Source organism: Haemaphysalis longicornis, unplaced genomic scaffold (assembly GCF_048455015.1).
Source record: "Haemaphysalis longicornis isolate Haplotype H1 unplaced genomic scaffold, Haemaphysalis longicornis Haplotype H1 scaffold_6, whole genome shotgun sequence".
In the NCBI taxonomy this organism is placed as follows: Eukaryota; Metazoa; Arthropoda; class Arachnida; order Ixodida; family Ixodidae; genus Haemaphysalis; species Haemaphysalis longicornis.
Window position 1 is genome coordinate 9,955,625 of NW_027526407.1, and position 72,089 is coordinate 10,027,713.

The following is a 72,089-nucleotide window of genomic DNA, read 5'->3' on the forward strand; positions in this document are numbered from 1 at the left end:
CGGTAGCGTACGTCAATTTTTTAGGGAAACCACGCAGGTTAGTAGCATGTTTACTCAGTGGGACGCACTTTGACACGTCATGGCTAAACGTATTCTCCATAAAAGCACGATGGGGAAACTAATGCAGAGACATAGGACTAACTGACAGTTAAGGAAACCACCAAGAACTACGATCACTTGAGGCCATTACAATGAGACGTCATAGAAAGAATTCACCTGACGGGGTGGAGTTGTCCGGGTACCGGGGTGTTTATGCTGCGATTCGATGCGATGCGGTGTGTTGCGGCGCGTAATGGACACTAGCTACATTCCGCGTACCGCGAAGTGGCTGAGGTAGACCCGTCGTAGCTCCTTTAGGGAATGTAGTACTCAAACCCGACCGCGCACGCAACTGGCAACTAATGTTGGGCGACGGCCAGCAGATTGCGGGACTGTCCGGAGCAGGGCACACCGAAGCTTCGTGGCCTCGCACTTGCCAAAATTCTGGAGGACCGCACGTTGGCCGCAGGATGGCAAGGCGTCAGGTAGACTTCCCGTGAGGTCGGGTCATGGGAACCAGAGGAGCTCTACCTGTGTTGCGTGGGTGTAGCTGTCCTCGCACCTCCTCCTTCTACTGCAACGAAGCTTCACCTTCCGTTCGACACCGGGCTAACCCCGCTTCATTGGTGGCGGGTTACCACATACCCCTCGTGGCCAACGTGAACTCCTGCTGTGGCCGAATCCTTCTTCTTTATAGGTAAATTCGAAGTGATGGCGGTCTCTTATTGAGAATGATCCCACACTCGACTTCCCTTTCTCGTCTTGTCGGTGGCACTCAAAACAAATGCGTCACCATATTCTTGGTGCCCTACGACGCCCAACAGTGTTCAACGCTGAATGACGGCTCCCAAAACGTCGTGTACACACGCTTCACTGCCTGAGGCTCAAAAAATGTCTCCCTCAAGCAACATTCTCAGAGTGGCAGGAAACGCTTAGTTTATTGTACACACCCATGCGAGTTGAGGGAACACCAGCGTCACCGGTAGCCTCGTCGGTATTGCAGCCAACAGGTATTCTGGAAGTAGTTTGCTTGGATCGCACCAGAGGATCATTTTCTAGCAGCAGTGCTGTTTAGGCTGACACAATGTCATCCGCCGCACACAGAACACCTCGAACGCACGTGAGCGCAAGCCTCGGGGCGACCGACCGGTGACCCCGGTGCGAGGCGCACCCAATCAGCTGCACGCATTAACTTTAGCAGCAAAACCAAAAGCCGAGAGCATGTAAGCGCGTGATCCGCATTGACCACCCCGTGTCGTCCACGCTTGCATGTGGGCGCTCGTTACATGAGGAGCTCCCGAATTTGTATTCATCGTCTTGTTGGGAAGGGCGCGCCACCAGGCTACCGTGCCGAAGAAGAAGACCAATCTATTCTCAGTCCTCACGTGAAGACAGCCGCAACACCAGCTGAAGATAAAGTGGCGGTCTACCATAGATGTGCTGTCGGAAGACGGCGACGAAATGGACAATGGTGATTGCTACTTATTAATCTCCTGTAGAGCATATATTGCTCTATCCCTTACAGTGCTGTGCGATACGGCTTTCCAGGTCTTGGTTCTGGCTGTTCCCTCTCTCCCGAGATCCCCTGTGAGTGCACCGAGAAGCCAGGTTAATTTCCAGTTCTGCTGTTCTTACAGCTTTTTTTTCTGTATACCATCTCTGTCATAAAAAATAACAAACCTACATCACTACAAACAATGACTGAACTTTGTCCCCTTAACTTTCTTGGGCATCAATGACTATTGGTGTTTATTTGTGTTGTTGTGCACCAGAGCGACGAAAGTAGTAAAACCACACACCAGGCACCCGGTAATATCCACGCTTGATGTTATAGCGGCGAAGTAGGCAAACTACTAGAAACTTTTACTACGCTGGCCGATTGATCACTGTTAGTGATACTTAAAGCAATCACAGTTCACCACTCAATGGGATTGGCCCTCGTACGCGTGAGAGGAAAGGCGAAAATGAAAGAGAGAGAGAGAGAGGAAAACATCTTTATTTGCACTTCTATAAAGGCTTCTGCGTTGCTGGGGGAAGGAGCTGCTGTTACCAGCATTGCCACCGGACAGTTGACATCATGAGCATGGAGCTCGAGAAGAACGCGCGTCTGCTATGGGCGTGTTCCGATCACATCGAACTGCCACCGCCAAGCGTCTACTGTTTCTTGGACAATAAACGAAACCACCCACACAAACACACACACACAAACGCACACGCGGGCGCGCTCGCACGCGCACACACACGCACACGCACGCACATGCACACGCACCCACACGCACGCGCACACGCTCACGCACACGCACACACGCAAAAACACACGCACTGTGTACAAGCACTGAAACACACGCACACACACACACAAACACACGTGCGCCCAAACACACACGTGACACGTGCATACGCGCGCATGCACGCGCGCACACGCATGCCTGCAGGCACATTCGCACACGCACACACAGAACATGCGCACACACGCACACTTGCACACACGCAGATACACACACGCACAAAAACGCGCACACACAAACACACGCACACACAAGCACACACGCACACATACGCACGGACGCACACCCGCGCACCTACAAGGACACACGCGCCCGCACACGCACAAGCACACACACACGCACACTCGCCCACACACGCACGAACACGCACACACACGCGCGCATACTCACGCACACACACACAAACACACACGCACGCACACGCACGCACATACACACAGAAACACGCACACAAACACACAAACACGCACAAACAAGCACACAAACAAACGCACGCACACACATAATCACACACACGAACACTCGCACACACAAAGACGCACACACCCACACGCGCACGCAAACGCGCTCACGCACGCACGCACACACATACGCACACACACGCACCCACACAAATAAGCCTACTCGCACAGAGACGCACACACGCACACAGGTGTTATCGACCAGATTTAGGTAAAATCGCCAAGGTGGAGTAAGTTTCTGCGAAGGAAAGTTTGACATCCACCTAAATGCTGCCGTATGGCTGCATTTAGGTGGCGGTCAAACTTTCCTTCGCAGACACACGCACAGATGCGCACGCACACGTGCCCGCGCACACGCACGTACGAACGTACACGCGCACACACACACACGCGCGGGTCACGCACACGCACACACACGCACACACGCAGGCACACGCACACATGCACACACTCTCACACACACGCACACACACACGCACACACTCACGCACGCACACAGGCACACACACACGCACAAGCAGACGCACATGCACATGCACACGCACACTCACACACATACGCTCGCACACACGCACACTCACATGCACACGCTCACGCCCTCAGACACACACGCACACATTCGCACACGCACACACACGCACGCACACGCCCACGCACACATTCACACACGCATACACGCACGCACGCACACAAAAGCGTTTAAATCGTTTAGCTCCTTGTATGTACCTTTCTGGTTAGACCACCTGGTGATATTTAATTATTTTTAATGCAGGTATTGCAGGATACGTGCTCTTTGGCTTTTTTTGAGACACGCCAAGCTCAAGCTGTGAAGCACACTTCGAAAAACTTCGAAGCTGATTGGTATCTTTTTCGTAAAGATTGTTGTGAACATTACGCGAAGCATCCTGTCTATTGTTAATTATAATTTCTAACCGCAATAATGCGGCGCTATCTATACCGAAGAGAAAACGAAACTTCCGTTTCATCCATCTGGCAACTAGCCTGGACTGTATATACCGTTATATGTTAGGTGAAAGTACAGTTCACTTCGCCAATACACAGCTTGGTCTTTCGTATCTGACAAAAATGCTATAAACAGGATTCGATGCTTCGGAAGAGGACCTAAATCTGAGGTGAATACATCAATTCATAACCTTAAACGTGATGTCCTAGCGTAGTGGCTTTATACCAAGGAGGACACAACATAACAGATAAAAAGAAGGTGGTGAACGTCGTAAAAACATGTACGCGAACACGAGAACCAAAGTAACATTAAGCACACTAATACACGTGTCTGCCAATTCTTTCCTTTGTTCATATCTCTGCTGCTCTTTTTTTATTTATATGAAGCACCCACAAACAAATGGAGACTTTTCCGGTCACCGAATACTTCCAGTGCCATTGCTGAGATACGAGAATTGTTTTCGGAGATGTGGTCTTAGATTTAATCACAACAATGTGAGAGACCGACACTGTTGAATTAGTCCATCGGGAATCTAGAAATAAATTAGAGACATAAACCTGCCGAGGCGTTGTCCATTGTAGTGGATACCGGCAAAAAACTGTCCTATGACAAATAACAAGTTTTGTTTCGTTTGTTCAACAATTTGTTATACATTCGGGTCTATACAATTTTTGACAAAATTAAGAGAGAAGGCTTGGCAGTTTACCAAAGGTTGAAACCTGCAGTATGCTCCGGACTCCTTTATATCAAACTAAAAGGCAGAGTCCTCTTGTTCTTCTAGCTTCATGTGGCGCTACAATCTTGGTTTGGGGATAAAGTCGGTAATGGTGCGCCACTCAGCGCTATTTATAGTTTATATATACTGTTGCATACTTTTTATAGGCAGAATGTTTGATCCGATGCACGCAGAGCAGACGCTTACCCTTTCAACTTTGTGTTTTCTACTATGCACAATTCATTGTTTTTTTATTCAACGGTTCTTTTTGTTGTGGTTTATTGCTAACCACAAGTTATTGCTAATTATTCCAAGGTATTGCTAACCGTGATGCCATAGCTGAACACGGCGCAATTACGACGTGAATCACTGTATTTTGCGCAACAGATTTACAGAGAACAATACAGTAAGAAAAAAATAGTTTATGGTATTGATTAGGCCTCAGGCTCAGAATAATGAAAAATATTCTAAACCAGTTTTAGCCGCTGTTTAAAAAGCCACGCGGCAATATGTAAGTACGTTTATTACCGTTATTATGCATAAAACGGCAGACACTCCGGTTTCTGGCCTGACACATGTTTTGGGAGCTTGTTAAAAAAGCCTGGGCGCCAAGCCTCCGCATATATTGCTTCGTTGGCATTCTCCCATACAGCACCAGCCGGTTTGTTTAGTTTCAGGGTGCTGTGGAAAACAAAAAGTACAGTATATCAGCTGTGGTATTTGCTTTACTGGGGGAGAAGACAAAATACAATGTTTCACGAAAAGGAAGTTTAATTTGTGGTGTAGCAGCAGCTTCCTTGGAAACACAAGTTTGAAAAGTACACATGCTAGAATGCTCGCAACACGCGCTGGGCTAAACTCATCTCAATGATTTTCGAAACGATTGAACACCAATCTCTCTGCAAAAACAGCGTTCTTGGGTAAAGAGCAACAAATCACTGTTTAAGCGGCTGTTATTGCTGTAGGGTCCAGATAGAAAGCAGCTCATCTTACATAGCGCACATCCAAAATTGAAAATTAGTCACGGTATGACAGCACCAGGTGCGATTGTGCACTCATTGTGACAAATTGGCTGTTAGTTTAAAGGAAGTGTAAGATGAGAATAAGAAAAGATTACGCATGCATGTAATCTGGAAATGATAGAAAGAGGCGCCCAGCGCCTCTTGCGATTGCACGGTGAAAGCGTCTAATCGTTCGTTTCGTTTACGAGGAGGGGTGTGAATCCGAGGATAAAACTAAGGTAAATAAAAGAAGGGCGTGTGCCACAACAACAATAAAAGGTGGCGCAGGCTGCAATCCAGTTGACTGCGCGTTTGCTGCGTCATCGGTGACAGCGTGAGTGCTTTTTCTTCCGTTGGAATTCTGGGCGTGTTCTGTGCGTGCTCTTGGTGCAAAAAAGAATGGTCGCTAGATAAAAAGTGGCTTCACCGGGCTTTTCCGCGGAAAATTGTACTGAGATTTTCCGCTACTTCTATATAATGGGCTAAGAACACTCGCTTTTCAACCACTTTCACATAGTGAAATAAATTCTAAATACATGGTTTCGCCACTGGTTATATTTCACAATGATACAACCCTAGCACTTGTTTTTAGAAGTATTGATTGATTTAAATGTTGACAATTAACAAGTTTATGGTGTAGAGAGGTCAAAGCACTGACCGGTTTCAAATATATAAACGTTGCATTGGATACTGCCACAGATGTAGTATGCGCTTTGTAGTGACCAAATCATTGCGGAAGATTTGAATAAAAAATATTGTACAGTTATCCTCCGTGCCGCAATTTGCTTAACCGTCCATTCCTTGCGAGGTGCTGCTAAGGTGTGGAAACGAATGGAGGGCCATGTGTGATACGAGGTCTACTTCATTGTTATAAAATTGCTATAATGAGAAAGTGTGCCCTGCATTATAGACAGAACAGGGGACACCGGTGTGTGCCTAACACAGCAGTATTGATGCGATTTGCGCCGAATAAACTGTCTTATCGCTGAACAGTGCAGTAGTAATGGCACCGTGGTTCCTGTGTATTCCTTGCTTTTTTCATCGGAATAGTTTCTTCCTTATATCGTCCGAATACTTAGAAAACTCTCTTTAAACGTATTTTAAAGCACACCGAGGGAGCTGGTACCTGAACCTCAGACGGAAGTACGCAGAATAAATGATTCCTACCGACTTTGGTTTATTTATTCAACACACTAGAACTGAATTATAAGGGAAATACTTAAGAAATATTGCCTTCGCAATCATTGCGCTAGGACGTGATATGATAATCACAACCATTCGGCTACATCTCGAAATTGGAAAAAAAAGGTTCTGCCACTGCCACTATGTGTCGTATATGTCACAAGTGTAATCACTCATTATCTTCCTGCTAGCTGCGGGTACGTTTGGTTAAAAACATGAGCAAATTACGTTTTACAATACTGTTAAAATTTCTTGCCAACCTGAATAAGCTAACATAAATGTGGCCTAGCTGCTTTGAATATTTATTGGTAAGGACACTAAGACGTATTTAAAAGTAGTAATACAGACTACACACAAATAAAAAAATAATTATCTAGACCCTGATTCATACAAATGGCTCACAGTAAAAAGCAGAATTCGCCGGTACCGATTTCAGTTTAGATATTTCGTTGCTTAATGCAATCTTTATTTAGACGTAACTCAAAGGTCGAGCAAAACCATAAACTTTGGTCTTCTGAGAAAGCAATATAAAAAATGCTGCAAGTGCAAACTCCCGCTGAATAGATAAAACTAGAAAAGTGACATTTAAAATAAAATATATTTTGTTGGGCAACAAAATTTATTTAAACATACATATTTACAGAAACGTACCTGACATGTCGCGTTGCTCATGTATATCCCAAAGTACCATCTGCCTTTTATCTTGCAATAGTAATGACAGTCGTGCAGTGTAATGGCCTGGAAGTTTGAAAGCAGTGAATCGGTATCACGTGCACCTTGATAATATGCAGAATATTTTCTTCGAAGATGATTTAGGAAGTAAACACAGAAGTTTTGGTGAGAATTCACTTCATGTCCTTGCTGATGTGTTTATAAACTATTGAAACACACCTAATTGAGTGGTTCGAGGAGGGGGAAACAGCGGAGCTGCTGGTCGACCTGCCTTGTACCGGATTTCTAAACTTTTTCTAAGTTATTTCTAGGCTTCTATAAGTTTTGGCCGGTTTTGCAATGTTATAGCTAATATAGACGTGCTAGGCGAGGCCAAGCCTAGCTGGCGTTTACAAGGCCTTTTAAGTCGGTCCTCCTTATGGACAGACGATCCCAGTGCGGAAAAGGCTGCAACGGCCAACAGCTCCGCTGTTTCTCTAGCCTTGCACTACTATTGCAAGATGTGGAAATGTTTTTATTCTTTTTATTACTCTAACAATGACTATCACATTTCAAATGGTGTAGTAAGAGGTGTGCATACTTATAGCCGTTTGTGGTCACATCTGAGCAGGGGCGAAAGTAGGCATTAGTGCACCTAAGGGGAGGTGGAAGATTTAATTGCGGTGCAATGTTATTTCTTATAGTTTTCTTTGCTAAAACCAGTGCAGGAAGATTAAGCATATACAGCTTACTATCACTAGCGAGATTGACTCGCTGGTCAGCACCTTCGAAAACCTGGTTAAATCTTGTACGCAGCGTTTGGTTGCTACTAAAGTTGAGAAGTTCAATGTCCGCTTGGATAAATTGGAAAATTCTTCAGTTGTCAAGCTGCGTGCATAGACTAAGACGTTCTAAATACCCCAGCAACTAAAAAGCAATGCAAATCTTAGAAACAAAATAAAATCTGCTTGAGATTTCTTTTTCAGAGTGGAGATACATATCTTGCTAATTACGCCCGCACATTTCGGTAATCTATTTTGCCTAAGGAAACAGCATTAAGCTCATTTAAAATGAAAAAAAAAGAAACAAAAAATTATCCAGTAAAAACCTCAAGCACATTTAATACTTTCTTTCATACAGTGATCAGACGAGATAAAGGCCAATCTCCAACATTCTTGAGTCCTACACCTTCTATAGCCATGAGTGATATCACGGTCAGTGATAAATTCATACTAAATCTTATACTTAACCTTAACACGAAGACATGCCAAGAACCTGATGGCATTATTAAGACGTTTTTGTAGGCTACTCTTTATGAACATGCCGCTATCTAAATATTATATTCAATAAATCACTTGTAACAAGCAGAGTTTCTAGTTCATGGAAAATAGCTTAAGTGAAGGCCTTGTATAATTCCGGTGACAAGAAACAATTTTACAGGCCCATATCACTAACGCCTTACTCGTGTAAAATGCTGGAGCATATAATATACAAACTCATAATACAATATCTAGAAAAGTGTAATTTATTGCGTAACTTTCCCCACTGGTCCAGGCAAGGTTTCAGTACTATAACTCAAAAATAGAATTTGGGCATAACACTACTCACAATATTTATCCTGGAACCCAAACCGATTCCATATTTATTGACTTTTCGGAAGCTTCCGACACAGTTTCAACGCAAACGTCATCTATAAATTACAAGTGATATTGAATAACACAAAAGTCCTTAACTGGATCTAAACCTTTCTAACCAATCGCAAGTATTTTGCCGAATTTTTTTGGGCTGAGTGACTCTTATCCAGCGTGTCGACCGGTGTTTGTTAGGAGTCAGTGCTGGGGCCGTTACTACTTTTACTACACATAAATGAATTACGTAACGGCATTATATTTTACGCGGTTCATTAAATCCGGTACGGTGCAATTACAAGGCAAAAAGATGCCCATCGTGTTACCGAATCATTTTTTGCATTTTGAGCATTGTGCGAATTATGGCAGATAACCATGAATTTCAGAAAAACGGTAGTCATTTTTTTACCAACACTGCATCCCCGTTCAATTTCCCATAGTCTTCAGGAAATATCCAACTGCAAAATGTTCCGCAATATAAATATCTTGGTGTTTATTTTACAGGTAGCTCATCTTGGTCTAAGCACATGGGTTATATCTCGGCTGACTCAAAACAAACTTGGTTATATGAAACGTACACTGACCCAAGTCTGCAAGACACAAAGCTACTCACGTATAAAACACTAATACGCTTCGGTCGTATGGAACCCGCACAAACAGTGTGACTTAAACCGTATTAGAGAGATACAAAAAAAGCCATCCGATTTATCTGCCGCCAATATGAACGCAATGTTTCACCAACTTCAGGCCTTTAATCCTTGAAACTAAACAAATTCACTGCGCGCCTACGCATAGAATCAGTCATTTTTTTTCACTGCATCATTCACTCTTCGTATCGCTTGTGCTCTGCCGGCTAAGTAACACTAGCTAAGCCGTCAACAACTAGAAGCAATATTCAACTGAACGTTTCTCCTTACCACCCATGCACTGACACATTTAAATCAGTTTCTTTCCACACACAATAACACTTTGAAGCTGTGTGCCAGACCACGTATGTTTTCTCACACAGAACAAATTTTACCTGCACTTCAAGAGAAATCAATGATGCTTTTTAGTTTTTTCCTCAACAAGGTTATTGCATTTTTGGTGATTTCCGCCTGGTCTATATCTAATATGTGCACCGGTTTTTATGTGCTCATGCGCAACGTCTTAGACTATGATATAAACAAGCGTGAAAATGTTATATAAATGTACAAATACGCATACCTTGTTTATGTTCAGCGAAAATGTGTTTATATAGCTTTTTGTTTACTATGGTTTTACGTACAAGTGCTATACACCCATACATGCGCAAAAAGTTGTACAGCCTCCACCCTCCTGCTATAGCCTTACAGGGGCTGCAGTATTTTCAAATAAATAAATAAATAAATAAATACATAAATAAATAAATAAAATGGTACATATTGCTATGCAAAATTGCGAAAATCCTTGTTATTCCTTCCTGTTAGTTAGAATGTGTAATTTACTTGCTTTGATTTGTTGAATCGTTCCTGTAGGTATGCTTATCCTTAAAGTAAAAATATTTCGCTTTCTGACTCCTGATTGCCTTGTATAAGTCATTATATTTGTCTCTATTTCAGTTTTGAGAAACACTCTTGTCTTCCTTCCGGAAATTTTCTAGACGTTCAAAAACTTGACATTTCCTCTTGAAACTTTTAAAGTGCATGTAAATGGTAACAGGATAATAAGCCATGCTTCACGCTGCCAAAAAATAAATAGAAGTCTGGGATACTGCCACCTGCAGGTACGCGGTCCAAACAAATTTGTTTGGACATTTGTAGCAGTATATGTTTTATTGTTCGGGCTTGCAATATCATTGCATCTGCCGTTGTTTGGGAAGAAATGCTACGTTCAGCCCTAACCTAGGGTGTTCTGTTTGTTATGTGTAGCCCATAGCACAATGTTATATTAAACTTCTTCAAAGCAAACGCGGCATAATAGTAAGAGAGTTGAAAATTACTACAACAAGACTTTTGCTTATAGGCACGTAGGCCGAGTTTTGTGCCAGAGAAAATTGATTTTGTAAACAAAGAAAAGGAATTGTTTTATGCAGCTTGGATACGTGTCTTGCGACCGTTTTAGGGCAACCAAAAACGGTATTTTCTGTCACCTAACTCAAAAAAAATGTCATATAAAAAAATATTTTTAGTCAAGTTGTTAGCGAACTGTAAATTATTACTTACTTTTCTGTGTAGCCGGTCTGGGCATTTTTGATACTTTCCTGAAAAAACACGGGCAGCTGCTAGACTACCAGCCACTTCTGAAAATAAGAACATTAGACGTTGTGAACAGGTGGAAAATCATATTGTCTTTTAACTTGTTATCTAGACAACGGCACGCGAACATTTCTAATTTTTTATAATATATAACGCGTCTCATACTGGAAATTTATTAACCAAATGCTGTACAGATGAAAGATAATATAACGTGTTAACATGTACAAGATTTTATATTATTGCGGACTTCCAGATTGGTTTGTGCTGCTTTATGTGAAGGAAAATACCAAATATTTGCACCCCCTATTTATACCCCACGCACATGTTTCAATTTTAGTTAAGTGTATAAGAAAATGCTTGTGTAATTGTCAACAAAAACCGGGATTTAAGAATAGCTCTATTGTGCTGCAATGTCAATAAACGTGGTTGTCATATTTCAAAAAAGTATTTGCTGTGAACATAGAATTAGGTCTGTTCACAAGCCCTTATCACGTCATCGGCGACATGAAAAGGTAGTTTAGCATAGCGGCTAGCGTGCGCCAACGCTACGGCGGCGTGGTATGGGGTCGCGATGGTGCATGCGCGCGAGGGGAGAGGAGGGCACGAAGGTCGCTGCTCACTGGAACGAATGTGCGGGCTCCGCAAGGCGGGCCACCGTGTCTGCGAAAGGAATCATGCCGGAACACAACACCCGCCACAAAACCATTAGCGGGCTACCCGCTAAACTAAACTCTTCAATGGCACAAGACTGCGCAAACGTGAAAATATTCGACATAGACGCGAGAAAAACTCCTGCCTGCATATTGGAAATCTCTGCAATACCAAACTTACACATAAAAGTATCACAACAAATGCTAGATAATTTTCATATTCTACCTTTTTGATTACCTTATTCATATTTTTAATGAAACATCGCTGGCGCTAAAGTTCAGAAACAACACAAAAAACATTAGAAGCTTTTTATTTTTTTAAAATAAATCTTTTTAGAAAATCATCCCATTTCTCGGCCCGCAGATAACTACACCAAGAAACTGTCGGGAGCAGGGGACTGCTTGCCCGTGAGCGCGAGCCTCGCGTTGACCGCCGAGTGTTCCCGGCGCACATTTTTCAGGCCAGAAGAGGGAGATTGTCCAAGATTGCTGCCACCAACGGCGGGTAAAAAAAACCCTTAAAATGACAAGCGCTTGTGCGTGAAAGCCTCGCACCTACCGCCCAACCTCGCCGGCTCACGTTTGTCAAGCCTAGCATACCCACTTGGGGAGTGTGGTGAACAATCGCTAAAAATACTCCAGAGTTCACCCTTATCGATGCAACACTTCCACCGAACGAGGGAGCCTAATTGTGCAGCACTTCCCGCAAGAAGAGACACGTCATAGCGCGCTCCCCTCAAAGAAGATGCGCAAAGAATATTACGTCAAGAAAGAGAAGCAAAAAGGTATAGCAACAATAATGAAGTATATTTCCTTGCGGAAGCGAAGAAGAAGGAAATCAGCTTGCAATCGTAGATCCAAAACGTCGTGTTGGTCGTGAAGGTCGGGTACAAATACCCTATTTTATATTTTGCGCATTAAAATGAGCTTCCTATTATTATTTTTTTAATTTTGGATACTGCATCTTAGAGAAGGGAGGTTGTAAGATCTTTGCCGACAAACGTTTTTGGTTCGGAAGTAACGCGAACTTGTTTTGTAGGTTTCTGCAGGGTGTTTCCTCGATCAGACGCTGCTAAATCTACGCTTGGTATGTTGCAATAATCGTTATCAGGAATACATTCTCGCCTCCAAATAATATGCCCTAGCCGTTTTAAGAATGCTTGAGTCTTTCTTGCGTCTTCACTCCTCTACTATACCTTGGTTTTGCCAATATAGGCCTCCCACATCTTGCCCCGCCAGGTCTATGCAACGTTTTTTACTTTTGGCAAAAAAGAAAAAAAAGCTATTTGTCGGCCAGTCTAAGAACGCCTTTTTTAAGCGAACACCCAGAGTTTTATTTTATACGTGCAAAAGCGGGCCTGAGATGACATTTTCCCCATAAATATATGAAGTTTTTAATTACAAACCACCTAAACGGAATATAAGACGTGCTCCACTGGTATACTGAGAGTGGCGGCCGAAGCGGCCCAAGAGACTTCAATCATGGTGAGAGGGGCTGAGTACAAGATGTACAGGTGGATTTATTGTCGGTGACTAGTTTTCTTTTGAATGTTTGTCAAATACACCAGTATTCTTTGCTTCCATCTCGTCGGGATGCGGCCGACAAAAACAGTGTGGGTGTGTGTGGGGGGTTAACAGCGGACTTCGTATTGTTATATTTGTATAACAATTCGTTATATTGCATTTATTCCTTATATTATTAATATTGTTAACAGCGAACTTCGGCTCTCACGCTCTGCCCGATAGAATTATGTTTTCAACTAAGTGGCGTTTTATAAACAACATTTAATGCACATTACTTGAACTTGAGCAAGCTTTACTTCGCTGTGTTAATCACCTGGCAAAAATTCACCATTTTACACGGTGCACTGTAAACCAAATTAACAATGTGCCTTTCAGGCACCTTTCTAAGGCTTGCATATAAGCAGTACCAATAAGTGGTAATATGTACACTCCTTCTGTGAACCTGTTTTCCCTTTGCTGGCGCATTCTTTTTTTGTTATATAAAGAAGGCTATCACAAACGCCGGAGGTCATGTGCTTCTTGAATCCCAGTTTCCTCAACCTTGTTATTTGAACATAGAAGCTTGTTTTTGTTTCTGGTCGAAAGATTGACTGAGCACTTTCCTTAGACGCGCCAGAGCTACTACTCTTTTATTACTGAGAATATGCGTTCTTATACTAATTTAGATGCTTTCTCAAGCGTTTGTGGTACTCCCATGACACATTGGTGTTTCGCGACGGGGGCTTTAAATTTACGAAACAATTGTTTTCGTCGTATCCTTGGCGGAACTTTTTTTTCAATAAGTTGCGCCTAGTCGACCTCATTAAGCTCCTGCTGCTCAAGCCTTGCACTAGGAAAAAGTAAGCTGCGGTGCCTATACCGTTTTTCACATATCACGATGTCCACAACACAACTGAAGGCTGTGTGGCGCCAGGAGTATATTTGGAGTGCAGCTTGGCAATGTCAGCGGTGCAAGGAACTTTTGTATTTACTTCGCAAAGCGTTGTGAGGCCACTCGTCTCAGTATTGAGGAATGAAATATGGTTATCGGAATGTTTACTCCTTCAAATTCGCCTGCAATGGTTTGTAAAATATCTATGAGGAACACGCCAACGTCACTGCGCAGACATGAAAATCGCGAAACGTCGATGGTCTAAATTAGCGGCGACACGCTTGAATAGTAGTGTAAGTGTGCGTATATACCACTAAAAAAATTTATGGTAGAGGTTCGACCAGATACCGAGTAATGTGGAAGAGTCAAATAAATCAAAAAGCCCTTTTCTTAGCAGTTTCAGGCTGTTTTCGCCTCAGACTTCAAGAAACGTTGATTGTTAAAGGAAGATTTTGAAGCCAGACACTTTCAAGCAAGCTAAACAGTGTAGGATGTTGCCTTCATGCTGGAGTGTCAGTTGTTCGTACTGGAGTGGAGTGGAATAAACATTATTATGTGCCTGCAAAACTCGCGTGCACGCACGCTAGACGACTGGGCCTAGGTCACCGTCGGGGGGACGTCTTGGCCAGGTTTCTTCTCCCCAACATGCGATGTGTCGGAATCCTGCCTCATTCTCACCTCTTGGGCTTGCTGGACGGCCCATGGTTGTTCTCCTTGGTCGTAGGATGTCAGCACCACTGCTAGTCGCGGCGGAAGGGTTCCTGACTTTGCTTGTTCGGGGTGTTCGTGATTGAGGTTTAAAAAGGTGAGCAGCCCTTGTTCCTAACTTCTACTCCACGTGACAAAACAGCGAGGTGTGATAAAAATTTTCACGATGATAATATTTACTGACACACGTGACTAAGCAAATTCGTCTGACGTGGACACAGCGAAGACCCAATCCCTCGGCATGACGTAGTGCGGGTTTAAGAGGAGGCTATAATTACTTTTAGTGAGTTACCAGAAAACCAAGTCATCAAGAGTTGTCAGTCAACATCTTCGTGGCAATCACTGCAATAATAAATAAATACAATATTTTTAGGGTGCTGGCTGCCGCACTTGGTTCTCGCTCGCTAACAATTAGCGACGCTTGCCTCTCCAAAAATCGACACGAAAGCGAAAGTACAGTGGAAAACGAAAGAGAAAACGGCGTTCCCGACAGCTATTCGAGGATTGACGTTGCTTACAGAAACACAAAATGTGATAACAGTGGAATATGTACTGGCACTTTATCGATTATATCGCGGGCGACATTGAAAGAAATAATCAACAGGTTTTAGAAGACATAAATAGGCGACTTTGATACATTGATAATCTCTAAGAACTAACAGGACAAGAATGGTTTCCAGCTTGAGAGCTAGTGCCGAATTTTTTCTTCTGTAAAATGCGCTGAATACTCGATCAGCGCCAAGGAGGCCAAAACTTGGTGACTGTAGAGGGGAAGTTCTTGAATTTCGACTCTCGTCTATTGAGCACATGTCCACAGAAATGTCTCGAAGGATGTTCAAAAAGGAGGACGGCGAAATTTAGGAATATGCTTCGCAAAATGTGCAGAGGCTACGGCTTGCTAACGTTTCATCGTCCTCATAAAATACAAAAGCGGGGCCATTGTTATTCCAAGCAGACGAGAATCCTGGCGAGGCAATCAAAAAGAAAAGGGGCATGCATATTTACCAAGAACACGTCGGCGATTCGCGAGTGCAAGGCGGAGTTGTGACTCGGCGGGACGAGGCAGGACAGGCTTATCAGAGCGTAACCCCTGAAGAGTCTGAAGATGCTGCCTAACGTCTCACACTACTTGTCAATATCACTGAGGGACCATCTGTTCAAACCTAAACAAACTAGAACAACATGCCCGTGCATGGTCGAGATATGGTGTCAGCTCGGTAAGCTGTTTAACAGCCAAGAATTTTAGTGTGTGGTTGAACAATTGTACCATGATGTTCCCACTAAGAGGGGAGGCGGGACGACGTAGCTGCAGCTACTACCAGAGAACTCTAACGGCGCAGCCGGGAAGCAGCCTGCGTAGAATTTGTGGAACCTGGGTAGTATGCACTCATTATGCGCATTTATTGATTAGCGCGCCCGTGTGTCGTCTTCTATTGCGTTCTTCTGGCGCTGAAGAAACAGTCTCAATTTCAACTGGCAGTGCGCCTGTGTAAAAAATGTTCTTTTTTTTAGTTTGCATGGCACATGGCAGTCCGTATATTTGGAAGCGGCACCAATGAACCACCATTGTTTTTAGTGGTGGTGTCGATTCACAGCCCTTATTGAAATTATTAGGCCAAAACGTGTTGCAATTAGCTCTCTACGACCGCATCAGTGATGTTCGTTTACCAATGTAGCTTGTTCGAGAATCCTAGCTGTCCCACGTAGCCGCAAATTTAATCCAGGCTGCTTTAAGGTATTGCAACAGCGACATTTCTTTGACGTGTTTCGGAGGTTATGGCGATATCTCTGGCTCCATTGATGTGATGCAGGTCACAAGAATAAACTGTGTTTGTTTATGCTTTACATTATCACTGATGCTACAAAAATACCAAATAATTCCATCCCCGCAAGGTATGTTTTTTTTTTGCTTTCGGTAATCGAGGAATGTTTTCAGTATAAAGTACTGTTGTACTTGGCACTTAGAGGTAAAAAAACAGTTGAGTGAGTGCACCCTTCAGCAGCAATTTAGGTGTTACGTGATTGCGGAGTCGACAAGTCATTATGGTCCTCTTAAATGATATATATAAAGGATAAAGCGGAACTATACGGCTTCATAAAAAAACTATACACAATGGTGTCACAATTGGACACATCATCTGCGCAATTTTTTATCCCTGTCCTGAGGGCGTGTTCAGAAAATGTTAGCACACAAAAATGAGTACGAATGAATGGAGAATATATAAGAGCACTTAAGATTAGCAGACGAAATAGTCTTGTTTAGTCAAAGCGATCGGTATTTCTAGAAAATATTTCTTTTTGTGGTGACAAATCTCAGTTGCACGATTAAAAAATAAAAAATAAACCGAGTGGTATGTCCACTAAGCATGTCAAGAAACTTGTCTTCTAAAAAGTGAACAAATTATTGGAAACCGTAAGCAAATCTGTCTATCTTGGGACGTTGTTAGGTGTTGACCCCAATCACGAAAGTGAATTACCGGGAGAATAACCGCTGGATTGTCTGATCTTGGTAGAAAGTTTTATATGTAGATTAGTAAGCTTCCTCTGTCACTCAACATGTTGCTGTATGCCTTCTTGCATTATTCACGAACGAGGAAAAAACACGGTGTCTCACTAGAAGACGCGAAAGGAAACTTAGATCAAGACAACGAGCTATGGAAAGAAGAATTCTCACGGTCACCCTTAGGGACAAGAAACCAGATATTGGGATTTGTTAAGAAAATATTGTGGAAAACAGTCTAGCTCAAGTTAGGTGAAGAGAACGAGAATGGGCGGTCACATCAAGTGCATGAGAAAAAAAGATGGGCTATCATTTTGACCTACTGGCTCCGAATAGACCCTGAACACAGTACGGGTCCACCAAAAATTCGATAGAGTTATGCGCTGTGAAAATTTCTCGAAAAGGGGGGACATGGCTAGAACTCGCTTTACGTGGCCGATGACTTTTAGAAGAGGCTTTCGTTCTTTAGAGAACACAATCACGCTGATGATAGCGATTATGATCATGAAAGGGCATATTGAACGATGAAACAAACAAAATGCTTAGATTTGTTTTTTTAAATTGCTGGCTTCTTGTTTATTTTTTGTTGCTGCCGTGATGGCAGGTATGAAAAGCAGTAATTAACACTGGTTATGAAGCTAATGTGGCCTGGTCACCTTTGTAGTGCCATAACTGAAGAATAGCTCCCTATGCTTTAGGTGAAAACAAATAAACTATGACGCTGCGTGGTCAATAGTTGTTTTAATAAACAGAGGGCTATGAGCATTACCCATTTGTAAGTAAATTTTTTCTAATACATTGTTGCCATGGAATTGCTTCTGTGACACAACGGCTGTTTTACAGTTCTGGTCAAAATTTGTACGAAAATGACTGCCCCAGACCCTAGAAGTCTTTTTGAGCTGACCCAAAAGTTTCTAATTATTGGAAATCAGTAAGCAGTTTTACTCCTTAAGGGTTAATCAAATATGTGTATAAAAATTTTTTCTCACTGAAACTACTTCGCCCAGGTGGAAAATCGTAAAAAAACACAGGGAACACGTCCAAAATGCAGTTCCTTTAGTCAAACCTCTAGCAAATTTACGCAACGGCCTAGGTTGTATGGCCATGTGGCAGATGTCACTCTTACCGCCCGCCATTCTGCTTACGACTAGCACTGCCGAAGTGATGCGCTCGTCATAGCCGGTGGCACCGGCAAATTAAAACGAAACGACGACTGGTGGGAGCCTGCCCGACCGTTCTGCATTTGCAAGCAATCTTCAAAAAAGTCGTCACCAGAAGATGCCACTAGCATAACAAATCCTAGCAGTTTTGGACGTCGCAGGATCCAATGGCTGGTAAGTCCACTGCTGGTTGTGCATCAATATTCGTCATCACAAAGAGAATTGCACTATCAGTAAATCAGAACTCCTCATTTTTACCATAGAAGAAGCCCGTCTCTTACGGTTTCCTCAAACACTGCGCCCTAAGCTTCCTCAAAATTAAATTCGTAGCTTTATGTTCAGTAATATTTAGTTGGCGATGTCTTCTCCACAGGCACGCCCTTCAGAAAAATATTTTAGAAGGAATTAGCAACCACTCTAGTTTAGGCATCATAGCCAAAGTTATCAAGTAGTCTTTTATGTTGAACACTTGCAAATAAACCATGCGTTTGTTTGACATCTTTGGAAATATCTGTGACACCAATGGCACACCTCGTACAGCGACGTCTCTAAAGCAGGTGGTATAGTCGATACCATTTGTCGCGATGGAAACCTGCCTTTACTGTGGTTCATCGTCGAGTTTTATTTTATTGTTTCCGTTCGTTTTGAAACAAAATCCAACAGATTGGAGCAATATTTAGTTTGTGCCGCTTGAGAAGGCATATTTTTCGATAAGCTTGGTCTATACCTCTTCCATAGACGGCTGTTCAGCTCCTCCTACTACACATCTTAGAATGACATCGCAGCTCGCGCGCATGAAGTGAAACCATAGTGAATGATTATGTGTTTATTGGCCTTTTAACCACGATTGGTTGTGCTCTCTTTTACACAAACACAACGCAAACTGTAAACATGTTAACCAAGACAGTAACGTCCTCGATGCCACCCACCAAAGTTAGAGAAGATATTTGGAAAATTCAAATGCGAAATCGAAGACCTACTTAGGTCTTCCATTTACCTACAGCAGAAATTTCTGTTAAACAGCCCCCTAGAAAGAACCCTGCGAAGCTCATACCGTTTGCAAATAACCCGTGACACTCATTCCGCTCGCCTGATAACACATAGGCCCACTGTTAACTTCATCCCGTATCTTCATCCGTCAAGACTGCTGGTTTTGCCTCTACAGCAGGGCACATGATCCTGTGGCGCTGCACTTTACAGTTAATAGCACGTGCTGCATAATCATTTCATGAAAGCCTCTTTGGGTGCTGCTCTATTTCTTTGGGTCCAATGGCTTTACGAGTAGAACCATTCACTTGTGCATCTTGATACGCGTCCTATAAAACATCAAGATGGAACATTTAGCTTCCGCTTGTGTGGAAGACCAGTCTTCGTGATTTTTTATTCAATTTAAGTAGAACTCTAAGCATAAAAAATTACAAGCTACAGAGTTACACTCGCCTTATGAATACCCATGTGAGAATATATGCTCGAGTGGTCCAATTCGTCGCGCACAAGCATTTTAAGTATACACTAAAATTTTCCCCGAACAGGAGCATTGAAAGCTCGTGCATTATGCCAAGTATGCATTATTAGCGCGTATACGATGTTTTTTGACTGTAGAAATTTATCCGAACTATAGAACAAGTATACTTATAAAACATTTGAAGTAGAAATTTTTATCACTTAACGAAATATTCTTGCCCACTTGACTTGAAATCTCTATTGTTCTGCATGAGATGTACGTGTGCAGAGTATGTTATCTGGAAATCGTAACGTTAAAAAACGACAATGCTTGATTTGGAGACGTAAGAGAGGGGTATTAAAACCCTAAAATTTGTTTGCGATAAAAAAGGAGCTACTATGGTTGTAGGATCAAGATAGCAAAGCAGTAACATAAACAGGGCGTTTCTGAGAAGCCCTTGGGTAATAAAAAAATAGGCTTTTGGAGGTAAAAAAGTTTTTCTTGCGCGGAGCCATCAGCACTCCTTAGGCCGCAATAAAACGAGTTCCAATCGGTATTTACGGAACCAAATATTTATCATTTCGTAATTGTCTTTTTAAAAATCTTTTAGATATTTATTTACTTATTTATTATAGAGTTATAACTATTTTTTTATTTGTTCGGTGAAGAAAATAAAAAACTGACGGCTTCGTAAATTGAAAAGCCAGTGATATTTCTAACGATTTTTTTGCTAGTTTCAAAATTTATGCACTGCTGTTTGTTTATTTTATTTTTATAGAACAGTGTATTTAGTTTTGAGCAATTTTCTGAAGCTTGAACACGAAAATAACAGCAGGACCAAAAAATCGCTGAGAACAGTTTGGAAAGAAAATTTACAAGATAAATACAGAAATTAAGCTCACATTCGACGCCGCATAAGGGGGCATATCAGAAGCAGCTTGATGAAAGCTCCAATAAAATATTAGCTTTAAAACTTTTCAAAATTACACAGCTTCTCCTGATGTCACCTTTATAATGTAAGCTTCTGTAGTTCTTTTCGCTCCTTTTACAAATAAAGGAACTAATACTAAAACTCACCCATATCATCGTACTCAACGCATACTCCCTGTTTGCAAATGCCAGCTGCTCCTAGAGGTTTCCTCTCGGAATTCAAATTCTGAAAGAGCCACTTTGATATTGTAATTGCTTGTGATTACAGTGCAAACTTGCAAATAAATAATGAAATTCATAATATACTCTACTTGACTAGGCAGATTATGCCCTAAAAGCTGCCACAAAAACCTAGGCGCTATAAAATAAATGCCACATTCACTCACAAAATATATGCTTCTATGGTCTTTTAACAAATGGTTGTGTAGCTTATGCTTCGTGCAAAGATAATATTTCAAAACAATCATAAACTGTTTATTACCTTTTCTAGCTCTATATGTGTGCGTGTTCTAACCTATTCTAGCAACTCAAATGAATTCGTATAAAGACGAAACCAAATTTCCCGAATTTAGTTGGTGTTTTATCAATGCCATGTTTCTTCAGACAAAAAAAGCATTCCACCATTTAAAAACGTGACGTAGTAAAATTATGTTTCCCCGCAATCCAGTTCCAACTATTATGTTTCCCTGCACTCAAGAGATCCACAGTTCTGTCTACGTAAAATATCCTATTGTGTTGTGATGCCTCCTTGTTCCTTAACATCGATGGTCCATGTGCCAGGAACTGCGGCTGGTTACACCCGAATCTTGTCGATGAATGGTTTAACCTTCTACCAAAACTAGCACACCACGCACAAACTTGTCTAGGATTTGGAATAAATAAATTATGACTAGTTCGAAAATGAAGTAGGAAAACCTTTAGCCTACAGCGCGCCTACAGGTTTATTAAAGTTATGCTAAAGCTAACGTTAGGCTAACTACTGCAGTTTTAGTAAATCCTCTAAGCTTGTTTGTTTCTGCATCCCATTCCCTTCACTGTGTACATAAAGGTGGGTTTAAAATGAGTAAAAACGTAATTACGTCACTTGTTCCGAAATTGTTACAGCGGTTTACGCTGCTTTTTACAACAGTATGGCTATTCTGATTTGTATCAACCAATATCCTATTGAAAGAGAAAAATATCCCGCCAGTTTTTCCGTAAAATTTATATGCTGCCTTTTTAGAGAAGGAAAGTAGTGGTATGCCAGAAGCGGTTGAAGAAGCAAGAATGTGGATAACCTTGTTGTGCGGTTTTGTAGTATAACTTTCTTACTTTAGCAACACAAGCTAGAAATCTAAGCAACATACTGTGCTGTAGCCAATGAAACAGAGCCAGAGGCACTACGTAATACGCCTTAAGGGTGGTTTTAAAGCTTGTATTTTTGCTTTACTTTGGCTTTCATGCTTAGGCCGTTTTGGTATTAAAACTGAATATGATGAAAACTCTGTAGAAGTATTGTGGTTTCACTGTTTTCCAAGTACACTGTTGTGAAAAAACCAAAAATTCTATTTTTTAAAATATAAAACAGCATTTCACAATTGCAGGAAACGTAAATATGACAATGCGCGTCTAAAAACAGACATATTTATAGAAAGAACCAGCTTCCAATGTATGGATGCCTCATTAAGAAAGGACTGATAAACAGCCATCTGAAAACTAATGCCGCAGTGTCAGTAACAGAAGGAAAGCTCAAGAGGACTCTGTACTATCACACCTGTTACCTATTTAGCACAACTGCATGTACCCTTTGAGTTCGAAAGGCACACGAACGAAAACTTCATTGAGTGGAAACCATGCTTTGCCCTCTTAACCGGCCGCTTAGAGTGGCTTCGCTCCACGGTAGATCGGGAGCATTTTCGGGCTCTCCTTATCCAGCGCTTCTAAAATAGTGCTAAGTTGGGAATTTAGGCTAAGGAGTTCCCGAATTGACTTTTCCTCGTATATTGCCAGGCAACTGCGCCTTAGTTATACTTATCCGATGCCCCTATATGCACAAATCGTCGAACATCTCTTATGATGATGGATCAATAATAAATTTATGAAATAAAATTATTCCTTCTGCGGTTGGGCGGACACTTTGCGAATTTAACCATTTTGGGCAAACCTATTCCCGAAATGTTTGTTCCAATTTGCAATATCAAGGATACACTAATGTAAATGTAGACCGACACAACCCTCTGTCCATGAGATGTTCAGTTTGATAAAAAGAGGGTCATTTAAATCCCTATGCCCACGTTACCTATCAGTTAGGTTCTTAAAATGTGTTCGCTATTCTGCATTATGTTTGAGTTTCGATGTGTGTGAAAAATGTTCATAAACAGTATAGGTTCAGTTAATATTTACAAAGCCTTCGGGCTTGAAATATATATATCTCATTAAGAAGGAAATATTCAATAAAAGTATCGTTAAACTATGAATAGAATCATCCACTTTATGATCTTTTTAATGGAAGCAAAACATATTAGCAATTGCTCTGAAGATTTTGTTGCGCACAATGTTTATTCCCTGTACACGAACAAAATTGAAAAAAAAAATTATCATGCTCTCTAATTTAGATCTTTTTACTAACCCAGAAGATATCACATTTTGATGTAGAATTGCTGCTCATGTTGACCAAGAAACAAGAAAGACTTACTATACACGGAGTGCCGTCTTTGTAATTTCTAGTTCCTTTTGTGTCAGCCATCTTTGAACAGGAGTATTGGCACCCTGGTGCGTATCCAGGCTAGAAAATGGCAAAAATTTTGGAATCATTCATTAAAAATTTCAGCTTGTGGGTCTGCAAACTTTTTCACCTACATAAATCGTAACTAAAATATTAATGGTTATTAACAGCAGGGCTATTTCGGTGATTCGAAATAGATTGCGGCAACTAGAAACCGAATTAGAAACACCCCAAAAAATAGTACTGATATTGTGCACTTTTTAAAAGTAAAAATTGAAAATTAGGAATGGGCGTGGTTCTTATCATTAGGCGTTTTGGTTATGTTCACCTCAGCCACAGAATTTAAGATCACCTGTGTGTACGGCGTACAAAGTGGTAATTAGGTAAGGCGCACCCCTTTGCGGCGAGAAAAGCGAATGGTCGACGAACTCTTGCTAAGGCAAAAATTTTAATAAATACAACGTATGAGTGCCACACAGATACGCCAAAGTTTGTATGTGCACGCGCTAAGTACAATGAATCTACCAGTTTTATTTGTTGTTAATTTCTTTTGCGCTTTGGTAAAGTTTCTCGTCCGCTCAACACACCTTCAGTGCCTGCGGACGTATCACACTTTGCTTCATGTAGTTTGAGTTTCTGCACAGAAGGATTGCAAGCATCATAACGTGAAGTTATGGAGGTTTCTTTAGCGTCCCGTCGTTATTGAAGGAGACAGCGAGATGTCTTAAGCGAGTGGGTTTACATCCCACATCTATTCTTCCTGTCCCTGGTAGCCCGAACAGTTTAATTGTGCAAACGCCCAATCACCAGCAGATTTTGCTTCGTGCACTGTATTTTCTTCATAGTTTCATCTCACCGTCTATTGGGCCAGGTGATCGGCCAAGTGTACCAAAGACAATGGGATCGTGAGTTTCGCGTCTAGGACACACGCACATGTAGCCCGCTACTGTCGTTGTCCTGTGCAGGCGCCCGCTAACATTCTTCAAGCATATTTTACGCTAGCCCCCACGGCCCATTGAATTTTCTGCCGCAAACTCCGAAAAATTTTGCCCGCTGAGTCTTCATAACAGACGTCGTTCACCAGCCGCCATACGTCCTCCCCACGTCGCCGATTGCTTTCTCCCATGTGTCGCCCGACCAGTCCGACCATGTGTCACCCGACCAGCGACAGGGAGGAGAACTAACAGTCGCAGTTCCTAAGGCAAGAGCTGCGTCACCGTCGAACTGCACAAGCCCTCACCATCATGAACATCATCACCAGCCAATCTACGCCCACTGCAGGGCAAAGGCCTCTCCCATTATTCTCAAATTACCCCGGTCCTGTGCTAACTGCGAATAATTTATCCCCGCAAACTTCATGATCTCATCTGCCCATCTAACTTTCTGCCGCCCCTGAAACACTTGCCTTCTCTAGGAATACACTCTGTTACCCTTATGAACCACGGTTATCTTGCCTTGGTGTAGCGGTGGCGTAGACGTAGAGCATCTGCCTCGCGTGCATAAGGACCGTGGTTTGAACCCCTGTGCCAGAAAATCCTCACGAGATTTTAAAAAAATCCGCGTATTGATGGTATTGCAGAATGGGGCTTGGGGTGCGGCCTGACACAGGCGACCATTGCCAGTAACACACTCCCTCACCAGAGCAGGATTGGCCACCCTGGTGTAGTAATGACCACAACCTCCCATGAATACGCCAATTACCTACCTGATATTATAGAAATACAAATATATATCTATATATATATATATATATATATGCGCACAGAGAGAGGGAGATAGAGATAGCGGTGTATGAACGCGTGTGGATTTTTTTCTCAATAAATTACGACACGGGAATATAACGTTATGTATAGGCAATTCCGCTTATCAAATGTTCTCCCAATGCAGAGTATCAGTGGAGGGGCCAATCTAAAGCATAAAAATAGAAAAAGATGGGAGGAGGTAAAATAGTAAATTTAATTTATGGTATGATACTTAGCTTTTAGTACACGGACAAAAGGCCAACGCTGTAAATCTCCACTCGACAGTACCTAAGTTATGAATTCTGCAAAGTGAATATGTTCCAGAAATACAAAGATTGCTTGCTTATGATGCCAATTGCCAGAAAATTATAATATATCAGCAAACTTTGAGTAACTGTCCTGCGTATACAAGCAGTATGCTTCGATTCAGCCAGTATATTGAAATATGGTGTAATAGTTTATGGCATAACGCATATTGTATTTTTTCGAACAATAACTGTTCTTACCCCAGAGTACCTTCCATCGCACTTTTGAGGGCGTGGAGGTCGAGGACCTGTAGAAACAAAAACAAAGTTTACTGTACGGAAGTGGGCCTGAGGGCAATATTCCTCATGCATATTTGACACTTTTCTAACGTGTGAATCTGCATAAATACTAAATCAATAGATTAATGTGTATACATACACACATTCACACATGCATACATGCATACCTGCATACATACATTCATACATAGAGTGCAATGATTCACCTGCGGAAATTATTCAGTCTTTCATTATGTATCCAGTAAAGGTTTTGTAAGTCCACAATTTGGCTTTTAAATGGAGTCATTTAAAAGAATAGCCCTCACTTTGTGTAAATATCATGCACATGCCTATTCAAATTTATTATAAACGAAGATTCCATTATTACTCCTTCGATGCCTGTCTGCTCATATGGAGAGGGCTGATCTGTTTGTGGCTGTTTTAAAATTTTTACCGGTAAAGAGCAGACTTTAAGAATGAAGGGCTGTGACGTTTCATGCAGTTTTGCATGGCAGGCAAACTATTGTTGACAACGGTGCCGATGGGTTTCATATTTTTGTCGTATTTTTGTAACATGAACCTCCAGCCATTTAGATAAACAATAATCACCCATTCTTTGTTTCAACAACATCTGCATCCCTGTTCCGACTTTTCCTTATAAACAGAGAGCCGAATAATATTTTTTAGATTCTTGTTAAGTCGTATGTCAGCGTTTAATGTGTATGTGGTTTTTTAAGCCCTGCACAGAAGAGGTCATGAGTTCAGGGACAGGATTTTTAACGCGTTTTTTGTACATCATCAAAATGATATTTAAGATCAGCACCAATAGGGTTCGAATGTTGCTCTGATTTCTCCAACATGATGTTGATGTAATAGACGAACGCATAAAAACATAATACTTGTGACATCTTTTTTTTTAATATTCACCCTTGAATTTTAACCCCACACGGTAACTGTTCCCAATTTCTGTAATGCCTGGGCTATCCACATCGCTTGCACTAGTAAGCAGCTGCTTCACAAATGCATTTCACGGAAAAGAAGTGTAGAGGGTTCGGAGCTTTAAAATTGCGATAGCTGTTGTGCTTTTCGAAAGCGCAAAGTGAATATTTAAAAGCAGTAGTATGCTTTGTAACCAGTGGGTTCAGCGTTTGCTTTAGGGAAAAGTGTATTTCAGAATTTTTGTAAAATATTGCAAAACATTGAAACTTGATACCTTGTATTCTTCTGCAGAATCCTCGATAGCACCTTCCAACGTTGGCAGGACCTCCTCCTCTCTGCAAAAACATCCACAATATGGTTTTTTGTAAGAGCACTAACTAATCTCAGCAGCGTGAAGCTGCTACAAAAAGACTAAATAAAAAAAGTATACCACTTATAAGTACGCCTAGAACAGTTTCAAAAAGCTTCGTATATTATGGCCAGTAACCGTAGCAATTGTAACTGAACAAAAATAGTATGCACCGACTATGCTTACCCAACAAGGGGCTCCATCGTTGAGTATGCCATGGAACCACCCAAAAAATGTCTCACAAATATACCTACAAGACTGTGTAGAGGGTAAACGCAAGAAAAAAGAAAATATTGAGTTTAACTGGTACACACTTTGCTACATCATTGCTACACAATTGATCACATAGCAATTAAGTGGTCAAACCGCGCACTGTGGTCTGAGACGGAAATGAATTCGTTACCAGGAAAGCATTATTCTGAACTGTTATATAGAGAAGACAGTAATACAAATATTGCTTCTTACAAGTTTACATTATGTACAGGGCACATACTAAACTGTGGTCTTTATAGTACCAGCCAAACATTAGCCCTGAGAAGCAAAGATAAGGAAGTGCTTCAAAAAAAAAACAGTGTTTTGAAACCTGATTTTTATAAAATCACTGCTGAAATGCAATTCCTTGTCAGATACTTAATTTTAATACACAAATATTGTACATTCGAGCAGCCCTTTCGAAATGAGTGTGATGCGAATTTAGGGAATTGCTATTGGCCCAGAATTTTTTTGGTAGACCTTTGGGGTTTGAGAAAGCCTATTATGGAGAAGTTATGTATTTTTTGTTTGTTTTGTTTTTATTTCAAGCTAGCACTTTTTTTTCGTCGGCAGCCATGCATTCTTACGGTTGTTATGTGTTTTTGAACCAATTGTGTCGCATTTGTTTATTGTTGCGAATATTTTTTTATTGCTATGCTAAGAGATCCTCGAAGGGCGACTTTCCGATAATGTCATAGTTTTAATGATGTTGTTACTTTTGAACTTAGCACACATCGAATAGTTTTGTAGGCCGCCGTCATGTCTGCAGTAGATGATTTGACTTGTTGTTGGCACCATATTCGTGTGGTGCAGCTATTGTCAGTGGCATCCAAGCATGGGCTCTGATTCCGATATGCTTGTAAAGCTAGTCTTTCCAACGTCTGGGTTTCAAGCCTACATAAGCAAATCTTGTTTGAGAAAATGAGATCTAATGTGAGCTACTTTGAGCCTTTGTACTTGCTGTGTGTGAAAATTTACAAAGCGTAGAGAAAAAAAGAAGACACAGCAAAAAATACTGACACTCTCATTTCGAGAGAAGTTTGCAGTAAGAACAAAGCTGGTAGCATTGGTCAAAGTACGAAATAGTTTTAAAAAATAACAGAGGGGTATTACACTAACGTGGGCCAGGTGACAGTATTAAGTGTACGAAGTTCATTTGTGGGGCCACCTTAGCAACCAACAAACGGGTGGAAATTGGGGTGAAAGAAAAAAAAATATTAGCTGAAAACGATAGAAAAATAGTATATCAGCAAATAGTGGAGAAAGGTACTGCACTAAATAGGCCTTGGAAAAACTATTTTCTGGTTGCCTGATTACGTCAAGCAGTTACCTTGCACTAAAATTACAATGATTTCCCCTAAGGTACTTATGCAATCCATATTCCTAGTTGAATTCAGCGTACCTCAATTAACAGACACTATGCACCAATCGATCTACGACAACGATGGTTGAACATGAAAGTCTCGGCGGAAATTTTTTGGTTGTCGATTGAGTTTGGATATTTGAACCTTCACATTGACTCACAAAGTGCATAATTTTGGTGCCAGCGGATTCGACTTGTCTCTTAGCTGTTTGCTTTCGTGGGGAGGAAGCTTTGAGTTCAACCATCATTGTCGTTAAACGGAGGGTGGCATAATTTTTCTGTCTAGTCAGGCCTGTTATGCGCCCCTTTCCAAATCCAGACTGTTTCGGCTGTCTTGGAATGACCCAATCGGAGAGCCGTCATCTCAAAAACTCCAGAAACCCAGGTTCAATTCCTACCACGGGAAGAATTTGTTTTTTCGCTTTCCCCCACGACCATCGTCAGAAAATTGGCTTTTCGGCAATGCATTTTCGACTCGGCATACACAATGAGTAAAACATAGAAAGTTTGGTATCAACAATATATACTCCTTGCGAATAAATTAGTTCGAAAAAAAATTATGGGGAAATAGGTTGACGAGAAGACTACACACGCGCATTATCGAGATTGAAAAGCGCACGTGAAATTACCCAAATGCGTCTTGAAAACACACGCCAAAAGTTTCATAAACTACGCTACCGAAGAAAAAACTGTGCATTAAATTAGGCGTCAAAAGGACTCACGCAGGTTTTTTTCAAAAAACCGCACGTTGGCCTTTTTTTCAAGAAAAGCTTATCAACATATAGGAAAAAAGTTTCAAGATGACTAACGCACAAAACGCACAAAATTGGCCCAAATACTGAAATTGCGGGGACAGGAAACTTTGGAAAACCTTGAAAAGGCGCCATTTGAAATGATAGAAAACGGACATTGCCATGCAGCTCACAAGCATACACTGTTCATGATAACACTTTGGAAGCTTCGTACGTGATCGGGTAGCAGCCACAATTCCAACTTAGTATATCAATTGAGGTGATGGGCAATTTCCTGCTAGTTCTCGTGGAAGCAGTGTGTGACCCATGGCCAGCCAGACTCAGAGGGAGAGACAAAAAATATTAACGCCCAAAAGAGAAAACGTGTTGTCCTCCGTCTACCCGGTTATACGGCGACACGATTACGGGTAAATGCTGCAGTTACATTCATCACGGTAAGGCGTACCTGAACTAAGGGAGCACACAGAGCACGCAGGTTGCCTAAAAATGCTCTGTGTTTGATGTTAACATGAAAAGATTCTCCCGTTTTGTGCCGGTAAATATACAGATAAGGGGCCTTGCATGCGGGCCTTAAAATCATGACGTTTTCGCGTCCCATTTACGGTCTTCTTTTAAGGGACCCTGAATGGTTCAAAATTTGCCGCCAGAGAAGAAATAAGTGTAACTGCTCGGCTCTGTTATCAATGACCTGGACAACCACACAATTCGGGCTGCTGGAAATAGGTTGTTAAGTAGCACCATCGTTTGACATCTCCGATGTCGTGGTTTGGGCTATGGGTATAAGGTCACAGCCAGCAGCAAGTCCAATTTCGCCGATATCAGGGACGCCTCAGTTATCGTCATCGTTGTCGTCTTAGCCAAATACAAAGTCCTCTCTCTGAGCCTTCTTCAAACAGGTGGAGGTCATTCTTTCCTGGATAGGCCTACATATGCCCAGTGTTTATTTTTTTGTGTATGCTCTTTTCCGCTGATGACCCATACTTGGGTCTGCTATTATGACTCATTTCATTTACAAGATCATTTAGTGCCGCACTTTAGCTTACACATCTGAAATCCTGGTTTTCATTTGTACACCATGCTACTTCTCACTCAGCCTTATCGTCACGTTTTTTTTTCTTTCTGTGTAAAGGTCTCTTTACCATAAATGCTCCATCTACCCAAATTTATGCAATAGCGAAGTATGCATATTGCTCGTCTTATTTATTTCTTGCACTCAAGCTATTCGAGTATTTATTATTTAGAGGGATAATGAGATCTCCAGCACACTACAGCAGCTTTTCACATGCTTTTTGCTCTGTAGTTTAAATCAGCATTCAGGGCTTGTTAAAGCCCTCTTGATGGCTTGACTTCGTAAAACATTGGGATTATCTTGGGCAAGATTCTTCCTGCATGTTGAGCAAACTTCACGTTCGTTTTTTGCGGGTTACTTTTTTGTGATTAGGACTATATCAAGCTTCAGTTCTACAATAAATTTTCCACGTCTTCAAAGTCGCGATATTAAAGAACTAATCGAAAACAAAACGTTTTCGCCTCTCTATTGTTCTTCCTTTTCCATAATAGTGAGCTTCAATTCGTTGTATTTCAGAACACCCCTTCCAGGCCGTCTAAACAACTTTTGGCGATGTGATGTTTATTTTTCTCGTTCTCTTGTAGACAATTTGACATTCCTCCGTGTGGCTTAGAAAGTACTACCTTGTGTGCACACCTCGTGTATTAGCCATCTAATAAATTTGGCGTGTCTCTTGGTTTTACCATTTTTTTCAATGCTTCTAAGCGCTACAACTCTGGACAGGTATTCAATGGCTTTCACTTAGTTCACAAATGTCTTTTGAAACAATTCCTCATACATCGCACATTGTGCTTTTTCAGAATGTAAATAGGGGTGTGATAAAATATTTAGCGGCCTTACCAAAGTGAAGTGTGTTCTGACTGCTGCTAGAAATGCAGTGTGATATAGCTCTTGCTGACTATTGTCCGCTCATTATAAAACTCACAGTGGACTCTCCATTTCATAGTTCTTACGTTTCTTACCTCCATGCTTCACATAAAATATTTATGCATGTGTGTTGGAGCTTTTGTGGACCTTGGGTCGTAAAAAATTCGGAGAATTTTTCAGCTTTTTTTGTAGAATTTATTCTGAAATAATTAGGCAGTCTGTTGGTACGGTGTCTGGCAAACATTCCTCCTTTTTACAGGTATTGGACCTTACATTCATCGCATCATGTCCTTTTTGAAGCCGATGCAGTTCCTAAACCTTTGAGATGAAGAACACCTAAACAAAACTGTTCATCATCTCCTGTATAGGTAATGTCCGTACCTCTAAAAACTATATTATAAAATTACGTGTATTCACCAAACCGATTTTTAAAACCAAACTCATTTTCAACGTTTAGTATATCCTCTATCTTGTGAGTAAAATTCAGGCTCAGCTGTAAGTACTTGCAATATACCTTTCCCCATAGCTATTTTGCGTGTATTTTCTTAAGATCTTTCATTTTATTAAATTTGCTAAATTTTTCGGGTTGTCGGTACAAAAATGCATACAGTAAATTTTTGAGGGATATGCAATACCACTATGGACTCTTTGCTATTTCAATCTTGCGTAAAGGTTCCTGGCATTTGGTAAAATTCAAATAGGTATTATTCTGCCCTAATTTTAAACAATATACTGATTTACAAACGCTGTAATCAGGTGTGAATTTTTTGTAAGGCTATTTAATTTACACTTTTTAAAACACAGGCTAGGTATCAACGGTATTTAACACATTTCTTGGTTTTATGCTGCTGCAAGCCTACGTTTTACTGCTTACCAGTTATAATATTGTATTGTTACATCTTACTCGATTTTTTATCTCGCTAGCTGTTCATTACTATTATCACCGGCTGTGCACCTGAACATAATGCAATGAATTTGGTTGTCACTTTGATGATCCTTTGCCGAAAATTTTACTTTATGTCTTCATGGTAGTTTCGTAGGCCACAGGTGTATAACCATTGCTAACCCTGGTATCATGTGATACATTTGTATTGACAATTCGCATCGTTTTTTCATACACAATTAGAGCAATTTTGCCTACAAATTTCCTTTATACCCATTTGGAGTGCACACAGAGATTGCTTTGCCGATTTCGTTTTGATGATGGGTTATAATTGCAGTCAATGTGCAGGAATGCCATGACGAAGTGTGTCTTGTACAAGGATTTGTACTATGTAAGAGTTTTCTCTGCTTAAAGCGCACCACTAACGCCAGGAGTGCTTCGTTGCTTCTGAATATTCCATATGGCCGGCCATTTGTTGGTATTCAAAAAATCCAAGAACATGCTACTTTTAACTGAAGGTCCTCGATTGCAGGCAAAGTTGAAGCTGTAAACTTCCTAAAACCTTCCCACGCTCTTTTAACTGACACATTGCGAGTTACCTGATCTAAAGCCTTTATTCTTTTTCATTAGGACAACAGAAGTTTTCACGCCAGACATTTCGATAGTTAAGGTTCTGTGCTAAAGTACCAAAGATGGCATGTTCGCACCTTCAAGTATGTAACACCACCGGCTGCGTCGCAGCTCATACGGTAATGTAGTATTGGGTTGTACAAATGTGCGCAGTCAAGGCCAATAATTTGATTACCCGGTTCTAATGACGTTGAAGCGAAGTGCCGCAGCAGTGGAAAAATTCTTTTCATTTGAAGTAGTGTTTTGGTTCAAGAAGTCTTAAAGATTGCTTCGCCTAACTACTGTGGTGTTCCTCATGCCGTGATAGTCTTCGTTGTAGAGCAAATGAAACTAAAATTTGGGAGACACAGTGTGATACACAAAAAAACAATGCTGCACGACATTTTTATTCATGTACAATTACCAGCTGAGGGTATTTCCTGTACACGAAGTGGTCTCCGTTTTGTGCTGAGAACACACACCGGAATCCCGTATCATAAAAGTGAAACCTCTAACGCTGCGGTGAGAGCAACACATAGATAAAGAAGTGCCAGGGATTCCGGGTGATTCTGTCCCCAAACGTACCAAGACCGGATGTTATAGCCTTGCAAAACAGCATTTTATATTGAAATATTTCAAACCCAAAATATATCTCTTTTTAAGTCTATGCAAGTTCGCTTTCTTACTGAACAAAACAACCCGGAATAAGGGGACTAAGCCGCGTTCTTAGCGTTGCACTTAAAAAAAAATATCTGTAATGCTCTGTCGGGGATTGCAAAACCAGCATGGCGCGGCACTCTTTTAGCTTAAAAAATTGCCTCGATGAGGGGATTTTGGTGTGCACCTCAACTCACTGTTATGCTTTTTTTATGAAATGCGTTGGGAATCTTTAAAATGCTCAAATTTTACGTGGTTCATCGCACATTTTGACATTTAAAATAAAGTAGCAGGAAGAGGGAATAATTTATCACACCTGAACGAAGGGTATTGTAGCCTTGCAATTATTATATAACACATTTGCAAAACACAGCACGTGAGTTTCAAAATTTGAGGAATTTTATTTTTTCCTTTAACAATCTCATGGGATAAAATCGATGAAGGCGTTTTCAGATACCATGACTACAACCTTTTATAGCTCTTAGCGACTGTACCATGAAAATACTATTTGAAGACTAACCGCGTTTCTAGGCTTGCAAATCGGCATGGCTTTATTTGTATAAAACAGTGTTGTACTGCCACGAGAGAGCTTGAACCTAAAAAGCGATCTCACGGAAATTGCGGCAATCGGAAAGGAGGAAACACCGCTAAAAACTGTCTCAATATACATTGAGGAAGACCAATACCTGCTCCCCGCCACTGTGTTTTTTTTTTCGGAAACGCTACCCTCAAAGTAAAAATCAGCTCGTGAACAGTGATAGATCTACTAAGTTCTTGACTCGTGATGTCGCGCATTGGCTGAGACGCCTTGGCACCTTGCACGAAGATGGCGTTCCAACCTGGCCGCAGAGGCCGCTTCTAAAAGAATTTGTCACAATTTTGTAGCATTGTAAGATACCCAGGCGGTAAAAGGTATTACGGAGACTATGTCTACTGCGCGCATCTCAAGAAGTCTAGTTCGGGTCAAAAAATTCCCCCAATTTCAGTGTTTGAATTTCAAGTTTGAAAAAAATATGCATAGATTGCAGAAACAGTGGAAACCTAACAATTGTGCAGTACCATTGGAACAATCTGTAACAGAGGTTTAGAATAATGTTCAATGCTCTCATGCTCTTCAAATTACCATTTGTGATTTTGCCGCTTCAAGCAAAACTACTAATATTGTTTTGTTCTTGCACTAGGAGTGAAAAAAAGTCGGGCGATGAAAAGAGAGGCTAGAAGACGCTCTTTTTTTACAACCTACCCTCAGAAGACTGCAGGGTAAATCCCAAGAGGACTGAATCTACCTGGAATATATACCCCACCTTCTTTTACGAAGATCTCAGCCAACGCGCATTTTCCTCTATCAAATATTAGACGTATTGGATCTTACATTTGTTGCATTATATCCTACTAGGCTCATATGCACTCCCTAAAAGTTCAAGATGAAGAACACCTAAAACAAAACTGTTTTGCTCAGTTATCCTAGGCCAGTAAATCTCACCAATAATACGTTACTACTTCAATTACACAAAAACTAACAGGCTCTATTTCAAAAAGCGAAATTGACACTGCGGCACAACAAACACATGGTAAACTTAACCCGGCTCAGAAGCAACCGTCAATTACAAAAAATATAAAATGCCGTCGTATGCACTAGCGATGCAAGCACGGAGAAACTGCGAAGCTTAGGGTCGAAGTAGCTTCTTGCCCCTGCGACCTTCTTCGCGCTGGGGATCGAGGAGCCCCGTATTTGAGATATTCCGCTCTTGGTGGCCATTTTCGGATGCCGGCTTTGGCGCGATAGTCGGGATTGAACCCTAGCCATCTCACATGTTCTGAAGCAGCGACAACACAGTAATTCGGTAGCGCTTGTTCTTCCTCCGGAGTTACATTCTTGTAGTGCTGACCCATAGCTTGTGGTAGTCTACATTATGTGCTCGGCGCCGACTCAAGAGGTCCAGTATGTCGCCGAAGCACCTTCCTGTACGCCGCCATAGCCCGACTATATTCGAGGCTTGCTTTGAGGCTATGTCACTAAGCTGCTGAAAGCAGGGGTATTCTAGAGGTGAGACTGCTGGGAGACACGGCAGAGAGGCTAGGGCGTGCATCCGCTGTTACCTGGCGTGATCTGCTTTTGTGCGTTGCCTCCTGGCCAGGAACCACCCCGTGTGTTTATTCTTTTGGTTCTTAAACACGGTGACCTTTCTTGAGCTATTTGATTGGGAAAATTTTGATCTTTCTGCTTATACGTCTGTCTCTGGGTCTATTCCTCAATTGAGCCCCCCGTCCAAAAAAAAAAAAACAGACGTTGAAAAAGATGTTTAAATGGCCACAATCATTTCAAAGCGTCTAGATCGGGAAGTGGTGTTATTATTTTTCAATATGATGGAGCGAAAACAAATCAATATATCAGAAGCAAAACTTGTATTCGTATGTGATATTTGCAGTGTTCCTTTTAAAAAGTGCATGGATACTTGATTGCTGCGATAGCAAATGAAATACTGACCACTGTAGAAGGGCAAATCGCAGCGCGCTCCATAGAAAGATACTTGATGGTTATTCCTTTGGACTTGGCTAGTGTCAAAGAATTCGAGTATATGCTGGCACCATCTGGTAGTGGCGCACGGTGCGCAAGTCAGTGGGGTTCCTAGCGCCACTGCCAGATGGCGCCACTGGTCTTGCCGGCACTAATGTTTGATGTGTATACCGCTGTTCGAGCTGTAACCCGGTTTGGAACGACTCTACCACGTATTTCAATGCGGCATAAAGCATCTCAAAATACTCAAGTATGCCTTCTACTTCGGTGTACACAGACCCTTACTCTACATGGTCTGCAGTGCGTCACTCGACAAGCAATGGGATGGCGACAGTCGTGGTACAAGTGGTGCCATTGCGACTATGCAGCATCACTGATCCTTACACCCTGGCTTCACTGGATACGGCGAGGCATGTACGTTGGCCCATGAATTGTACGTGGGCACAGTCAGTGACCCTTCACCCAATTAATATTCTTGTTTCACAAATATTTCTTTGAAAACTGCAACGCCACACAGTAGCACACGCGATGCAAACGGTGCAATCACTCGGAGTTACCAACCCATGGCGCACCAGCGGAGAAAACGCGGTAAAAATGAAATCCCCTTAAACCAACCTGCATTGTATTTATTATGCCACCAAGGAAAAGGTAGGGAGAAGAGCATCGTGGGTGATCGGGGGAAACACGAGCACTTATTTAAAAGGGTCAACAGAAGAGTATAATCTTTCGACAACCTTTGCAGTCGAGCAAGCGGATATGCGGCCAGTTTTTATTTTGCCACCTGACGAAGCTCAAGCTTATACAGCCCCGCTTTCGAATTCCAAGCACGCATCCTTAGAGAGTGTACAAAAGTTTGCAAAAGAAAACAGGGTATTCATGTGTCGCAAGGAAAAAATTGGCCGGCAAGGAGAATATCGGACCGAAAATGTGTCTTTACTTTTCATGAATGATCTAGAAAATGCTACATTTCAAATTGTTAGAACAGGTCAGAAAGGTGTCCTAATAATAGCACAATAAGGCGTGTCGAAGAAAGCGGACAGCTCTTTAGGTAATTATTTCCATGTTTTAATTACAAAGCACCACGGTGCTTGCACGTTCTTCCGCACCCAGTGCTTGCGCACCCTTCCTTGCTACTACAATCGGTCGTACCTACTCCCAAAAATTTGTATTTGTGTACCATAATGGTATTTTCCGGTTTTTAACCCATCAATAATTATAAAAACTGAGGTAGTTATATTGTCATTTATGTCATAGTTTTCCCAAATGAAGGTACCCAAATGAAGTGCTACTCCGCAACTCTTCACCAGCTAGAACTCCACAGAAACGCTCTGCCAAAATGGTTACTTGCAGACGCTACGCATATTTGTGCTCTCTCACGAAGAAATAGAAAAGAAATGTTTCAAAAATTTTGTTGGACTCAATTTTTGGATATTTTTTCCGAGTTCCGACCTCATTGTCCTACAGTTCCCTTTAAATATATCCAGAAATCTTTTGCTTTATCATTGAAGTTCTTCAGCTCAATCTTTTCAAACTCAGCATTATGAGCCCGACCCAACAAAACTTGATGTACCCCGTCCACATTTGAGGCCACACAATTCCACTGCGTAGTAATTTTTGTATTAAGCCAAATCAGAGTCCTTCAATGCTTTACTGGTCACGAAACTTCGGCGCTCGCTTCATATAGGGACCGCGCGCGCCACTAGAGGCGCCACCGCCGCACGAAGGTCATCCAGCCGCCGCGCGTGCGGCGTATTGGCCAGCTCTTGGCGTGCAAATGCTCGCTGCTTTTGGTGTCTGCGCGCTGATTAAGTGTTTTTTTTTCGTAGTAGTTAGCAATGAATAGTCCAGTTATTGTGTTTATCACCTGCCTTCAATGGGGTTTTATTTTTCGAAGTAAGTTACCGTAGACTTCGGCCGCGAACGGCAACGGCTTCTGTGTGCTCTGGCACAAGCGCTGTGCCGTCGTATTTACTGGTATTTAAATCTATATTGCTTCTTTTCTTAAAGCAAAGTTGTAAATACCACACATACGGTAGCTGTGTAGTCACGGACTGCGGCGGGCCTATCGATAATACAATAAAAAAAAAACTGAAAGAAACCAAGTACGCGTCGTTCAGACTACGCTTAATGAAGCCGTTGATTGCTCTGGAATGCACAGAACGCTAAAAGAGATAGCCCAATAGTATTGTCGTTTCGATGAGTGGGTCCATACTTGAGAATATCTAAAAACGCTGCATAAACGCGAAGGATCAAAACACGAAGAGATACATGTTACTCCATGTGTCTTTCTGCTTCCACACTTTGCAATCCTTGCAAAAACAGGAAGCGAAAAAAGAACAATGAAACTGTATTTATCACACGCAACAAAAAATTTCAATGTTACCAAGGTAGACAAAAGAGCGTGGTCCAGCGTACAAAAATTTATTTTTTCGCGCTGCGGTGGAGCACACGGAGGAAACAGAATATTGCCACGTAGCCAAGAACGACGCAAAGCTTTTCTGAACGCAGCGAGCTAGCGATCTCCTGCACCACAAAAGACTAGAATGAAGCACAAACGTCTAAGAAGCAGTCCGCAGTGTGACGTGAACAGATGAACGTCGATGAAGTGAGTTGCGCGGCGTTTGCTATGCATATTACTCTTGGAACGTTATCCGTGGAAATAGGATCGAGAACATTGTCGAAGAAACAAAAAAACCTCCGTCGTATGCCCCCGTGCGAGGGACACGAGTAAATGCAGAGCATTGGGGGTGGTCACGTGGCGTAGGTTGTGGTAGTTGGCGGTGGTAGTTGTTGTTGTCGTACGGGTGCGTCGACGGCGCCTGAAGGCCAAGTACGACGAAATGCACGAGGCGTTGGAGCACGGGGAGTTTGCGAGCTTGGACGAGTTCCTGCGCGCCTTCGACGTGCGGTCCGGGGAGGAGTACTCGGAGATTCTGCGGGCTGGCGCGTCGCGTCCGTGCGTGCTTCACGCGAGGACCCCCGCCGAGAAGCGCGTGAACGCGTTCACCCCGTGCATTGGAAGGGTTCATGACTCCAACATGGACCTGCAGATCATCCTCGACCACTACGCGTACGCGGCGTACGTAGTGGACTACGCCAACAAGGCCGACCGCGGCATCTCGTTCTCGTAACGCGGGGTCCGCCGCTCGCCGCTGACGTTTTGAAGTCGTGTCTCGCTCTCGATTCGATGGATCCGCAGCTCGACGCTGACGACTGGCGGCGGCCTCTCGTTCTCGACGCTCGGGATCGGCCGACGCTGACGCTTCGCCGCTGCCTTAGCGCACGCAGTAGAGGGAGAGGAGGTAGCACCTGCTGCTGCAACGCCTCTTTCAGCGCCGGAGCACGCGCATGCGCGCCCGCGCCTGTTGTTGAGAGCGGACAACGCCGAGGGACGACGGATGACAGTGCGAGTTAAAGAAATGCTCTGCATTTAAAATCAAGTTAGCGACAAGGTGGCACCCTTTCCATATCAAACAATATTGCCCGACGGGACGTACGACAAAAAGCGCAAACGGGCGCTCCGGTTGAAACGCCAGATCAGAAACCGGAATCGGCCACGCACGGTTACAAAACAAACAAAACGAACCCTAAGGGATAATTCGCGGAAGTATGAAAAGTAAAAGCACAAGGATGTCCCAAAGCTTTTTTACACGCGAGCCTGAGCGCAAGGCAATACAAGTTTGCCAACAGGTAATGAAGCACCGCTACAACCTGACTGATATGACAAAAATCCGGCTTTAATTTAGCCTTGTACAATTCTAGGCCCACGATGCTCTCAAAAGGGCACATTGCTTTTTCCATTTTCACACACAGTGCATTTCCACACACTGTCGCACACTTATAATCAAAACTGAAATCTCCCGTTGCTTGCCTTGGAATGGTGCCCCTCCATTTCTCATACAGCTGCCCGTCGCTCGGTCAACAGAACAAGGAAACATTTTCTGTGGTATCGTTGTACAAGGAACGACATCCTGGGACGCAACACATGTTCGGCATTGTCGTTGCACTACTTAAGTCGCATCACAAGAGCGCGATATGCACGTTACATTTTTTTCCCGCACAAAACAAACACAACTCGCCGCGGCTCCGCCGTAAGAGCCAGCGCAACGCCGCCCGAGGAGTGACCTTAGTGAGAGGGTGGCGCCACCGCGCGGCGGCCAAACGCAGCATATGAAGCTCTCCCATTGAGTTACGGAGCAGTTTCGTGACCAGTAAAGCATTGAAGGACTCTGGCCAAATCAAGAAAAAGAATGTAAACGAGGGAGGCTCGGTAAAAGGCAGCTGACCTAACCACAACACTACGGCAGTGCCATAATGACTCGACCTGGGGGTACTTTTTGTTACAGAAATGGCTTAGAAGGAAAGAAAAAAACCGCAACTCAGAGAAAAATTTCGCGTGTCCAAACCTATATTCCAGTTTGATTTGTTTGGCACTTTTGTCTGCATAGGTGAGCTGAAACTAAGAAAAAAACTATTGATTACCCTGATAATTATGACAAATTTCGTTACTACCACATTGTACGGGTGTCATGCATGTTTTTCAAACGACTCGCATCATCGTTGTTTGAACGAGTCTCATCATCAGCCAATAAACCAGAGGAAAATGTCATGCTTTTTATTCTGTCACTTACACACTGCTTCAAAAGTACATTACCGATCATTAGAGGGGCAAATATTCAACTCTACGAGTAAAAATGTTTTTCTACAATTTACTGCATTTTTTACAAACTGCACTCTGGGTCACATCTGCTATTCTTATACCCCCTTTCTCCGGTGAACACTAGAATAACAGTGATACATTATAGTGCGCTTTAGGTAACGTATGCAAAATTTTGTTAGGTTCATATTTTATTACATGTAACGATCCAAGGAGAAAATACAGAAAATTCGTGTTAACTATTGGTTAATTTTGTTTTCTTATAAAGAATCATTTAAATGTTGATGCCCCCTTTTTTTACTCCACAATCGTGTTATGGAACAATGTTTGTCATAGAGAGTGTTTTTCTTGAGATAAAGTCTTCTATTTTTTTACTCATCGTTTTATTTGACATGATATAGGAGCTCTTTATCTGAAGAACCTTTGTTGAAGAAAGGAAAAACACTTACATGAATAAGTATATCATAGCATTGAAAATCCCCGTATCCCTTGCAGCATGTACCTAGAAAATGAATTCGTTAAAGCAACACTTCTTAGCAGTAGAACTAAAATTTAAAATTATTTTTCCGTAACACAGCATTCGTGCTCTATGAAGCACTAGCAAAAATAAAATTTGAGAAAAAACAAGAATACAAACATCGAAAACTATAATGCTCAAAAATATTACGTCGATGGCCCTTTATGAGCACCCTTAGTGTCTTGTGTAGGCGTGTTTGGTTTTCAAAGCTAATTTGAAAGCTAGCGTGGCTTTTCGCAGATATGATTTGACGACTACCGAATTCAACAGGTATTCGCAGATTATAGCTGTTTTTTCCATCAAATGCATTGCCGCCGTTTCGATTGTAATCACCCATTGAGTGTGTATTAGCGCTTGTTCACAACTTGATTTTTTCTGGGCATAAATTGCAAGCGCCCAAACTGACAACATTTTGCTGGTCGGCTTGATGTCAACTCCCGTTTCTAGATATTGTAGTTATATTATGTGGCTCACTTGCAGCAATTACTACAGCAGTAATAGCGTTTATGGTTACTGGCTGCCAAGGAGTCCGACACTTCGGTAGCTAAAATTTATAAACAAGCTTTTGCGTTCTCCAGGAACTTTCCATTACGGGAGAAACAAGATAAAGATGAACTTTTTGTGTTGACACAGATTGAAGCAGTTGTCCTAAATGTCTTGCATATAAATCCGTTGATATCTTCAAGAAGTTAAAGTTTGTGTCGTCGGTAGACATTGAATTACCTCAACTTTACTTCTAGAAAGTACTACTGGGAATATCCTACACAACAATGTACCTGAACGCCTGTAACAATCAGGATGACTTTTTCCCACACGAATAAGCGGTAACACCCGTTTAAGTAAAGCCTTAAAGAGAAAAAAATGACCATCTGAAAACTGCGAAAGTGGTGCGTTTTTATGCATCGTTTGGCATTCAGGCGATAATTATTTCAATGAGTTCACCATTAGGAGTTTGCAGTTAACCTTAAAGGAGCACTGACACCAATTTTCGGCGTTAATATTATTGCACAGTTCGCTTCCTTCACTCAACAGAATACCCTGGCTGAAATATGAGCGGGCTGCGACGCGAAGAACATAGTTCAATTGGATCTCATTTATCGCGGCGACGGAGCAGCACGCGGGGCGGCACTCAGCAAATGGACATCAGCGTGACATCACCCCGTAAAGCTAAAAGAAGTGCCGCGACAGCGCTCGCCAAATACGTGTGACGTCACATCACGCGCGCGGCCCCACGAGCGGCCAGCAGGCGCAACACCCTCTCAAGCGGGCGCCGGTGACGTCCGCACAAAGCGCTGAGGTCAAACCGGGATTCTGTCATATGCGCGTTTGGTATGAAAGCGCAGAAATTTGAAACAAACGTTTTTCAGGCCATTCAATGTAATTAACTATCGCGCACTGAAGTATTTGAAGTGTGGTTTCAGGTTCGCGAGACCAGTAGGAATAATAAAATCAATAAAGGTGTGACATAAAATTTTCGTGTCAGTGCACCTTTAAGAAACGTACATTACCCGTTGAACACCCCTTCAGCGTGCAAGTGAGTAAGTTACGGTCATCTGCGCATCAATATTTTGTAGAATGATTTAAAAAAACTTCAAAGCTCGTACTATCTTTTTAATATTTTCGAACTGGACATGATGTTGCAAACTTATGAGGAGCATTGAACACTCATAGGTATGGCGAGTATTCAGTATTATCATGCCACGAGAGTTGTTTCACAGAACAATGGTGAACTAAATATACATTTTACGGTAAAAGTCGTTTACAGGGTAATTTTACCTTCACCCAAAATATAGGTGTGCGAAACTCGAAAAAAAAATACATGAGCTAGCACAGTTTGTTTCAAAAGTTCATTCAAAAACGCGCTGCCCCGCCATCCAATATCGACATACAAAAATCCTAAATGAAATAATAGGTTATAATTAGGTTTCTCTTCTCGGAATACACAAGTTAATAAATTTAGTGCTCCCGAAAACCTTCACACACGTTGCACTTTCATTCTTCGTGTTTACCTGAAATATATTTGGCCCTTATTGCTGGGGGCTTTGTGCGTGCATTGCCTCAGGGCTTCGACCGACATTTGTATCAAAAAATCCTAATATACTGCAGTGAAGTGCGAAATGATAAACTTCAATGTTTTCAACTTATTGATAATTCAATCTTTGTGAGTATATCTCGCCCAGTTTTATGAAAGAATTTTTCAAAGAAATAGTCATATTCCAGACTGTGCAGCTTCATCTCGCCAGGCTTTGTGAAAGAATTATAAAAATATATTTATTTTACACGGGCTGGTCTTGTATAGAGGATATACAGTTGAAGCGACCGCCCTTAAGCTTCGGCACTAATACAAAGCCAGAGTAGTGCATCGGCAGACAAAACACGATGGTGCCGCCGCTTCAGAACGTTGGAAAGAACGGAGAGAGAAAATAAATACCTGTAACCCGCTCTAAAACGTTGATGGCAGGGGTGAGACAACTTGTATTTTATTGACGAATAGGTGACGAAAACGTGATCGCAGTGATGTGTTGCACACTGATAGAATATTTTATCGTTTCAGATATTATGACCGAGCCTGTCGTTGCCGCTGAGAAGAAAGACCAGGACACGGTCGCAGTTTGAATGTAGAGTCGAAGTTATGCCAGGATTCACCACTACGTGTGTCTTTTTCGGTTTTTGGCGCTGAGAGGAGGCCATTCGCCCTTTCAATTGTCGCGGAAAAGTGTGCACGCGCTCCCTCTCAGCGATAAAAAATCCACCGCATTCAAAGGCCTTCTGAAGCTTCCAATTGTTGAACTATCCTGCAGCTTCGCAACAGAAATTTATTATTCTTCTTTTGCATTTTCATCAGTTGCAACTTTGCAAATAGTTAACTGAGATGACGTTCTCTTGCGCTTGAAAGAGCGAGCTTTCACAGTATCACTAACAAAATAAAACGGTGTTTTAGGAGATTTGCGATACCAGATCACGTGCTTTGGGTGCTGAATGGAATCGAAGATTCTGCTTTGTGGCGCAGCTTCTGTTCCTTCTTAATGTCGGCTTCTTTCATTGCTAAACATGTGTTCAGAATCCGGAGAGTTTTCGTGGAACAAAATAAATCTATTACATAGCACCATGCGTAAATTGAAAATATTGTTACCCAGTGTAGGCTAACTTAAAGCAAGGCGTCTTGGGAACAATTTATACGCGTTGTGCCGCTTAGCCTTAGAAAGAGGGTTTGATCATGTTTGTGGTGGCTACATTTTAAAAGAAACAGAATAAACGGAAGTTTATGGCGTGAGTTAAAAAAATACATCTGGGCAGAGCTGCTACGGAGGATTTCACTTCAGCGTTCCTCAGAAGCCAGGTGCAGATAGTCCGCGCTGAGTCCTACAACCAATCAAGAATTCATTCTTACCTTGTTGTTGGCTATGCGCGAGGAAGACACAGGAAAAGAAAGATATAAGACAAGGATGAGCGGCCGTTCTCGTCTCATCTCTTGTCTCGTCTTGTGTCTGCCTCGCGCTTAGCCTACAAGAATGCAACACCAACAAGCCCAAACTTACACCCTCGTCATTCGTACCATTTCGCCAGAACATTTGTATAATATTGCTTTCGTGCTCCACAGATATCAAGGTTTATGGCAGTGTGCATCATGCATATATTTAGTTGAGCGAAAATCAATGCTATTTACCCAAATCCCGCGCGTAAAGACGTTGCGAAAGACAGTGGCACTGATTGCTCCACCTAGCTTATAAAATAACACAGACGTTTGGAACATTTCGGTAGCTGCACTAGGTCCCCACGTCTCATGGCTCTTAACACGCATTTTGTGTAAAAACAAGGTTTCAGACTGGTTAATCATGATGATATTCTCGAATATAATAGTGCTGATTTAAAAAAACTCGCGGTTTAATAAATCTGATTAAACACTATGAATTGTGTGCACGAGAACATTTTTTGTTTGTACCCATGCTGCACGCTACAATCCCACCGCGACTTTGGGGCCCCTGACACGAGTCACACAACCGCTCATATCTTGTTGAATGGGCGCAAACGTTACCATACGCACGTTAAAACTATATTAGGTGGTGAGGGTAGCCTGAGAAGGAAGTTCCTTGTGATCTCTCAGACTAACTTAAAAATTGTTTCTTTTGCGATTTTACTTATGTTCTTCAAATCGCAAAAAAATAGAAAGTACAGAATGGCCATGTAATATATCCTAGAAAAGCAAAAACCGAGTCGCCGCGAGTATTTGTAGCAAAGAGCCACCACGAAAATTTAAAATATGCTGTAGTTTCAGGTATATGTATATCTATTACACATAAATTTAAGGCTTGAGTTCGCACATTAGTTTCTTGCGAATTGTTCAGTAAACACGTTCACACTGATGACCCCCCGGCCATGTTTGAAGAGCGAGTTTTATAACGTTCAACCATGAATGCAAGTGGATACACTGAAGTAAAGCACACAGGGTGAGTGCTTGTATAACGCGAAACCCAAGCGCGCACCCCAAATCATTTTTTGGGCACATAGTTCTCTCCAAATGCTCTGCTTGTCAAAGCTCTTTATTTACTCTTCATAATTCCAAGGCTTTTGCTGCACACTATGATTGCGTATTTCTGATTTTTTCTTCATCCTCAACGGTCATACCAACATCTTGGCGTAATGTACTTTGTTGTTTTATAGTTGTGTTACGACACTTGGACGGACCCGAATTACCCGACCACGTTTAAAATATACAACGGGGTATTATCGCCTGTATAAGTCATATTATATCTCATGTTCAAAGTATGCAAGGTTACCTAGCAAACGCCAAGATTTATTTGCGCATATGTGCATATGTGTAGAAGCTAGACGGAGTGAACTTATTTGTTTTTACGCCACCGCTGGCAGACGTGTTCTCCTATATAGCCAGCTTAGGATTAGATATGAGTTAGCTTAAAGAGTGGATTGCGGGAGTTGCTTCATGGTGCACGTCCCTATAATGTATCCCGACCTGTCAATGGTTTTATTATAACATACTGTGCGGTTTTTTTCTGCCTTTCGTTGTCCACAACATCAGGATTTCAGTTTTATATGCGGCTAATAGAGCTAAGTGTTCCCTACAAAATATTCGCTGTCCACAACTAAGGCGGGAGCTCACAAAATAACAAAGAATAAACAGAGAAAATAGGCTTGGTTGAACCAAAAGGCAAATCTATTTGTTGCATCATACTTCCGAAAGTATACAATTCGAACACGCAACAGATGGCGAACGAGCGAAGCCTAATCGTGTGGCCAGGGGTTTTCTTCTTAAGCCTCTGGTTCCATTTCAAGTAATATACGGCCCACGCTTGCGGCTGACACGTAACTATGTTCTTTCTGTGTACCGCCTTTGTTAATCGAGATATGCTTCACGCAGTTGCACGTGGCGCTAATCTTGTGGACTTTTTTCACTCTGTTAGATGCGCCATCGCCAATTACGAGCGTGGGTAGCGGTTGACGTTTAACTGCGTCAACTATAAACCAAACAACTATATCACGTCTTATATATAAATCCTATTGACCTGCTGTTTTACCATCAGTATAAAATTGCCGCGGGTGAGATTTCTGAGTACATGGCACCACCGCATAATATTTTATTGTATCCCAGCCTCAAAAAGCTTGGCTATGGAAATGTCAGAATAAAGGTAATCTTCATTTACATACATGCATGGCAAGGCTGTTATAACATGAATTCGCTTCATTTAAAGTTCTGTCTTTTTTGCTTTTCTGACTGATTAATAATTATTGCATTTCAGCTTCAAAGATTTACGGCTGAAAACACTACGTTCATATTTTTCTACTGACGAACGCCACCTAATCATCCACATGCCCACCATTATACGCGCGTAGAAAAACTCTTACTGAACACATGCGAACAAAAGAAATTATTTTTTCAGTCTGTCTGATGAAATATAAACCCTAAAATTGTCCAAATGTCGTTTAGGTAAGCGTGACAGGGCAAGATCTCTTCTATAAAAATTAGTGTAATCTTCTTCGAGGCGCAGAATGATTTATCCTTGTAAAACGCAGATGATCAACTTTCACATTGGCCAACTTAGTGCGATTGTCTCTTTTTTTGTTGCCCACAACTAGGTAGCGTATATTCAGGGCAAACATAGGACGTTTTTCTGCCCTACACAGCCGGAGAATATCACTTTATCCTAGCGATATCTTGTGTTTTTTACGCTTGCTGGTCTTGTTTAGGTGCCGTTTATGGTTTGAGATTACCTGTCTTTTAAAGAATCTATAAATCAGTCTTTCTCGTGTTGTAAACTAGTGTACAGACCAGACAGATGTTTGGAATGAAACACCAGCGACATCATTGTTTACGACTATAGACTCCCATTGAACTGAAGGGTCGGCAAAATACCGTAATTTTAGAACCGTTTATTATGTGACCTAAAAAGTAGCCCAAACTGAACAGTGATGCTAATGGCAGACTCTCAGGCTTTTCTGCATATATAGAAAATGCGGAGATTGCAAGCTATAATGGCGAGCGCAATAGGGTGAAACCCGAAGAGTGAGCCGCCGATTTATGACGTGGTTAAAAAAGTTATATATTATTACTACTTTTTATTGCTGCATTGTTCGTGTCATCTGTCGCCACTTTATAGTTGGTAAAATGTGTTAGTTTTATCCCCATCTGCTTCCCCACCATCGCGTCGCAATGGCGAGGATGCAGTCATCAAGGTTTAAGAGGCCGCCCTGCCAGCCTTAGCCCAGTCGAGATGAGAACACCACAATGTCCTCCGCCCGGTGTCCTATCCAAGAGACCCGAATAAAGACAATTCGAGACGAGCCGTGCCCAGACAAGCCGAAGATACTGTGTTCCCTGCCCGTCCATCTGACATGCCTCCTGGACTTTTGACGCTCCGGCACGACTGAAGAAGTCGTTTTTGATGGGCCAGGCAACATTAAACTCATCGTCGCCAGCACGAAGGCAAGCGATTCCTATATGTACATGCTTCATTACATTTATATCCCGCATCCAGCCCCAGCGTGTCTCGACTTCGATCGGGGCGGTCGTCCTCGACTGGAGTGGGTCATTTCACGGGACGTAGCTGATAATCCCTGTGGCGACAAGGCCCACCTTCAATGGCTATGAAAAAATTAAAAAGCTGTGTGCGGGGCGCAGCCAGCCCAGTCTCAGTTATGGCCACATGTAAAATTTTCGCCGCATTGTGTAAATACATTTTTTCACTGCAGTATTGTTGTGTCATCTGCCGCCACGTTACAGTATTCTTTAACTGTGCCAAAATGCAGCGGTACTCTTTGAACGCACCGAAATAACAAGTGGATGGTGTTCCCGAAACACAAGTTCCTTGATCGAAGCTCCCCGTTCTGCAACACATTTCGACGAAAAAGAGCTGGCGTATCATTGTAGTTTTTGTCTTTGAAGAGAAAAGAAGCTTTACCTTTGTGTACACGAGAAATCAAATTTCTACGGAGATCTTATGCTACAATACTCAGTGCGTTCTACCTCCTGAAACGATGTAAAAGTTTTTTCTCGTGTCTAGGTGCTGTGCGTCAACACTTTATCATTAGGTCCCAGTGTTCTTTATTAAAGAAAAAGGTCAACGAAAAGAATGAAAAAATTATTGTGAAGGCGCCAATTGTTCCTAAATTGAAGAAATTATTACTCTACAGAAGTATGTCCATAAAAAAAAACAATAGTTATTCCAGTGTACTCTTACCATCAGACTTTAATCATTATGATAAACTCTGAATTTTTTTAAGAAATCAGAAATGCAAGAAAAGAGATATTTTGGTAGTATTAGCTTACGTGTAAAAACGAACAATTAACTGGAACAACAAGATATTCTGATGACTTACCAAACAGGGCAACAGCTACCAACCAAGTGTAGACCCCCAGTGATGTCATCTTGAAGTAATAGGTGAAAGCTAGCACACAAAACCTCCATGGTTTTTTAAATGAGCGAGAGGCAGCAACCATCGCTCCATATGGTTTCACCTCCGAAAGGAGCTTTTGGTTTCATTGTGTCACGCGTCCAGCTGCTGTTGAATCAAACAATAGCGATTCAAAATGTTTCTGAACCGATGAAAAAGCAAGGGGAGATATATCAAAGTACAGTAACAGTACTTTCTTATTGTTATAAAAAACTGCACTTTGACATTGTATAAATCAAAACGCTTTCTCTATATACGCAGAAAATGGGTCATGGACATGGAGCTGATTCAATACTTGTGATTAAAATTGAAACAGATGGCTGAAACATTTTCTTTAAAAATTGACTTTAACGCTGCAATAAACTCAGGTGCAATGCGAGTAAAAAGTAGTATGCTTTACAGTTGTTGAAATAAAATTTACTTGCGTGCGCTAAAAAAAATGAGTTGAGCATCGTTCACCAAATTATAGTACAAGTTGTGAAGGTTAGAAATAGTCCCCATTCAGTTTCAGTTACAGAGACCAGGACGATGAAACACCCAACTCAAGCCACTAAAGAGGTCCTTGACCAAAACAAACGACATTTGTTATAACGTTTTCATTATGTGCTACAGTGACATATTATGTTCGGGAGAAACATCGTGTGGGGCAGCCCAACAGCATAATGTTTAATGCGTTATTGGGCCTTGAAAAGCATTTTGAGCACACTAAATGAACTAGCGCAATTATTAGGTTGGCTGGTCGACGTTGTCTGTACCAAGTATAAGGCTTTCACGTGCAGCGGAAAGATCATACTGCAAAGTTTGTTTTGGCGTTTTCACCCGTTGCTGTCTGTTTGTGGGCTCCGCCATCTTCCTCGGTGAACGTGATCAAGTTTCCTATGCGTGTGACGAAGCAGAAATCTCTGAATTGGACGTCTTTTTTTTTACTCACTTCAAGTAAAAGGAAGCATTGTCTGCTCAGCTTCGACAGGTCGCTGTGCCGTCTTTGGGTAATTAGTGCTTTCGTTTTGCTCTACATCAACGTCTTAGTCTATTATCACGCTTCTCGTAAAGGCGCGTTGGCTAGGCCGAAACGACGATTACACGACGACGGGGACGCCGACTTCCGAGTTGGCAATCGCCTTTTCACATAACACCGACGTCAACACGAACACGCAGGACGACCGGAAATCCGCGTTTTGTGATTGGCTTGCCGAACGATGCTGCCGACGACGACCGATCGGTAGGATAGGGAATCGATCGAGAAGCGAAAACTGCATCCCCACAACAATAGTGCCCTAATAAATAGGGCACTGTTTTGTTAGTTCCTTAAGTGTAATAAACATAGTAAGGTCCATGAAATGTCAACAGCTAAACTCATGGGATACGTGTTTTGGGTTATTACGCTCCGCCCGTTCGCTTTGGCGACATCCTTTCCCAGAGTTGCAAACCGCATTTTGTGAACCACCAGCAATGCTTGGAGAAAGTATAAGCTCAGATTGTAGCAAAAGAAAAGTTACGGAACCTTTACTAGGTTATAAGAAGTCAATATCGACCAAAGTTGTTGCTGTTGTTCGCAATACAAAAGAAGGGCGATCACAATTCTCGCACGGCGAAATCACAGTGGCAGCCGGAACAGTTCTGTTGCCGGATGTCCGCTATGGTTAGGGCATTATGAAACTTTACTGCACAGCTGCAATTCAAGAAATGTTAAGTTCACCAGCCAGCAGGAGAATGATTTAGAAAAGACTGATGTGACTCAAAGGTTGTGTCTCAATGTCTCCAGAGTATTTGCAGCCTTCGTGTAGGGATCTTAATGGGAGCCAATGCGCAGGGATAAGTTGTTTCGTCTTTTAGGAACTGGTGGTGTTGGGTCAATGCATTTGTTGGTCCACTAACATGTGTATCGGTTTTTTTACAAGTTGGCGGATCATAGACTTTTACTTACTTTACTTAAAAAACGCATAAGTGACCATTTACCTTACCGCCTTGTTTCTGCGGGTGAGGTTAACAAAAAGCCGCCATGGTATTTTTGTTAATGAAGTTGGTGATACTTTTCATTTTTTCACTGCGCGGTTTTCTCTGGGGTACCTTAATAGTCTGTCAAAAAAGGCTATGACGAACACTTTTATTCATAATCTGTTTCCTGTGCCTCTTGATCGCCAGCTATACTTCCGGGGCCATAACAGTAATGTTTTGGACCCTGTAAAGTGTATGAGCGTTCCTCCAAGTACAAAAACGTTTTTCTTTAAACTTCGTTCCGAAAACACTTGCAGTTAAAACATGGCTGCGCAATAAAGAAATGTCGATCCTTTGGTGCAACAATTGCTGCTTGTGCAATCAACCAGAGAGTATTGACCATTGTTTTGTATGGGCCATGACGCGGTGTTTTTCTGGGAATATTTGCAACGGACACTAAAAAAGGAAATTGAGAACACTCCTGTGTGACGTGCGCATTTCAAAGAATACGGTGACGCAAGCGCGGAGACATAACCATGAAGGGATTGCCCTCATCCTTCATGGGATCGCCCTCAAAAAAAGAAGCGCCATGTCACGCGAGGGGTTGACGTGGACCAATAAGAGACGACCGCAGCCGAAGAACTACGGAGGCAAGGGAGAAAAAGTAGAACGCGGGGAGGAGCGGACACAGCAGGTTGAAGGACCGAGACGTAGAGATTCAAGACTCGAAGCTTGTCATGTTTTCAGGACCCAAGCTCGAAAGAGGTCTACCTGGTGCCTTGGCATCCTGGAGCCGATTCACAACTTGTGAATTGTGTAGGCACGTGAAATCAACGTGATCCGCGCTTGGACGAACCGCCGCCAGCTGCCCGTCGGCGACCGGCAGTGAACGGTTGCCTCCGACGCACTTCTACTGGCGCTCGATCGTGAACGGGCACCGACCAGACCGTTGTCAGCAAGGATCACGGTGCATGTTCCTCGTCCACGTCCCGGCAAGAGTGACGCCGTAATTGTAGCCCAACAACGACACCCCTCACATCATCACCAGCCCTCACGACGTCCTGACTACGCCTCATCAGTCTGAATCTTCAGTGGGAACGTTTCTTGGTACTTTCTTTAGGTTCAGTTTAGTATGCCGTAGGGTTATGTCTGTCTAATTTACTTTTGCGGTGTGATGTGTTTCGGTTGTAATTAGGTGTGTTTCGATGTGTGCCGCAGTTTCTTAAGAATATTTGTTTGTTTCGTTGTAAAGCGCTTCGTCTAAGTATTGGCTTTGTGGCAGGTCCCCATCGCCACAGAATTCTTGAAAAGAACCTGCGAGGGAGCTTTTTGTCACGACAACCACATCCACTATTCGCTTCTTGCCATTTGCTGATGTTAATCGAGTGCCATTTGGCGTTTTTGTTCTCCTAGGATTTTTTAGCTTCGCGAAGTGCCACATGACTGCAAGGCACGCGGAACCCCCTAGCCCAACCAAGTGCATTTTTCGGGGACAGGCGGCGTTGGTGCGGCGTTTTTGCGGCCCAGGGTGATCCACCTGAGTGGGCGCGGTCTTTGAATGCGTACGTTTTCTTGCCTGAGTTTTGAAATGGTGCCGACCTTTGTTTGACTAACGCGCTTGCCATTTGCTGCCTGGTAGTGTTTACACTGTCTGTTAATTATCGTCTATGATAGTTTCTAAAATTTGCATTCATTAAGAAAGAAATTATGTTGTGGCGCAGTGGGCTGATGCTATACGCCCGCTCAATCAGAGCCGCTGGTTCAAATCCCAGCAGCGTGTTGCTTTTTTCTTTCTTTACTGCCATTTAGGCGTCATGGTTTGGGAATCATATTCGGAAATCCCAGAGAGATCTGCTAGGTTGAAGTGTGGAACTACCATATCAAACGTAAATGCATCGTTCAAGTAATAGGTACACTTCCTCCAGTTTTAAACTTGTGTTTTGTGCATATAAAAACGCACTTGTACATTCAGGCTACGAAATACATTGCAAAGTACATTGTACATTGTAATATGCCATGTCTTTATTTATCGTCAAGGTAGTTTTCTCCCATCGGCATAAACATGACAAAAGGTAAGCTTTGGGGGTGGGGGGATGTATAGGGCCTCCAGCAGCAACCAACTACTACATATATCGCAACTGGCAGCCCTGAGCACGAAAAAAACGAACAAAAACCCCATATTGAGTTGAAGGTGTTCCAGGGGTGAAGGAAAATTTCGAGGGCGGAATACTTGTTTTGTGCCATTACATGCGCAGTCCAACATAGACACAGGCGCGCACGGCCCCACATCACACACTACAGTCTTGTGAAACCGCTCGTAATATCTCTTATGGTTAACTTGTCTAGCAGTTGATATAAACCAAATATAAACCAAAGTCGCTTACAAGGTTCTGCGGAAAGTAAAGGGACAGCAGGGGGGGGGGAATAAAATGCACGACGCACTCTTAAAATAGGGCCTGTGACGTACCGTGCAAATCTGTCACAGCTTTTTGTTACGATAACAAATGTTCAGAAACCATCGGCATTATGGAATGGAATACTACAACTGCCTGTGTACATGTGTGCACGGCGTCCCCATTGTACCATCAAGCTCGACATTGGCCCGAACGAGCGGCCATTCAAGCAATATATAAACCAACGTCGGTTTGCAAAGCATGTTTGTGCTCACTCTAACAAATTTTGAGGGGATTGTTCACACATTCGCTTACACATTGTAGACTCCAGTATGTCCCGCCACATTCCTTCCATCACCTTTTCCAACCGAGAGCTGAGTGCAAGACTCATAAGCAAAGTTACAAAAAATGGCCCAAACGGAACATAGAAAGTGAGACGGCCCCGTTCCAGACTGAGACTGTGGCAACGGTGTAAGAAATAGCTTAGGTAGAGTGTACCAGAAGTTTTAGAGTCGCCTGAGCTGCAGCCTCTCCCATTGTTCCGCCGGGTCGACTTTCGCGCTGAAAATAAACCTGTATAGCGGCGGCATTGTTGTCCTCGACCACTGAACAGCCGCCGCTTCCAGGAACCAGCTCCCAGCTGGCGCGCGGCGAGATTTGCGCTGCCCGTCCCGGTGTTTGGCACTTGGTGCAGCTGATGTATTGTTGTATAAGGTGTAACGCGCCGACGCTACACAATCGATGAGGCGCGCCGTTGTGGAGGGCTCAGGATTATTTTGGCCACCTGAGAATCTGTAATCTGTGCCGAAATCTCGAAAACACGGCCGTTTATAGCTTTTCTTTTCCATCACACAAGCGGCCGCCGTTGTAAGAAGTCGAACCCACGCCTTTAGGCAGGAGATTTAGAAAGCAAACGCAGAACGTTATACTTTTGCTTGTGAAAATTTTAAACTGTACCACCCAACATAAATTTATCGACGGTTTTCCCCAAGGATACTTTCACATTTCCTGGTGCTTGTTCTCAAAACGCTCTTGATACACAGTACTCTCTCGTTAACTCAAAGTCTTAACATTTTATGACAATTTCAAGATAAGAGGAGTTTCGATTTAAATGAAACTGAAAATTTGTTGCCAGGTCACTGAAATAAGAGCTAGTGCTGCTAACAAAAGCTCTACTGCAAATGGGTGCTTTCACAATTACGAGAAAACTATTCGCTGGAGAAACAATATTTATATTGGTAAAGAAGGAACTATGTGAGGCTCGCCTTTCTTGCGTTCGCATCTGCCTCCCAAAGAAGCGTTCTCAAACAGCCCAATGCATCACATCAGTTGTTGGTCGCCACCGTTACTTTCTATCTTGTTCGGAAGCAGACACTGCATGGTTGTCGTTTCTTCCGTTGTAGGTACTTTTGGTGGCTCGTGGTCGTCCGCCTGATGAGCTGCGTTGTTCAAAGTTAGCTATATATAAACGATGTAAGCGACATACTGGATTCCGGTAACGGGGAGATAGGCTTTGAACTACGCGTATTTTGCGTAACTTTGCCGTTCACTAACGCGTTTGCGCGTAGAGGGAGCTAACCGTTCGAACAGGGACATTTCCACCTGCCTGTAGCGAACTTTGTCTCGTGTATTCTCTGTCAAGATTTTGAGATATCTGTGCTCATAAAGAAGAAAAAGTGATGTAAATGGAAGCCGAGAGAAAGTTTCGAATTAACATATATTTTGAGATTCCGAAATCGAGTGAAACATTGTCGGTATGTCACCAGGGAAGTTTTCCTCTCTCCCACTTGACTATGCATGCGCATGAAGCAAAAGCGGTGGAGCGGACATCCTATGAGCGGCAGAAAGTTTACTATTGTTTCGCGTTCCTGCCTCGAACATAAATATTAAAATTCTTCTTCAGGGGTGCCCTACCGGTGATGCTTTCAGTGTGGTTAGTGGACATTTTTTCCTTTTCATTTTATTCAATAAAAACGCACAGCACTTATCAGCATTCAATGCCGTTGCTTCTTCGACGCCGCGTTTGGCGTGCGTGAGGCATTGCAGTGAAAAAATAAAATGTAGTTTATTCGGGTGCCTTTCTTCAACCGTGCACTTAGTAAAAATCAGATATATTGATATAATGTGGCGGAAATTTTTAGTGTACACACGAGAACTTTTTATTTCTCGGCAACTGTAAACTGCCTAAGTTATTGTGACTTAGACAAAAGCGTAATCGGACGAAATGCACATCAGGATTTGATCACTTCAGTGCTTACAGTGGACGACTAGACATCTTGTTTCTACAAAGAGCAATACTTGATTGATGCACTCATTCCCAAAGGAATTTTGGGAAACTGAAGCTGCCATCAGAAATGCAGATGCAGTTGATCCGAAACATTCCTAAACACTGCAGAGGAGCCACTCGAGAAAAATTAACCTACTATGTAGCAGGTCACGTGGCAAGGAAGTGTGTACTGAAAACTAAGAGCCATATCTGCAAGGGCCAGCTTTTTCGTGTGTGCAGGAGAAGCTACACAATGTAGCTGTGTTCACTAACTCGTGTTTTCTGGGGGACTTCTGAACTCCTCAGTGCATCTTTTTAAGTTTATTAGCGATCGCGAAAATATTTTTACCGGTTACTTTGGCGGCAAAGAGTTCCACAAAAAGACCGTTGTGGATGTGCTGGCCCTTATATAAAAAGAAAAAACGCCTAAGCGACATTGCTTGTAACCAGCGCACAAAGACCTTCACTTAGTTTGGTTTTTGGTGGTGACACGGATACATTTCTAAATAAAAGTTGTAAACAAGTCCCATGCGCTGGCTCAGAATGATAAACAAAGTATTCTTGTCCCAGTTAAATCTCTATGCTAGCGTTCTTGTAACTTCCTTTGTGGAATAGACTTTGTGTACGATTTTCTGCGTTACTTTTCATTTTATTTGCATTCAACAATGTAATAAAAATGTGTACGCTAGGCTTCATAGTTTTTTTTTTTTCATTTCATTTGGGTAAACAAATTATGTCCATCTATAATACGGGCAGGATCACAAAGCAATCATGAACTCGTTCATTATAGGCCACTTTACGAAAAATTCTTTCTCGTGGGAGGTTGTAATAGCGGAAATGTCATTGCAATCCGCTACCTATGCTGCACTAAAGAAGAAACCGCAATTTTGTGTTGTTATCGAGCGGAAAGGACAAAATTAACGAAAAATATCCCGTAGCATTTATTTTTTATTTCGCTACCCACAGTCCACTATAGCTACAATATATTTAAGGAGTTAGACGTCCCGCAGAACAAGCTTCAAGCACTCTGCGCTAAAGAAGCACGCATGGCCAGCCGCCGCTTTCAGTGGTCGATTACGGCGCCGCCGCTATTTTCTGCGCAAAAGGAGCATCCCTCTGGGCCCGGTCGGGCCACTTTAAAACTTATAGTACACTCTAGCTTAGGTGGTGACACTGTGCCCGGTGATGCGACCACATGTTGTTGGGTGCTTCGCGCACTTTTCGCTCGCCCAGGTAAAAGGCGCTACTGTATGGGGGCCCAACCCCGCGGCTGCGGTAGTTGTGCCGGCTTGCACGTGCTTTTTCGAATGCGCAGGAGGAGGCAGTAGGCGTCTTAATTGCAGCGCACAGATTTATTGGATTTGGTTCAGAAACCTCGCCGGTACGTTCAAAGTTTTTTCGCCTCTCGTAGCGCAGTAAAACCAAACGATAGTCCGCGATACCACAGACGATGTGAGACGTTAAGAGCAGGTCACGCGTCGCCAAGTTCGGCTAGAAGTTTTGTATCCGTTTTGAGCCCGTACCATTTCACGTGCGTACTTCGCGGGCACTAGCCCAATTCGATCTTGATGCAACCGCGACGCTGGTAGAGGCGTCCGGTACATGCGGGGAGCGGACAATGAGAGCCGCACCTCTGTTGTTCGCCAGCGCGTCATCCGTTCGGTCCAGGCAACATGCGGATGTTTAAAACTCCAACCACATGCCTGCGGTATTTCGTGTCGACGTCGCTCCGCATCGACGCGTGTCTGCGCGCGTCACCAAAAAAACATTGCGGCCGTCCCACAATGCGAGGTTGATATAGGTATGAAATGCTGCTCTTCGTCTCAGCGGGCTTGTTACTTGGGCGTGGTTTCTCTTGCGGCAAATGGTGGGTCCTGCCTTGCCTGATGAATGCTTTGGCCCTCGAATGACGCAAAACCCCTTTTCGACAGCAACTGGAAGCCCAAACTTTAACCGGAATAAATGGCGAGGGGGCAGGGGCTTAGTTGTTCACAGGCACCTTTTCATCCATGATGCGGATGCGATTGTCGTTTTGTGGGTATTTTTACAGGAATACGGGGCTCTATGCTTCATTCATGATTACCCAGACGCATTCGCTCGGCATCTTAAGCAAGAACTGCTGCGGCTTGCCTGATGTCTCTGTTTATGACATAAAATTTTCCGACCAACCAGAGGGTATCAGCTTCTCTGTAAAATGCACGGCGACGCGAGCTGATGCGCGAGCAACGCCGACGTCTGCTGTCCAGATATCGGCGGCGACGCAGCGCGACAAAGCAGCGGAAAGCGGGCAGCAGCGGTCGGGTTTCCAGTCCTTCTCGTGGTGTTGGGTCTTCCTTACAGTACAAAAGTATCAATTGCTTTTTACTCATGGTAATCGGCTGACTTCATACCAATAAAAGCTATTTCGGTTCAAAAGCGCTTATTTATTTGTAGCTAGTTTGGCTTTAATCAGGGGATCTGTCGTTTGCGATGAATTTTTTTGCATTAAATAAGAGAGCTCTGGCTACGTCGCGTTTAGTATTAGCATAATAGGGCTTGTCTGCAAGATTGGTGCTTGACGACCAGGTTTTATCAACGTGGCTTGCGTAGGGGAGAACAAGAAGGAGCGATAGCTTTTCTTCACAGAAATTTGGGGGCTGTGGTTACGTTGCTCATAGTACTAGAATAATCTCCGCAGATCAAAGATCTGTGAGCAAGAAACAGGCGTTACCACGGCTAAAATCTATCAAATATGACCAATACAAAACACACCCGTAAATATGTGTTGGCAGCCTCTGTGAGGGTACCAATTTATTTGCCCCGCGTCGTCTTTCGGCGTTGCCGAGCAGGTGGGCGCTTGGGTTCCGGCGTTTTGTTTTAGAAGTCCATAGTTCGAACTTTTACAGTACCTCAGTGTTTTTTTTTTCAATGACGGTTTGGCACCTTGTTTTACAAGGGAAAAAACGTGCCAGAGTACCTTACCTTTTAACCTACGACTGACGTTTGACGGCGAACACAGTATCAAGGCGGCCCAGAAATTTGCTTTGCTTACACTTTCATAAAGGTGCAGAAGGTACATAACATCAAGGTTAAATAATGCCGCAAGCAAAGTTGTGCGAAGTGCATCTTCGTTCTTTTTCGTCTTGTTTTCTTCTGCATTGATGGTGAAATACATTTGATGATTGTATTCTGGAGCAAGGACAAGGAAAGCCAAAGAGTGCCACCACCATGGCTGTGTCGTTTCTGGTCTAAAATTGTAAGTAAAATAGGAATGTGATACACTACTGCGGGGTGTATAGAGCCCCTTATTAAAAAAAACTCTGGAGTGAGCCAGATGGTTATGACGTTAGAGTAAACAATGAATGTTCAGTCAAAGCTACCCCCACTGAGGGGCTTTGCTAACATATATATGATATGAGATGCCTTTTAAAGTACACTGTCTCCAAGGTAAGCAAAGCCACGTTTAATTGGAATGAAGGGTTTGTTGCCTAAAACAATGATAGGTGAAGTGGAATGACGTGTGTGTACAGTTCGCGGAAATGCTTCTTTCTCGCACTGTGGAAATGCAGACATTGAATGAGAGCATGCATTACTGACAGACGATGTCCGCAACTGTTGCACCGTGGCGGTGGGGCTCCATTTAAAAGATGGGAATTAGTGGCATATGTATGACCTATACGTAGTCTGCTCATGTACTCTTCTGTTTTTCTGTTATGTTTTTCTGTGTAGTAGCTGCCAATTTGGGGTTTTATAGTGTGGAGTTTGTTTTCTGTCTGTGTGTCCCAGTGTTCCTGCCAGCATTTTCGTAGTGCCTTATGAATGAGCGGTTTTATGCCAAGAGAGCACAGCTGAGTAACATCGATTTCACCACGCAGTGCTGCTGCGGCTGTGCTCTTGTCAGCGATTTAATTGCCAGTAATTCCGCAGTGTGCAGGCACCCAGCACACTATTATGGTCTGTTTTAAAGCATACGCTGACATGATTTCTTTAATGACCTTGCTCAAGATCGCATTTCTACTTTTTTGCCAGAGCATAATGCTGTTACAACGCCTAAGGAGTCTGTGAATATAATAGATTGTTGTGTTTTCGTTTGTGTTATGTGTTCCACAGTTATAAAAATAGCATGTGCTTCTGCCGTAAGTATACTTGTGTTCCTGTTCAGCGTTCTTGTGCTGGAAAAGTGGGCTCCATGTGCTGCACATGCCACTGCCGGGGAAGGCCTTGAGGCATCCGTTTAAAAAGCAGTGCATGGGTACTTGTATTGTAAGTGTAGAAAGTGTTGCAGAATGAGTTTCTTTGGTGCGTGTCTTTTGTCATTTTCCCTGAAAGACACGTCACAGAGGACAGGGAGCAGATTCCAAGGTGCAGTAAACTCAGTGATGTTTGTTTTGTAGGTGTGGGGCAGGGTGACACCAAGGTCCTTTGCCTCTGCTCTCACTCGGAGAGAAAAAGGCAGAGGGAGTAAAGGATGGCTCAAAAATAACCTTTCAGATGTGTTTTGAACAATACCATTGAACGGGCGATTCCTCATCGACGTTGCTTTCACGTAGTACGAAAGTGCCACGTATGTGCGTTGTTGCTCTAAGCACCACTGGTCGGTTTCATCCTACAGGCTTTGTATAGGGCTTGTCCGGAAAGCCCCAGACGCAAGGCGGAGCCCTAAATGCAACACTGGGTCGAGCATTTTTAAAGCTGTTGTCGACGCAGAACCATACACCATACTACTGTAGTGTATGCGCGATCGCAATAAATTATTGAAGAGACAGAGCAATACATACCTTATCTGCACCTTATGAATGGTGGGATAGTGTTTTAACAATGTTCATGGTTTTAGTGCACTTAATTTTGAGTTGTTTAATGTGGGGGAAACTGTGAGCCTTTTGTCCAGAAGAATACCCAGAAACTTGTGTTCATATCTGACGGGAATCACTAAATTAAGAATACGGATTTCAGGGTCAGGCTGGACTCCACGCTGCTGAGAAAACAGTATACATGATCTCTTTTCAGGATTACTTTTAAAATCACTTTCATCGGCCCACTTTTCAAGTTTATCGGCACTAAGTTGTAACTCCTTCTGGCAGATTGACGGATTACAAGACATAAGTCTTGTAATCCGTTATAGCTGATTTAGATATCATCAACGCAGGCTGAGAAGAAAACTGTGGGTGGCGGTGCCTTTTTGAGTGAGTTCAATTTGACAATGAAATATGAACAACTCAGTACTCCTCCCTGCGGGGCCCCGTTTTCTTGAGTGTGTATTCTAGAAAGTGATGCCCCGACCCTTACGCGAAAAGTTTGCTCAGATAGGTAGCTTTCTATCGTGTTGCGCATATTTCCAGATACACCCTACGTTTTGAGGTCACGCAGGATGCCATAGCGCCATGCAGTATCTTACGCCTTCTCCAAATCAAACAAAATAGACATACTGTGCTGCCTGTGAACAAAAGCATTTTTAATACGATGCGAAGGCCACAAGCTGGTCGGTTGTATATCTTCCCGAACGGAAACCTGCCTGGCAGCTATCTAGAATACCGTGGTATTCTAAAAACGTACATGAGCCTTCTATTGACAATCTTCTAGAACAGTTTACTTAAACAACTAGTAAGTGCTATTGGCCGATAGCTAGAAGGAGAAGGGGCATCTTTCGCTGGTTTAAGCAATGGTAACACAATTGCCTCTTTCTACGCCCGTGGAACATGTCCTGTACTCCAAATCTTGTTAAACAGCTAAAGGAGTGTTTCGAGGGTGTCTGCGTGGTGGTGTTGAATCATTGTGTATGTGATTTGGTATGCACCTGGTGCTGATGTCTTAGAAGCCGCAAAGGCAACCCTAAGCTCGTTGATGTAAACTGGACGGTTGTAATAAGTCTTGTGACTATTTCGTGATGTCACTAATGGATTTACGTTCAGCAGATATTTTCTACCTAATAAATCGGTCTGTGTAATGTGAAGAGCTTGATATAAGTTCAAAGTGTTTGGCTAATGTGTTCGCCTGGTCTTCTAATGTGTTACCAGTGGTGCTAACAAGAAGCAAGGTTATTTTGTGCACTTTGAACTTTTTTATTCGGTTACACACCTTGCTTGTGTCACTGTAAGAGTTAATACGCCTTCTAACACGCCTTCCAACTGCCTTGGCACGCTTGAAAGCAATTACAATCTGTGCCGTTTTGGGTACCTTCGGGTGTTTCTCCATTCCTTGTTTTGCGCTTTGCGCGCGTTTAGACAATTCTCGTTCCACCAGGGCCCGCTGGAATTTTGAAGAGTGCGGGAGGTTTGAGGAATTGAACTATTGGCAGACTCTATAATGTGGGCGGTGACACTTCTACAAGGTTCATCGATATGTAAGTGTTTTATGAATGTGTAGGACAGATGTGATCCTTGCTTAAAAGCCACTCAGTCTGCACAAATTTTTTGCACCTTTTATGGTAAATTGAACTGTCAGAGAGTGTATCTAGACATTTAGGAGTGACAGGGATGTGGTCACTTCCATAGGGGTTGGAGTCCACATTCCACTCGAACAAAGAGAAGAGGATGGATGAACCTATTGCTAAGTCGATGTGGGAGTACGTGTTGTGTGTTGGGCTGTAGTATGTTGGTTTCTTTTTATTAAATATACACGCACGAGATGAGAGCAAGAATCGTTCTATTAAACGGCCCCGGCCATCTTCGCGTTCAGATCACCACGGGTTTCTGTGGGCAATAGAGTTACCCACCAGTAGGAATGGATCCGGTAGCTGGTTAATTAGGAATTAAAATTGTGGACTGAAAAGGGAAAAGTCAGGGGGAATATATATTGAAGCTATCGTTATTACCCTGTCGGTGATTATTACACTTACAGCTACCACTTAGGGAGTTGTGGACAAAGGGACAAATTGACAGGGAATAGAATGTTGTATAACTGTAGCTACACCACCAGAGAAAAGAGAACAGTCGTTCCTATATTTCCTAAACACAAACAGCACTTCAGAAAGTTTGTTTGTTTCGATTGTAATTGTGTTTCCTGAAGACATAAAATGCTTGATAGGTTTTTATGAAGAATTTCGTATATGTTGTTTAGGTTTTTTATTAAGCCCCTGCGTTTCATTGTGTAATCCATTGTACTACTATAAGTGTTTAAAGAGAGAGTGCAGCGTGTATTGGCGTTTAGCAGACGGGTGGTGTTATCTACGTTACTGAGCCCGCATTAAGGCCAGTTATGCGCAGAGCTGGTTTTTTCCCGCGGCCGATGTTGCCGCGCTGCTCGTTTGGCTGAACAGCTGACCGAGCTGGGGGGGGGGGGGTGTTCCATCCATCTCTTCATCCGACAGCAAAGGAGTAAATGCAGGATCTCCCTCCTTTGGCCGTGGAACTCAGGGAGTTGAACCCGTGTTTGCCGCGTGGGCCAATGGCGGCTGTAGTGGTGTTGTGCGTGTAGATGTGGATGCAAGGCTCCCCATCTCGCTGCCTACTGTGCCCAAGGCGACAGCGCAGTAGGAGAGGAATGCAAGCCATCTCCACCTACAGTGTTCGTTGCCACCTCAGCCGCAGCAGAATCCACAGGCTGTGGTACAAAAGTTTGGGAAGCAGAAGCCAGCCCAGTGGGGGGCGTGGTTGGGACCAGGACAGCGTTGCTGCACTGGGTCGCCACGGAAACCTGACGCCACCCCACCCCTCGGTGAGCAGCGTCAGCGTAACTTCACGAGGGAAGCATAGAATGTCTTTTTCGAGCTTCTGGGCAAGACAGGTTGTGGGTCACTTTGAGGTTTATGATTTCTTTCTCATTTTTGAATTTTTTGCAAGAACAGGAAGACGCGGGGTGGGATTCTTCACAGTTAACACAGTGAAATTGCGTTGCGTTACACTCATCTGTCTGGTGATCGTGATTCGAGCATTTTGCACATGTGTTTGCCCTCGACAGTTGTTGCTACTGTGCCCGTACCTTTGACATTTGGAGCAACGCCGCGCGTTTGGGGTGTACGCGCTTATCTAAAAGTGGAGAAACCCGCCTTGGGCAGATTCGGGGAGCGTACTACAATCGAAAGTCAAGATGATATGTTTGGTTTTAATCTCATTTCAATCGCGCCTCATTGTGAGACTTCTAACACCAGTCACTCCTTGCTCACGCAAGCCCTCAAGAATATCTGCCTCAGTTTTATGTATGAGTTAAGTTTCCGAGAGCACACCTTGGCAGCTGTTGAGGGTTCGGTAATGTGTTACAGTGATCTGTAAGTCACCTATGCATGTTTGTTTCAGAAGGTTAGCAGATTTTTCCTTAGTTCTGACCTCAATAGGCATGTCACCAGATGCAAGTTTCTTTGAGTCATAGTTTTTTCAAACTATACCTTCAATAAACGTGGCGATCAGGAACACAAATTTTGAAGATATTGGGGTGGCTTTGTCAACTGTCTGCATGACTAGGAAGCTAGCAAAGTTGTCTGGGTTATTGAAGACGACGTTCGGTGGGGGTTTAAATATTGCTTCGGTGCGGGCCCTTTTCGAGGCCGAATAATTTTGAAGAAGGGGTTTAGATAATACCATGCGCCATAGTATAAAGAAGGGAACGGGGGTACTTTCTTCTTTGAATTTACCCCCATGGTGAAAGAGATCATGGAGCTCCCTGCGTGGTAAACAGACAGGGAGTCCATCCGCCGAAGCTTGACCACAATTCGGACGGCCACAGTTTGAGGTTTCTACCCTTCACCTGAAAAATCATTGCCACGGTCGGTTACGGCGTGAGTATGGGGGCTCGGGGTCAGCGGTGTCGCCAACACCGTCACCACGAATACTCAAGGTGCCCCGTGCGGGCTGAAATACATTTAGAAACACGTCTATATATGCCCGCAAATATATGTATATATATGTTATATAAAGCTACGGTCTTGATAACTGCAGTTTGACAATCGATAATACCTGCTCATAAATGACTTCAACCGAATGGCATGGTTAAAAAAACGTGTCCAGCGCCGCACACCGATGCAGCGGCTGGCGCGTAACTTCGCCGGTTTGACGGGGTTACTCGCCCTTTACAGCGTGTCCGCGCATGGCCACCGAACGACGCCGCCACTTGCCTGACGGGTTATGTCGCGTCCATGTGGGTAGGGCATAACAAGGCGTCGAGACAAGCCCCCGGGGCCAAGCGATGCCACCGGAGGAAGCCGCCTTAGGGGAAATTCAATAGCCTGCTCCTGTATTCTGGCACGAAACTGAGACATCATTGGAGGACAATTCCCCAAGAAATTATCAGTTTTGTGTGATGGCGTAAACTTTTTTTATGATGGCGTCAATTCACCCCACCATGGCTGAGAGGTTTAACTACCCGTTACCAATCAAATGATACGGTCATAAATAACAAGAAGCGACATTACAGTTACAATTTATTGCGTCTTGATATCGGTTTGCTCTGTGGCCGCAAATTGATGGAACAGATTATGCGACGTCTTAGGAAGTCTGGAAATTGTCTGGAGATTTGAAACTGCTATGTGTGTTTTCTTTGCGGTCGTCACTATTTTTTGTAAGTTAGCGATGAAATTGTATTGAAGTGATTGCGAAAGACCAGTATGCATAAAGAGTCAAACTGGCACATTGTCGCCATTGCCCTTTTAAATTACCTTTTTCAAACATCCAGAGAACACTTCTGGATGTGAATTAGCGACCGTTTTTTCCTTCTGGGGTGTGTGTCGCACTCCAAACAAAATCTTTATTCACCGCAGATACCTATCGTAGCCGATGTTCTACCTACTATTTTTTTTATTCAAATGTGAGGCTTCAAATAGATTTGGCATAGATAACTTTTAAAAATATGTAAGTTGAGGAGGCTAAGGCCTAATAGCAGTTGTTTTAGAAAAAAGTTTAAAAATTGGCTGGGACACTTTTGTGCGCCAGTCACAGATCGGTATCAGCATGCGCTCACCAGGGTACACAAGAAATGAAGTTTTCAATTACAAGCCATGTGGACAAACTGTTTGATGTCAGTCGGTGTACAAAGATGTACAAAAGGCATTTGCAAGGCGAGACGACAAAACGCCTTAACAAAAATTTATTTTACTGAATGTAACGGGTATTGTAAAAATTATGGTATTAGCAATACAGGCTAAAGTATCCTGTGAGCGGAATATGCACTAGGCTCAATAAGCGGCGGTTCAGTTAGTTGTGTGCGGAAAAATTTTGACACTTGTCCAGGTTCTATTATTTTTGAACAAATTTTTTCTAATAATAATAGAAACAAGTGTTTTGTTACAATAAAAACTCCATGGAAGTTGATCTTTTCTAACAATTACTAAAACATAAATGTAGTTACTCAAGGTGTAGCACCTTTTCATACGACATTACAAGAGAGGGTTGAATGACTCGTAGAAATGATTGCATGAAAGGTTTAAATGAGACATAATTAGGCAGACATGTGTAAATATGGTCTGGATTGCTTGTACACGACCGTTAAAACAATGTAATGTCGTTCAAGAACTTCTGAAGGAGGATGTACTTGAACGTGGTCACGATTTTACTGAAACACAATTCTGTGTATTTCTCGTGCAAGCTATGTGAGCATTTAAAGTGGACACGCCCTCGCGGTGCGCTAGTGAATTTTTGGCGGTTGTAAGATGTACTTCTGGCTAAATGTGTAACCACCCATCACCACAGGTTTCGTCTAAAGGTGTTTTAGCGCCACTTTTTATGTTAGAACCGAAAATATTGAGTATGATTCCACCCGTGCTAGCCTTGTATTTTGAAAAGATGATCTCTGGGTGATAAGGTAAAAATCCTTGAACCTTTTGAACAAGAGCTAGATCTTATATCGTTCTTTTTAACCAGTAGGGCGCCTTTTTGTATTTTTTAACCAAAAGTTCGTGCTTGAACTACAACAGCCGTATAAATATTTTCACTTTTTGTTCTTCGATGTGCAACTTTTTATTTTGTTGTTACAGTAAGATAATCCCCCAAAAAAGGGAACCACAGTTGTGGCACTTATTAAAAGAATGTCGAAGCGTAATGCAAATAGGATTTTCTTAACATAATCACCGTGAAAAATGTCAGTCACTAACAACTATTAGAATCTTTAATAGTACGTTTGAACCACCTAAGCGTTCTTGGTATAACGGGAAATGCAAATGCATTAGGCGAAAATTATAGAATTTTTTTACTTACATTTTGTGCGCCGTCAGGTTCTACTGGGAGTGAATTAATGACGTTTTATTCGTGTTGCACATGGTACCGTTTCCACACCATATTTTTGGCTAACGCTATCCGGGCGTTGTTCTCAATGTGAGTGCGGGTGTAGACACCTCGCGGTCTATTAGAGTAATAAATTTAGCTTCGTTTTGTAACCTCGAGGTTCTCCGTCCCACTGGTTTAGCTGAAGCGTTATCGGCTTCTTGGGGAAGTTGATTTCGGGCCCTTGTCACTTCATTTGTTGGTGATTTGGCACTCTAAGCCGCCGTCCCACGAAACCTCTTCTCACACCCAATTGCGAAGAGCGACAACGTATCACTGCTTGTCTAGATGTGTATAGTTCAGTTTTCATAGTGATACATTTTACACCTGTGAGGTTCGAAGAAACCTTTTCGTGTGAAAGGTGTTGCGCTGAACATTCCGTCACTCTAAGTGTAAAGATTACTGTAAAGCCACCTCTTCCTACGTAAGATTCAACTGGACGATTTCGGAGGCGTGACTATTGTGTGTACATATCAAGATCGTTTTTTCGCTACCTGGCTGTGTGAAATGCCAAATCGTCTTCGCCAATCTTTTTCGTTGGTGCTATTAAGAAAAACCTGTTTTGCTGAAAGCCTAATAGTGTCTGATGTGGCTTTATTGATGAAGTAATTTTGTGCTCTCGAATACCTAGAGATAATGTAGAAACGTTCGGCAGGTGGAAATAGACGTTCGTAAAGCACGTTTCCAATTAGTATAACAGAATCTATTATCTGTGTCTAGATTTGCTTTTTGCAATATTCGAGTGGTGTTAGTGAAAAATATTCCGCTTCATCCCCTCTCTAAGGAAACCTTGTTACGCTCACGGCAAAACCAAATGTTGCATTTTTAAAAGTTAATATCCCTTCTGTTTACAGCCCTTGCCTTTGAAACGACTCGTAATTCTAATCAATATTGACTTTTTTATGCATAGACTACTGAACTATTTTGTTGGTTATTCTTGCGTAATTGTGCGCACCATTTTTTGACTTTTGTTTGTGCCCTAAGGTCGCGTTTTTAAACTTGAAAGGTATTTATTGTTTGTCCGGTATATCTCGATTTAGGCAGAAAGGCAATGCCCCAAAAACCAACAATATATATTCTACGTTTTTCGTTCACCTAACAAGTCAAGAACTGATTAATCATCAATATACGAGTAACAAAATAAAACCATAACCTAATCGTTTCAGTGATTTATGTTTTTATTTTCACATTTCACTATATACAAGCAAAGGGAAGTCGGCCGTGGCGAGGTTAAACATTGCTACAAATACATTGCACTGTAGCGAGAACCACTTTTCTTTTTAAAAATACGCCTACACCTTTCTCAGAAGCGGTATCTCCCTAATGTTGAACCCAACTGTCTTGAATATTTGCAAGGGAACTTTTACCTCTCCGAGAAAGAATTCTTGTGGATGTAAAACAAAGCATCTCGAGAAGGAGCAAAACCCATTGTGTTGTCGCTGCGCAATAACCATGGTTTCTTAGAGTTGCCGTTCAAAATAGAAAATGGTGTTTAGGCGCTAGAATTTCGCCTTACGTTCAAAAAAGAGTTCACAAAGCACGCTGTTTTTTGGTTTCTGACAAAAAGGAGCAACAGGGGTGTATAATTTTCTGTGGATTTTTGAACCGCGATGAGGTGAAATTTCCTGTGGAACCAGTGTACACGATTTCGCAGGTAGATACGTGCTCACTACATCAACGTTGTATGAAAAAAGTCATTTTAAGTATAAAAACAAACTGTAACATTCCTGACGGTTTTTCATGGTCCCTAATTCTCATACATACGTTCAGAAGAAAACACATTGAATATGGCAAAATTAATTACAGTTGGAGCAACCGCTATAAGTAAAGAGCTTGCATACGGTGGTTTAAATCTTGTGCCTGTTAATGGCGCCCATGTCTCGTCATAAATGAAAAGGTTTAACCTATTAAAATGTCCATCGGCAAAGAGGTCTGCGCCAAGTACTCGTGATGTCCTTTGCATCTCGCGGCAACTATAGAAACGGGTTTTCCACTTTTGCTGCCAAAGACGGCAGAATATAAGTGCCAAATGCCATCTCTCAGTTACTGTTCAGTAACACGCGATAGCGCGCGTTCTGTTTGTTTCAGGAAGGCTTTGTCAACATGCGGGGGGTACACAGCTGAAACAATAGTTAATGTCCACATGTAGTTTGCTTTCTGCAATACAAAAATAATGAGATTCTTTCTGGTTTATTTCACTCTTTGTTTCCAAGGCAGAAAGTACAAAAACACATACAAAAAGCTCACTGAGCATGATCGCACTAAAACACTCTACGAATAAGTAATAGAGGTTTCAAACTTGAGCAGTAGCCCTATATATGTTCGGGTTTTAAATTTGGGAACGTCCAATAGTTCTACCTAATCTGGTAGAAAAAAATCTGTTCTGGTGAAGCACGTTAAAACACTTTTTTTTCTTCCGAGTCGTCTTGGGGAAAGACCATAAGAAGAACACCGAATATCAACTCCCCTAAGATTTTTTTTATTTTACCGCTTTAGAGGTCTGGGACATATTGTATAAATAAAGATGTTCGTCTGCCTATTTTAGTTGAATTCCTGTCGTTTATGTTAAGGCACTCATAAGTGATTTTGATTCAGTTCAGAGGAGTCGGAAATGCTGCTCAGGAAACATTATATGAACACGATTGTGCCGATTTCCTCTTCGTAATAGCTTCACTTAGAAAAAGCCTAAAATGCTAATTCACAAATAGTTCTGGAACCAGTTGGAAGAGCAGTTGCTTCTTGGCGGTGTTTTTTTTGCTAAAGGTGCACCGAATTGCAATGTCTTTGCCTTTGGATTATTTGTGTTTCAGAAATATTATCCATTCTCCCCTAAGCGTTGCCTGCTCTCCAGTTTTGTGGCCTGTGCAGTATATTTAGTGCAATCATAAAAGATAGCGTAACTTCCAAAAAAGCAGTACACTAAAGTCGTCCTAATCATTGTAGTGTTTATAATACACGTTTTGTGGTTCCGAAACGCGGAACTTTGTTGTAGACAACACCAAGCTCTTCACCGTAGCTGCAGGCTTTTTTACAAACACGGGGTAAGTTAGCACCAAATAAAATTGATACCAACATTACCTATTACCTATCACTTGAGTCAATCGTTTTACAAGATTCCGCAAGGCTGTTTGTGGCTGCGACAAAGCGGCTCTTTCCCGCGCAGAAAATGATTCAAAGCATGTACCAGATTTACTCGCATACTGATCGCACTCGCGTAATGATCGCACCACTAAAGGTTGTTGTCAAAATACGACTTTTTTTATTTCCCGCGCAATGATCGCTCCTGAACTTGCCGCAGCCATATGTCCTATGTGTGCCAAGCTTGATGACGATGGTTGTTCTTACCTTACTTTCCTCTTCTTTCAAAGGTGGCATGTGTACGTTATTTCCGCGAAATTGGTCATATTTGGTGATATCGGCAAGGATGATTTCATTATTGGTGCGGAAAAAAACTCTCACTAAATGCACATAATGTGCTCACGAGAGATATATAAAAACGCGCTCGGCGTGCTGCGCCGGCAGCGGTGTCTTGATGTCCCACACTGTGACAGCAGCAGCCACTTATTTGTCGACCTGTTATCACCTCGCAGCAAACTTGTTCCGGCGTGTTCCGTAATTCCGGTGCGTTGCGTAATGAAAACACTGAATTTTGCTTCACTCGGTGGTCGTTCGGTGGAGTTGTTATATTTTTATTTCTTTTGTTGATTATGTTCCTAAGATTTATCGGAAACATTCTTACCTGCAACTTGCGTTTTCTGCGCTCAAACTTTTTTCGCGAAAACTTTCTTCGCGCAAACTCGTATGATGATCCCACCAATAATTTGCATCATGTTTTTTGGAAAAAAGTGCCATCATTGCACGAGTAAATACGGTATTTCATAATCACTGTGGAAGCCGAGTGTGACGGTGGCCATGCCACAACGGAACATGAGGCGTAGGTGTCTCTAGCCGAGAAACGAACAATGGCCGCGTGTTTGAGACGCAGTTGGCCAACGGCGAACAGAAATGGAAGGCATTCTGAGGAGCGGATTTCCTTTTGTTACTACATTCGAAGCTTTGAGAAGCATGATGTTGATGATGTTTGGATTTTAATGGCGCAAGGCCAACTAAGGGCAAAGAGCGCCAAACAAAAGTCATTTCCTGAGACCGACATGAGAGTAAAAGTAGAACATTTAAGCAAAACAAAACAAAGTAAAACACAAGGTATTGAAGACCACTGGTGTAAAGGGCCAGGCTGTCAAGATGTAGGTTACGTAATTGGATGTAAAAAGTTTAGGTCGGTGAGAAACTCAAAAACACATGTTATTGAAAACATGGGCTCATCTCGTAGGAAGTACCACGGGTGTTGTGGAATATGCCATGTGTATAGATGTGGGAAGTGTTTGCGTCGTGTTGTGTCCAGAGCCTTGCATTGATGAGTATGTGGATCACGGGTAGCCCTCTTCACACCCGCTGCACATGGGTCTTGGAGATTCATTGAGCAGGTGAGAGTGCGTTGCATGTGGCTGCCATATCCTAATCTAGCCAAGGCGACTTCTGTGTAGCTGTTTTGTGTGTCGGTGGTGTATGGCTCCAAGTGTGGTTTTAATACGTGTACTTCTCTGTCTGTTCACTCCAGTGTGTTTGCCATATTTTGCGAAGTTGTTGACTGATGTGTGGCTTCACGACCGTGTAGGGTACTGTTGCTATGTGCAGTGTAATTGTAAGTACAGCAGCAGCGGCAATCTGATCCGCCTCCTCATTACCAGCTATCCCAAAGGGGCCAGGAACCCAATACACCGTCCGTCCGAGATGCCATGGATATCCAGATATAATGGTCTTTAGGACGAGATTGATGACAGTGTTTTTGGATGAATTTGTAGATGCCAATGCTTGCGCCGCACTCAACGAGTCGGTATAAATGACATATTTAGGGATGTTATGATGAATGATATGACTTCCAACAAGAAAACGGGCATATGCGTCCGCCGTAATGATACTTGTGTTTATATTCATGATTCTACTTGCATTAAAATTTATACCGTGCGCACCACAGGATACGGGAAATGATGTTTTGGACGCATGGCTGTAAAATTCTGCACAGCA

General features: G+C 42.6%; 1 protein-coding gene across 1 annotated transcript; it reads right to left on the reverse strand.

Moving 5' to 3' along the window:
* Nucleotides 1–4,971: 4,971 nt before the first annotated feature.
* LOC144142227 (uncharacterized) lies at nucleotides 4,972–49,331 on the reverse strand. Its single transcript, XM_077673587.1, has 10 exons — nucleotides 49,168–49,331; nucleotides 41,267–41,319; nucleotides 27,377–27,448; nucleotides 27,116–27,176; nucleotides 25,885–25,931; nucleotides 23,607–23,696; nucleotides 21,080–21,158; nucleotides 11,113–11,189; nucleotides 7,302–7,388; nucleotides 4,972–5,148 (listed from the first exon to the last, which is right to left on the reverse strand). Exons 1-10 carry the CDS (start codon nucleotides 49,286–49,288, stop codon nucleotides 5,059–5,061), a joined length of 777 nt encoding a protein of 258 aa, XP_077529713.1. The 5' UTR covers nucleotides 49,289–49,331; the 3' UTR covers nucleotides 4,972–5,058.
* Between the last annotated feature and the right edge of the window lie 22,758 nt (nucleotides 49,332–72,089).

Excerpts from the sequence above, each read along its gene's own strand:
- LOC144142227 (XM_077673587.1), bottom strand. The coding sequence starts at position 49,288 with ATGGTTGCTGCCTCTCGCTCATTTAAAAAACCATGGAGGTTTTGTGTG. Across the intron at positions 27,449-41,266 it reads GCTATGATATACTTATTCAT|TCTTGTAGGTATATTTGTGA; the intron begins GTAAGTGTTTTT and ends CCCTCTACACAG. Across the intron at positions 11,190-21,079 it reads CGTTGAGTACGATGATATGG|AAGTGGCTGGTAGTCTAGCA; the intron begins GTGAGTTTTAGT and ends TCTTATTTTCAG.